Raw genomic sequence first — 72,089 nt, 5'->3', positions numbered from 1 at the left:
TTCTTTGTTCCATAGTAATTCCCACATCCCCTTATTTTCACTACTTATTTTAACTCCTACACAAAAGTTTATTTTTCTAACCCCTACCTTACTATATAAGAATGCTAATCCCTTCCATATGTCACATGATAGGTTGTATAGATAATGTTGCCAATGGTATTTTACTTCATGTAAATAACTGGTGTGGTATTGAGTAATGCATTTGTTTTTTGCTGAGTTATATCTGCAAGACAGTGGTGAGAAGTGGTACATCAACGCTGCCACTACTCACTCCGGCTAGAACACAGAGAAAGGGCAAGACCTTAGGTGACTAAAACCTTCAACCAAAAAATTGACTACAGATGAGCAACTCTCAACATAGAAGCATATGAAATATGACATAGCAAGGGAATATGACATCCCAAAAGTTCAACAATCACACAATGAAGGGTCTGAATGACAGTGAAGGTGATGAAATATCAAATTTTGAGCTCAGAAGAATGATGATAAGAATGATTAATGATATGAAAGAAGACATGGATAAAGTCTTCATTGAAATCAAAGGTAATATAAATAAACACCTAAATAGCTTCAAAGAAAATACAAATAAATAAACTCAAAGAAGATATAAATAAAGAGCTGAATGAACTCAAGGTGGATGGAAATAAACAACTAAATGAAATAAGGAAGACAATGCAAAACATGAAAGAGGAATTCAGTAAAGATATAGAAAGCCCAAAGAAATCAAAGTAAAGCTCTGAAAATTAAAAGCTGTACAAGTCAAGTAAAAAACTAAATTGAAAGCCTGTCTACCAGACTGAATCAAATGGGAGATACAATATCAGTACTTTAAGACAAAGTAGATGTGATATAAAAATCAGATGAAATAAAGGAAAAACAATGAAGAAATACAAATGAAATATGCAAAAAACTCTGTGACCCCATAAAAAGACCAAATCTACAAATCATGGACATTAATACAGGAGAAGATGTGCAAACTAAAGTCATAGGAAACATATTCAACAAAGTAATTTCAGAAAACTTCCCAAATCTTTAGAAAGAGATGCCCACATAGGCCCAGGAGCCCTTGAGGATTCCAAAAAAGACAAGATCAAAATTAATTATAGAGAAGAAGGAAAGAAAATTGACAGCTACAAGGGAGAAGACTCAAGCCACCTATAAAGGAAAACCAAATGGAATAACAGCAGATTTCTCAACTGAACCATAAAAGCAAGGAAGGCATAGAATGATGCATTTCAACCACTGGAAGAATATTACTACCAATCTAGATTACTCTACCCAGCAAAGTTATCATTCATAACTGAAGAAAATAGATATTCAACAAGACATTGTTGATTGACCAGTGGATCATTGAAGAAATGAGAGAGAAACCACAAATTTTCTAGAATCTAATGAAAATGAAAGCACAACCTAACAGAACCCTGGGGATACAGCAAAGACAGGAGTAAGAGGAATGGTTTATAGTTATCAGCATGTACAAAAAAAAAAACAAAAAACAATCCAAGAGGTCTCAAATAAATAGCCTAATAATGCACTTCAGTGTCCCAGAAGAACCAGAACAAACCTAACCCTAAGTTAACAGAGAGAAAAAAATACAAGGGCAGAAATCAGTGAAATTATGATCAAATAAACTATATAAAATTCAATGAAGAGGAATCCAAGATGGAGACCAGAGGGAGGAAGCAGACAGCGTGAGCTACATAAATCAAAAATCTTGCTGAGAGGCTGGAGCCACACTTGGCAGAAAAAAACCACCAAGAAGAAGCAAAACTCTGAAACCCTGAATCCCCAGCCTGTACAAAGCTTCTTCATGCCACATTACACTGAGAAAATAGGAGGGCTCCCACACCACCAGACATTGACTCCAAACCTGCTTGGGAGCTGCAGGCCAACATGTGAGTAAATAAGTGGCACACAGTATTCCCACAACTCCCCCGGGATAAACCAGCCTAGCCCCCTGGAAGACTGACCCACACCCCACAAAAAAAACTGAATAATAAACAAGGAACTGAAATGGACATGCAACAGAGACGGCGGGTTGCTCTGAGCACACTGGAGAAGGGAGGGTGGGGCAAGGACCTGAACTGCCCATGAACTTTCAGTAAACAAAGTCTGCAAAAGTGGATGGCTGACAGTAGGCGGGTGATAAGCCACTGCCTGAAATGAGGCAGATAGTGGCCCACAAGCTCGTCTCCTGACCCAATCACCTGGTGACACTATGACAGAGCTACTGCTTAAATACCAAAACCAAGACTGGATGCTGAAGGAGTAACACCAGAACTACTAAGACTGAAACTCTATTGTTCCTGAACTTGCAAGTTTTTTTCTTTCTCTCTAAGTGTTTGCCTTGTTCACTTTTTGTTAGCTCACATCTCTCCCTGTTGATTTCTTGGATCGTGATTTTTTTCTTTTATTTCTTTTTCTTTTTTCTCTTTCTTTCTTAGTTTCATTAGTTTTACTACTGTAAGTTAGCTAACACTAAATTACATACAGACCAGGGACAGAAACAGCACCAAGTAGAATGATGGGAAGATGAAAAAGGGATGGAAACCATCCTCCCCTCCCCCCCCAAAATAAATTAGTACAGGATTCTGAGGGAAATGAAGAAAACTCATACCCAGTTCCAGACTCCAACAAAACAAAGATAGACTATCTCAAGGAACCCAATGAAGGCCCACAAGAACACCCTGAAATAAGAAACCCTGCAAGAACTCACTGAGAATTTCATGGAAATGTTACTAGACAAGGTCAACCAAAACATACAAGAAGCATTCAAGAAATTACAAGACAACAAAAATAAAGAACATGAGAAGACACAAAAAGAAATAAGTGAACTCATAGGAGACCTAAATAAATACCAAAGTGAAACAGAAAACACCATAAATAGAGAGATAAATGAATTAAAGATGAAAATTGACAATATGAAAGAGGAAGTGACCCATGATATGGAAAACCTCAGAAAAAAGAATGAAACAGAAATACAAAACACAATGGAAGGCCAGTACAACAGACTTGAACAAGCAGAAGACAGAATCTCAGAACTTGAAGATGAAATGGAAATTAAAGGAAAATGAAAACATGACCTACTAGAACCTATGGGACACAGCAAAGGCAGACCTGAGAGGAAAATTTATAACCATGAGTGCATATATTCAAAGGACAGAAAGATCTCAAATCAATGACTTAATGTTCATCTCAAACACCTAGAAAAACAAGAACAAGAAAATCCCAAAACAAGCAGAAGGAAAGAATAATAATAATAAAGGCTGAAATCAATGAAATAGAAACAAAACAACAACAACAACAACAAAACCCATATGAAGAATCAATGAAACAAAAAGTTGGTTCTTTGAAAAAATAAATAAGATTGACAGACTCCTGGCAAACCTGACTGTAAAGAGGAGAGAAAAAACCCACATCAGTAAAATCAGAAATGCAAAAGAGTAGATAACAATAAACAGTATGGATATCCAGGAAATCCTCAGAAACTACTTTCAGAATCTATATTATAATAAATTTGAAAATCTTGAAGACATGGACAGATTTCTAGATACTTATGACCATCCAAAATTGAACCAAGAGGACATTAATCACCTGAATAGATCTATAACACAAAATGAATTTGAATCAGTGATAGAGCCTCCCAAAAAAGAAAAGTCCAGGACCTGATGGATTCTGTGCTAAATTCTACCAGACCTTTAAAGAAGAACTAATACCAACCTTCCTTAAACTGTTTCATGAACTAGAAAGGGAAGGAACACTGCCTAACTCATTTTATGAAGCCAGTATTACACTCATCCCAAAACCAGAAAAAGACACCTTGAAATAGAAGAAATATAAACCAATCTCCTTAATGAACATCAATGCAAAAATCCCCAATAAAATAATGGCAAACTGAATCCAACAATACATCAGAGAGATCATTCACCACAACCAAGTCAGATTCATCCCAGGGTTGCAGGGGTGGTTCAAAATATGCATATCTATAAATGTAATAAAGCACATTAATAGAAGCAAAGACAAAAACCACTTGATCATCTCAATAGATGCAGAAAAGCCTTCAACAAGATTCAACACTACTTCATGATAAAGGCTCTAAGAAAACTAGGCATAGAAGGAAAGTACCTCAACATTGTAAAGGCTATATATGACAAACCTACAGTCAACATCATACTTAATGGAGAAAAACTGAAACCATTTCTCTAAAATCAGGAATGAGACAAGGGTACCCACTATCCCCACTCCTATTCAACATAGTACTGGAATTCCTAGCCAGAGAAATTAGGCAAGAAGAAGGAATGAAAGGAATACAAATAGGTAAAGAAACTGTCAAAATATCCCCATTTGCAGACGACATAGTCCTATACCTTAAAGACCCAAAAATCTCTACCCAAAAACTCCTAGACACCATAAACAGCTATGGCATGGTGACAGTATGCAAAGTCAACTTACAAAAATCATTAGCTTTTTTATATACCAATAACAAACTGCTGCAGTCCAGTTGCAGTGGGGGCTCCAACTCTGGTCTCGAGTGCTTGAGCAGCAAATAATGACATGAACTCAGGGTTGTGCTGGGCAGCAATGGCGTAGTTTATTTTCTGAAGAAAGTATTTAAGCAGTGTAGAAAAGCAGGAAGGAGTACTTGGTAGTCTCCAGGTATTGCTTGACCTCTGTACTGGGATTGGCTTTCACGTTGCTATGGCTATGAGCCCAAGTATGGAACATCATGTTCTTGGGACAAGGTTTTCCCAGTCCCATGCAGACAGAGAAGAGGGGAGTTCAGCAACTATCCTTTTGGACTGTTGCAATCTCTGTTAGGGCTGTTGCACAAAAGCTACAGCAACCTCGCTCCTTTCCAAGAGGGGTCCTGAGGGGTTCCCACATTTTCCCTTTTTTATTTTTTATGAAAAAGGTGTTTAGAAACTTTTCTTTATTGTGGAGGTTAGTTTCTCAAGTGATTAGTCTTTTTAGCCATATAATACTAAGTAGACCCAAAAGCATGAGTCCACCTATGCCTATTAGTCCTTTAAGTCCAAAATTAAGCCCATCACTAGGATTAAGTTTGTCTAGCCAAAGTCTCTTCATGGGTCCCATCAATGGCTGTAACTGGTTTAATGCATCAGAGAGGCAGCCATCTTGGTCACTGTTCATGTTCTGGAAAGACACAAGCATATCCTTGGTCTGTAGTTAGTAAAGGGTCAGGTCCCTACCATGTGTTTGTCTCTAAATTCTTCCAAAGAACACACACAGGTGGGCAGGTGTTCCATACATGGAAGTGCTTTTCCATAGGTGTAATCCCTTGATCATCGAGTGAGAAAACATTTAAAATTAATAAGATGAGATGTGATTGGGTATGGGAAGATTTGGGGGTGAACGCCCCTTTTTTATTTTAAAAAGTTGGTTTTTGATCCTTTGATGTTGTCATTCTACAATGGCTTGGACTTGAGGATTGTAAGGAATTCCACTATTGTGAGTAATGTCCCATAATGTAGAGAATTCTTGAAATTTTTTACTTATACAGGTGGGACCATTGTCTGTCTATGAACTTTGGAATTCCAAAGGTTGCAAAAGCACCAAGCAGGCCACCAAGGGCATGTTTGGTAGTTTCTGCTGTGTGGGCTGAGACAAAAGAGGACACCAGAGTATTTGTCGACTGTCACATGAACATATTTTAAGGTGCCAAACTGGGGAATATGAGTGACATCAGTTTTCCAGATATGGTTTGCTTTAAGACCACAAGGGTTAATGCCAGTATTAGGGCCCAAAGGTAGAAGAGTACTGCAGGTGGGGCAGGCCTTAATAATATGTTTGCATTGATCTTGAGTTAAGTTTGGGAATTTTTTGTGTAACATGTTAGCGTTCTGGTGTAGCAAAGAGTGGCTTTGTAAGGCCTTTTGAAAAATGGAAGAAGGATTTTGTGAGTTCTCAACAGCAGTGAAGGAGATGAGCTGATCTATTGCTTGATTTCCTTTAGCCATAGGGCCAGACATCCCTGTATGTGAATGAATATGAGTAAAAAAATGGAGAAGTACAAGCCTGAATGATCATTTGAGCCTGTGTGAATAACTGAAAAAATGGTAGAATTAGGATCGCCTTTTAGTCTAGCTGTTTTAACAGAGTTAATGGCTTTAACTACATATTGGGAGTTTGAAACTCTATTGACTGGACCAGGGAAAGCTTGCAGGGCTGCAAGAACTACTAAGATTTCAGCATGTTGTGCAGTTGCTCCTGGAGTTGCAATGTTTATTTGTTCTGTACATGTCCCTGAGGGGGAGTAAATGATATAATTGGCTCTCCCTTTACTGGTGCCATCAGTATATACTGTGATTCTATTGGTTAGGGGTTTGGTGGCTGTGATGCAAGGTAGAATCCAGGCCTGAGAAGTTAAAAATTTTATGGAAGGGTCTTTGGGATAGTGATTGTCAAATTGTCCTGAGTAATGACTAATTGCAATTTGCCATAAATAGTTTTGTTGACAAAGATAGTCTATCTGAATATTGGTAAAGGGAGTAACTATGAGTGATGGATCATTGCCAGACAATTGCTTGCGTATTTGCCTTCCCTTTATAATTAGATATATTATCTCTTGTATATAGAGATTAATAGTTCTAGGGGGTGTATTATGGGTGAAAAGCATCTCTATCATTGTATTTGGCCATTGTAAAATAGCCCCTGTTGGAGTTGTCAGAGTACCCAATATGAGTACCTGGAGGGGCTGACTGGGGTCTATCCTATTGATGGAACTATGTTGAAGAGTGGTTTCAACAAGTTGTATAGCCTGTTGTGCTTCTGGAGTTAATTTTCTTAATGAGTTCAATTGTGAGTCTCCTTTTAATGGTTCAAATACAGGTTTTAAAGAGTCCGAGGGAATCTTAAGAAAAGGCTGAATCCAATTAATGTTTCCCAATAGTGTCTGTAATTCATTTAATGTCATAACCTCTTTTATGCCTAATTTTAGTTTAGGAGGTTTAACTATATTATCAATTATAGTGTGTCCCAGATATTTGAATAGTGGACAGAGCTATATTTTGTCAGGAGCTACATTTAAACCTTCCTTGGCTAGGAATCTTTCTAAGTCTCTGAGGGCCTGTTGTAATAGTGTAAATGAGGAATGAGCAATTAAAAGATCATCCATATAATGAAAACATTTAATTTGTGGCCATTTTTTGTAGAAGGGTATAAGAGCGGCATGGACATAGGCCTGACATATGGTGGGACTGTTTTTCATGCCTTGAGGTAATACTTTTCATTGATAATGTTGAGCTGGTTTTTCATTATTAATGGATGGCAATGTAAAGGCAAATTTTTCCTTATCATTGTCATGTAATGGGATAGTAAAAAAGAAATCTTTTAAGTCTATAATTACAATTGTAAATCCTGCAGGAATTGTGGCAGGAGAAGGGAGGCCAGGTTGTAAAGCTCCCATGGTTTGTATAGCTTTATTAATGGCTCAAAGGTCATGTATTAATCTATATTTGCCTTTGGCTTTTTTTTATTATAAAAATAGTACTATTCTATGGACCATTGGGAGGCTCCAGATATCCAGCTTTTATTTGTTGTTGTATGAAAATATGAGCGTGTTGCAATTTTTGTCCCCAAAGTGGCCACTGATCAACCCATATAGGCTCATTGATTAACCATTTAAGGAGTATAACTGTGGGCCAGGACTTCATATCAGTGGCCCCTAGGAGGGGGGTGGTTATAAGAATAACCAAGGCCACAGCAACAAGAGAATGTTGGGAAAGGGCCTTCTCCCAAGGTCTTATGATGGTCTTATCTTGTTGAGCTTGGGAAAGGCCTCTCCCAAGGCCTTGTAACTGTCCTATCTTGTTGATCCTGGGAAAGATCCTCCTCCCAAGGATGAGCTTTGTGTGTGGTAAGAGTCATGTGCAATTGTTGCATTATGTCTCTCCCCCATAAGCACAATTTAGTCATGTAATTAGGAAAGGTTTAAAAATCCCTGAATTGCCTTCTTCATCCTCCCATCGGAGTACCTCAGCACTTACTTTGGCTAATTGTGGTCCCCCTACTCCTTGTATTGTGGTTCCTCTTTTTGTTCCCCAATGTTTAGGCCATAATGATTGAGGGATAACACTCTGATCTGTTCCTGTGTCTAGAAGACCTTGAAAAGCTACTCCCCTAATATAGATAGTAGCAAAGGGCCTTTGATCTAAAATGGGTTGAGTCCAATATATTTGAGGAGAGGTCTTAGATAGTAAAGGCAAAAATATTGCAATCTTGGCATCTTTCTCTAATCCTAACCATTGGTTAGAGCTAGAAACATAGACTATTGTTGGAGACTTGGATTACAACATAGTATAATAAAGATGCACAGTTAGTCCTTGAAGAAGATACTTTTCATTCCCCATGATTGTTCCTGTTAATTTTTTTACAGAATTTTAGAAATGACATGTTACTGGAACTGTATTACCTGGAGAGATGGTTAATGCTTCTAAGACCAGGAGATTAAATCCTGAACTCTGGGAGTTTTCCCACTGGACACAGAAAATTGTTCCTTCTTGGGGTGGGGCTGAAGGTTGCCCCCAGTCCCATTTAAAGGTCTTCCATCAGCATGATATTTGGATTTACAGTCTTTAGCCCAATGATAGCCTTTATAATTGCATTGTGGGCACATTTTAGAAGGTTTTCCTCCCGGTGTGACACACTTTGGGCCTTGGTAACCTTTGCCCTCAGGGAAGTCCCTTTTTCATTGGCCTTTTTGTCCAATCCAAGGCATGTAGTGTGGGAGAGAGTAGGGCTCCCTTTTGTTAGGGCAGCCGCAAGAGCGATGGCCATATAGGTTTGCATGCCAATATCCTGGGTAGCAGAAACCCAAGTAGAAAGGTCTCCATTCTTTACAGGTCTGATAGCTTGTTTGCATTATTTGGTAGCCCCCTCATATGCTATTTGGTGAGCCAAGAACGTTTGTGCATCTGAATGTTGAATTTTGCAGCTGATAACACGTTTTACACAAGCCAAGAATTCAGCCCATTGCTCATTGGCCTTTTGTTTTAGTTGCAAGAAACTTTCAGTTGATTCTCTGACAGAGTCAGCGAGGCTACTCCAAGCTCTTTTGGCACAAAGTCTTACCTGATCAAAATATTGGGACATGCCTTGCATCTGTTGAAGGTCATCAGCAAATAGGCTAACCCCCTGCAGTTGGTCCTCAGTTAAAGGAATCCCTGTATCCCTATTTCTTTGTGCCTGTTCATCACATTCATCATAATATTTTGCTTTCTATATAAGGAAATCACCAGGGCTAAGGCAAGCTCAGGCTAACTGCTTGTAGTACCATTGTGTACAAATATCTGGACTCAGATTTTCCAATAGAGTAAGAGTGTAGGGACAATTAGCTCCATTCTCCCTGATTGAATCTCTAAATCTTCTAAGTAGCTCAAGAGAAATGGATTCATGTCTTCATTGTCCCTGAGGCCCCAGGATGACTGGGAGGGCTAAAGTGTCCTCTAAAGATGAAAGAGCCAAAGGTGGAGGAGAAGGGTCATTATTCCCATCCTCCAATAAGAGTTGCCTAAAAGTTGTTTCTAGGGAAATTTCTTCATTTTCTTCTCTCTGTTTTGTTCTTGTCTTAGATATGGCACCGATCTGAGGATCAACCTGAAATGGGGCCAATGATGGATAAAGCCAGCATAAGGTGGCGCAGAATCCTCCATAGAGGAAAACTGAAAATTTACATGTTTTTGTGGGGAAGGCTTTTCCTCCTCCTTATTGTCCTTCTAATTATCTTTCTTAATGTCTTCCTTATTGCTCTCCAGAAGACTTAATTCATGAGCCTCTTTAGAAGGATCTGCTAGAGGTCCCAAGCAATAATGAATAGAAGACCACATGCCAAAAAAATGAATAGGAATATTTTCCCCTCTTTGGTGAGCTCGTTTTACATTTTCTTCTATCTGCTTTCAGCTATCATGATCCACAGTTCCATGCTCAGGAAACCAAGGATTAAATTGGATAACTGTCTCTATAAAATCCTCAATTTGTCTCTGGATGCAAGGTATGTCCTTACTTTTTAGCAAACAGTGCAGTAGCTGTAAAAAATGCCTACGTTCTGAACTCAGTGAGTTCCCCATTCCGTCCCCCAACTTACAGTTCATGACACCTTGGGTTGGGGCTCCACAGTGACCCTGTCCCTCCTTGAATTATATTGCCAAGATGTTCAGAGTGGATCTGAGTCATGGCACTACTTGCTGCAGTCCAGCTGCAGTGGGGGCTTCAACTCTGGTCTTGGGTGCTAAAGTGGCGAATAATGACATGAACTCAGGGTTATGCTGCGTGCAATCACGTAGTTTATTTTCTGAAGAGAGTATTTAAGCAGTGCAGAAAAGCAGGAAGGAGTACATGGCAGTCCCCAGGTTTCCCTTGAACTCTGTACTGGGATTGGCTGTCACATTGCTATGGCTACAAGCCCAAGTGCGGAACATCATGTTCTCAGGACCAGGTTTTCCTGGTCCCACGCAGAGAGAGGACAGGGGAGTTCAGCAACTATCCTTTTGGACTGTTACAATCTCTCTTAGGACTGTTGCACAAAAGCTAGTGATTCTGCTCCTTTCTAAGAGACTTTGGGGGTCCTGAGGTTTTCCCACAACAAACAAACTGAGAAAGAACATATGGAAACAATTCCATTTACAATAGCCTCAAAAAAATCAAATATCTAGGAATAAACATAACAAAGGTTGTGAATGATATCTAAAAGGAGAACTACAAACCCCTGAAGAAACAGGTCAAGAAAGACTACAGAAAGTGGAGCGATCTCCCATGCTCATGGATTGGTAGAATCAGCATAGTAAAAATGGCTATACTACAGAAAGCAATCTACATGTTTAATGCAATTCCCATCAAAATCCCAATGACATTCATCACAGAGATTGAAAAATCTACCCTAAAATTCATTTAGATACACAAGAGACCGTGAGTAGCTAAAGCAATACTCAGCAAAAAGAGCAATGGTGGAGGTATCACAATACCCAACTTCAAACTATATTACAAAGCCATAGCAATAAAAACATAATGGTACTGGCACAAAAACAGACATGGAGACCAGTGAAACAGAACAGAGGACCTGGATATGAATCCACACAACTATGCCCACCTTATTTTTGACTAAGCACTAAAAATATATGATGGAGAAAAGACAGCCTCTTCAACAAATCTTGTTGGGAAAAGTGGTTATCTGTCTGCAAAAAACCGAAACTATGTTTCAGATCCATGTTTATCACTCTGTACTAGTATCAACTCAAAATGAATCAAGGACCTTAATTTCAGACCCAAAACTCTGATGTTGGTACAGGAAAGAGCAGGAAACACTCTGGAAGTAATAGTTATAGGCAAGGACTTCCTCAATAGAACCCCAGCAGCTCAGCAACTAAGAGAAAGGATGGACAAATGGGACTTCATAAAACTAAAAAGCTTCTGCACAACAAGAGAAATGGTCTCTAAACTGAAGAGAGTGGGAGAAATTCTGTGTTTCTCTAAACACAGAGTGGGAGAAAGTATTTGCCAGCCATACATCAGACAAAGGACTGATAACCAGAATATACTTGGAACTTAAAAAGCTAAACTCTCCCAACATCAATGCACCAATAAAGAAATGGACAACTGAACTAAACAGAAATTTCTTAAAAGAAGAAATTCAAATAGCCAAAAAGTACATGAAAAAATGCTCACCATATCTAGCCATAAAGGAAATGCAAATTAAAACCACACTAAGATTCCACCTCACCTCTGTTAGAATAGCCATCATCAAAAACACAACCAACAACAAGACTTGGTGAGGATGTGGGGAAAAAGGAACCCTTGTACACTGCTGGAGGTAATGCAAGCTAGTACAACCATTGGGAAAAAATTGGAGGCTTCTTAAAAATCTAAACATAGATCTGCCATATGATCCAACAATCCCACTCTTGGGGATATACCCAAGGGAATGCAACACAGGTTACTCCAGAGGCACCCGCACACCCATGTTTATTGCAGCACTATTCACAATAGCCAAGTTATGGAAACAGCCAAGATGCCCCACTGCTGATGAATGGATTAAGAAAATGTGGTATTTATACACAATGGAATTTTACTCAGCATGAAGAAGAATGAAATCTTATCAATCGCAAATAAATGTATGGAACTGGAGAACATCATTCTGAGAGAGATTAGGCAGGCTCAGAAGACCAAAAATCATATGTTCTCCCTCATATGTAGACTTTAGATCTAGGAAAAATACAGCAATGTGGTTGGACGTGGATCACATGATAAGGGAAGAGCATATATGGGAGGTATGGGGATAAGTAGGAAATTCAAAGCATGAAAGTATTTGATGTCCCTACTTCAGAGGAATGAATACAGAAACCTCAAAGCAACAGAGGTCAATATGAGAAAGGGATCAGGAAGTAGTGAAAAGGTCAGTTAGAGATGAATCAACTTAGGATGTAACACATTTGTACATGGAAACAATGCTATAGCTATCCTTATCTCAACTAGCAAAAATGCTTCATCTTTCTTATTATTGCTTATGTCTTGTCTTCAACAAAATTAGAGATAAGGGCAGAACAGGTTCTGCCTGGAAGTGAGGGAGGTTAGGGGATAGGTAGAGGGCAGGTGGTACGTGGGAGAAATGACACAAACATTGTATGCATATATGAACAAATGAATAAAAAGTTAATAATAAAAATATGTCCTTGAGAAGCTACATAAAATAAAATAAAACTCCTCCCTAGAATTTCAAAAAAAAACTCAACTAAGGAAATAAAGATGATTAACCATTAGCCAACTTTACTAGAAGGAGGAGGGAAAAATACAAATTAATAACCTTAGAGATGAAAAAGGGGATATCATAATAAATACCAGTGAGAATTCCAAGATGGCAGCTAGAGGGAGGAAGCAGAAAGCATGCCTCCTATAGTGAAATCTTGGAGAGATGCTGGAGACACACCTTGCAGGCAAACCACTGAGAAGAGGCAAAACTTTGATCCCTCCACACCTCCAGCCGGCGTAGAGAATCTCCACTTCACATTAAACGGAGAAATCAGGAGGGCCCCCAGGCCGCCAGTTGCCTGTGCCCAGATGGCTTGGGAAGATGCGGACACGTTTCGTTCTACTTTATGCGTCCCCTTTGATGAGACAACTGAAGAATAACATCTGAGGCACCATCTCCAGGACTGGAGGCTGAGACGGACACCAAAATTATTAAGACTGAAACTTCATTGCATTTGAACTTGGAGGGTTTTTTTTTATTTTCTATTTTTCATGTTGTTTTATTTTATTTTTATAATATATTTCTTTCATTTCCTTATCTTTTATTTTTATTCTTATCTTTATTCTTTTTTATTTTTTATTTTCAACCTCTGTCTGACTCTCAAATGCCTGTTCAGCTTACTGTCAATTACTGTCAGTTACTTACACTAACGCTCCCTGTTTATACCTTTGAAACTTTTTTATTTGATTCTTTGTTTTGTTTTTTCTAACTTGTCTGTTTGTTTTTCCCTTTTACTTTAACTTCTTTGCTTTCCATCTCCTCTCACCCTTCCATTCTAAATATCACCATTGTTATTATTACAAGCTAGAAAATACTTAATTGCACACAGTACAGGGACAGTAACAAAACCAAGGGCAATGACAGGAAGACAGAAAAAACAGGGAAATCAGTTTCCCCACAGCAAAAAATTAGTACAGGAACCAGAGGGAAATGAAGAAAACAGACACTCAGATACAGACTCCAACAAATGAAGATAAATTTTGCCAAAGAACCCAATGAAGCACACAAGAATAATTTAAAAGAAGATATACTACAGGTACTCAATGAGAATTTTATAGAGATGATACTAGATATGGTCAACCAAAATGTATAGGAGACATTCAAGAAATTCCAAGACAACAAAAATAGAGAATTTGAAAAAGCAAAAGAAGACATGAGAAACCATAGAAGAACTGTATAAACACCAAAGTGAAAAAGAGAACACAATTAACAAACAGATGAATGAACTCAGGACAAAAATAGACAACATTACAGAGGAAACCACCCAGGATATGGAAAACCTCAGAAAAAAGAATACAATTAGGTAAAAAACTGTCAAAATATTCCTATTTGCAGACAACATGATCCTATACCTTAATGACCCAAAAAACTCTACTCAGATGCTTCTGGACATCATCAATAGCTACAGCAAGGTAGCAGGATATAAAATCCACATAGAAAAATCATTAGCATTTCTATACACTAACAATGAGCAAACTGAAAAGGAATGTATGAAAAGAATTCCATTTAAAATAGCCTCAAAAAAAAAATCCAATACCTAGGTGTAAACCTAACAAAAGATGTCAAAGACCTCTACAAGGAAAACTATAAACTTCTGAAGAAAGAGATAGAGGAAGACTATAGAAAGTGGAGAGATCTCCCATGCTCATGGATTGGTAGAATCAACAGAGTAAAAATGTCTATACTCCCAAAAGTAATCTACACGTTTAATGCAATTCCCATCAAAATTCCAATGACATTCATTAAAGACATTGAAAAATCTACTGTTAAATTTATAGGGAAACACAAGAGGCCACGAGTAGCCAAGGCAATACTCAGTCAAAAGAACAATGCTAGAGATATCATGATACCTGATTTCAAACTATATTACAAAGCAATAACAATAAAAACAGCACGGTACTGGCACAAAAACAGGCATGAACCAGTGGAACAAAATAGAGGACCCAGATATGAAGCCACACAACTATAATCAACTTGTCTTTGACAAAGGAGCTAAAAATATACGATGGAGAAATAGCAGCCTCTTCAACAAAAACTGCTGGGAAAACTGGTTAGCAGTCTGCAAAAAACTGAAACTAGATCCATGTATATCACCCTATACCAATATTAACTCAAAATGGATCAAGGATCTCAATATCAGACCACAAACGCTAAAGTTGATACAGGAAAGAGCAGGAAATACTCTAGAGTTAGTAGGTATAGGTAAGAACTTTCTCAACGGAACCCCAGCAGCACAGCAACTAAGAGATAGCATAGATAAATGGGACTTCATAAAACTAAAAAGCTTCTGTTCATCAAAAGAAATGGTCTCTAAATTGAAAAGAACACCCACAGAGTGGGAGGAAATATTTGCCAGCTCCACATCAGACAAAGGACTGATAACCAGAATATATAGGGAACTTAAAATGCTAAATTCTCCCAAAACTTAATGAACCAATAAAGAAATGGGAGGGGGTGGAGTGGGTGGTAAGGGAGGGGGTGGGGGCAGGGGGGAGAAATAAACCAAGTCTTGTATGCACATATGAATAATAAAAGAAAAATGAAAAAAAAAAAAAAAAAAAAAAAGAAATGGGCAAGTGAACTAAACAGAACTTTCTCAAAAGAAGAAATTCAAATGGCCAGAAAACACATGAAAAAATGCTCACCATCTCTAGCAATAAAGGAAATGCAAATTAAAACCACATTAAGATTCCATCTCACCCCTGTTAGAATAGCCATCATTAGCAACACCACCAACAACAGGTGTTGGTGAGGATGCAGGGAAAAAGGAACCCTCTTACACTGCTGGTGGGACTGTAAACTAGTACAACCACTCTGGAAAAAAATTTGGAGGCTACTTAAAAAGCTAAACATTGATCTACCATTTGATCCAGCAATACCACTCTTGGGGATATACCCAAAAGACTGTGACACAGGTTACTCCAGAGGCACCTGCACACCCATGTTTATTGTGGCACTATTCACAATAGCCAAGTTATGGAAATAGCCAAGATGCCCCACCATTGATGAATGGATCAAGAAAATGTGGTATCTATACACAATGGAATTTTATGCAGCCATGAAGAAGAATGAAATGTTATCATTTGCTGGTAAATGGATGCAATTGGAGAACATCATTCTGAGTGAGGTTAGCCTGGCCCAAAAGACCAAAAATCGTATGTTTTCCCTCATATGTGGACATTAGATCAAGGGCAAATACAACAAGGGGATTGGACTTTGAACACATGATAAAAGCAAGAGTACACAAGGGAGGAGTGAGTATAGGTAAGACACCTAAAAAATTTGCTAGCATTTGTTGCCCTCTACACAGAGAACCTAGAGCAGATACCTTAAAAGCAACTGAGGCCAATAGGAAAAGAGGACCAGGAACTAGAGAAAAGGTTAGATCAAAAAGAATTAAGCTAGAAGGTAACACACATGTACAGGAAATCAATGCGAGTCAATGCCCTGTATAGCTATCCTTATCTCAACCAGCAAAAACCCTTGTTCCTTCCTATTATTGCTTATACTCTCTCTTCAACAAGATTAGAGATAAGGGCAAAATAGTTTCTGCCAGGTATTGAGGGGGTGTTGGGGATAGGGAGGGGGCAGAGTGGGTAATAAGGGAGAGGGTGGTGGCAAGGGGGAGAAATGACCCAAGCCTTGAATGCACATATGAATAATAAAACAAAAAAAGTAAAGAATGGTTTACATATATAAAATAAAAACAAAAACAAAAAAAATAAGCAGAAACTAAAACAATATGTGACCACAAAGCTGCAACTACAAAAGTTAAACCCAACATAACCAACAAAAGGGCAGGCAGCACAATAGTACAGGAAAAGAAAAGCAAGATAGTAGAGAGTAACCTAAACTTATGTACACACAACTAAACCTTCAAACAACTAAGACAACTAAATGACAGGAATCACCACATACCTATCAGTACTAACACTTAATGTTAATGGACTTAATTCCCCCATCAATAGGCACCATTTGATGAACTGGATTAAAAAGGAAGACCCAACAATTTGTTGCTTACAGGAGACCCATCTCACTGACAGAAATAAGCATAGGCTTAGGATGAAAGGCTGGAATAAGATTTATCAAGCCAATGGCCCCCAAAAACAGGCAGGAATAGCAATATTTATCTCTGACAAAGTAGACTTCAAACCTACATTGATCAAATGCGATAAAGAAGGACATTCCATACTAATAAAAGGGGAAATAGACCAAATGGAAATAACAATTATCAATGTATATGCACCCAATGTCAATGTACCCAATTTCATCAAACATACCCTGAAGGACCTAAAAGCATGTATTAACTCCAACATAGTGGTCATGGGAGAATTTAACACCCCATTATCATCAGTAGATGATACCAAACAAAAAATCAATAAAGAAATCCAAGATCTAAAATATACAATAGATCAAATGGACCTACTTGATGTCTACAGAACATTTCATCCAACTTCTACACAATATACATCCTTCTCAGCAGCCCATGGAACCTTCTCCAAAATAGATCATATCCTAGGGCACAAAGCAAACCTCAGCAAATATAAGAAAATAGAAATTATACCATGCATTCTATCTGATCATAATGCAACAAAACTAGAACTCAACAACAAAAGTAAACACAAAAAAACATGCAAACAGCTGGAAACTGAATAACTCATTGCTTAATGAACAATGCATCATGGATGAAATAAAAGAAGAAATTAAAAAGTTCCTGGAAGTCAATGAAAATGAAAACACAACCTACCGGAACCTAAGATACACAGCAAAGGCAGTCCTGAGAGGAAAGTTTATGGCCATGAGTGCATACATTAAAGACTAAAAGATCCCAAATCAATGACCTAATGATACATCTCAAACTTCTAGAAAAACAAGAACAATCAAATCCCAAAACAAATAGAAGGAGAGAAATAATAAAAATAAGAGCTGAAATCAACGAAATAGAAACCAAAAAAACCATACAAAGAATTAATGAAACAAAAAGTTGGTTCTTTGAAAAAATAAACAAGATCAATAGACCCCTGGCAAACCTGACTAAAATGAGGAGAGAAAAAACCCAAATTAGTAGAATTAGGAATGCAAAAGAGGAGATAACAACAAACACCATGGAAGTCCAGGAAATCATCAGAGACTACTTTGAGAACCTATATTCAAATAAATTTGAAAATCTAAAAGAAATGGACAGATTTCTAGATATATATGATCATCCAAAACTGAACCAAGAGGAAATTAATCACCTGAATAGACCTATAACACAAAATGAAATTGAAGCAGCAATCAAGAGTCTCCCCAAAAAGAAAAGTCCAGGACCTGATGGATTCTCTGCTGAATTCTATCAGACCTTTAAAGAAGAACTGATACCAACCCACCTTAAACTGTTCCACGAAATAGAAAGGGAAGCAAAACTGCCTAACCCATTTTATGAAGCCAGTATTACACTTATCCCATACCCAGGCAAAGACTCCTCCAAAATGGAGAACTATAGGTCAATCTCCTTAATGAGCATTGATGCAAACATCCTCAATAAAATAATTGCAAACCAAATTAAATAACACATCAAAAAGATCATTCACCATGACCAAGTACTCTTCATCCCAGGAATGCAAGGGTGGTTCAGCATATGAAAATCAATAAACATAATAAACCACATTAACAGAAGCAAAGACAAAAAACCACTTGATCATCTCAATCAATGCAGAAAAAGCCATTGATAAGATCCAACACCATTCCATGATAAAAGCTCTAAGAAAACTAAAAATAGAAGGAAAGTACCTCAACATTATAAAAGCTATATATCACAAACCTACAGCCAGCATTACACTTAATGGTGAAAAACTGAAACCATTCCCTCTAAAATCAGGAACCAGACAAGGATGCCCACTATCTCCACTCCTATTCAACATAGTACTAGAATTCCTAGCCAGAGCAATTAGGCAAGAAGAAGGAATGAAAGGAATACAAATAAGTAAAGAAACTGTCAAATTTCCCTATTTGCAGATGATATCATCCTATACCTTAAAGACCCAAAAAACTCTACTCAGAAGCTTCTGGACATCATCAATAGCTATAGCAAGGTAGCAGGATATATAATGAACATAGAAAAATCATTAGCATTTCTATACACTAACAATGAGCAAAATGAAAAAGAATGTATGAAAACAATTCCATTTACAATAGCCTCAAAAAAATCAAATACCTAGGTGTAAACCTAACAAAAGATGTGAATGACCTCTACAAGGAAAACTATAAACTTCTGAAGAAAGAGATTGAGGAAGACTATAAAAAGTGGAGGTCTCCCATGCTCATGGATTGGTAGAGTCAACATAGTAAAAATGTCGATACTCCCCAAAGTAATCTACATGTTTAATGCAATTCCAATCAAAATTCCAATGACATTCATTAAAGACATTGAAAAATCTACCGCTAAATTTATATGGAAACACAAGAGGCCACGAATAGCCAAGGCAATACTCATCCTCAAAAGAACAATGCTGGAGGTATCACAATACCCAAGTTCAAACTATATTACAAAGCAATAACAATAAAAACAGCATGGTACTGGTACAAAAACAGACATGAAGACCAGTGGGACAGAATAGAGGACCCAGATATGAAGCCACACAACTATAAGCAACTTGTCTTTGACAAAGGTGCTAAAAATATACGATGGAGAAAAAGCAGCCTCTTCAACAAAAACTGCTGGGAAAACTGTTTAGCAGTCTGCAAAAAACTGAAACCAAATCTATGTATATCACCCTATACCAATATTAACTCAAAATGGATCAAGGATCTTAATATCAGACCACAAATTCTAATGTTGGTAGAGGAAAGACTAGGAAATACTCTGGAATTAATAGGTATAGGCAAGAACTTTATCAATGGAACCTCACAAGCACAGCAACTAAGAGATAGCATAGATAAATGGGACTTCACAAAACCTAAAAGCTTCTGCTCAACAAAAGAAATGGTCTCTAAACTGAAGAGACCACCCTCAGAGTGGGAGAAAATATTTGCCAGCTACACATCAGACAAAGGACTGATAACCAGAATATATAGGGAACTTAGAACACTAAATTCTTCCAAAATTATTAAATCAATAAAGAAATGGGCAAGTGAACTAAACAGAACTTTCTCAAAAGAAGAAATTCAAATGGCCAAAAAACACATGAAAAAATGCTCACCATCTCTAGCAATAAAGGAAATGCAAATTAAAACCACATTAAGAATTCCAAGATGGCTGCTAGAGGTAGGAAGCAGAAAGCGACCCTCCTATAGTGAAATCTTGGAGAGACGCTGGAGACACACTTTGCAGGCATAATCACTGAGAAAAGGCATAACTTTGACCCCTCCACATCTGCAGCCGGCACAGAGAATCTCCACTTCACGTTAAACGGAGAACCGAGGAGGGCCCCCAGGGCTGCCAGCGGCCGGCACCCATACGGCGTGGGAAGACGCGGACCAGGTGAGCTTCGCTGTACCACAGTAGCCCCACAGACAAGCCTGGGCCAGAGCAGCATAGCCCCCTGGACAGACTGACCTCCACCCGGGAAAAAAGGAGAAACTGAGTACTAAGCAATAAGAACAGTTAAGACATGCTGGAAAGAGGGTGGGGCGCCCTGAGCGCTGAAGACTGTTGGAAGGGAATCCTTCCCGGGACTGTAAATAAACGAGCCGGGCAGGTGGAGAGGCTCTGGCGGGAGTGGCGCGCGTCCAGCAACCAGGAGCAGGGACGCTTGTGAGAGGAGGGAAGACCCACTTCCCACGTGAACTGTAAATAAACACGCAGGCCTGACAACGCGGGGCAGTGTCACCTTTCCCAGTGCTTGGAAAGGGGAAAGCCTGTAGCAGAGGCTCCCCGCACAAGAGAACTCTGAGCAAACAAAGCCTGAGGGACCAGGTGAGTGCTAGCTCACCCCTGAGATCTGCATAAATAACGCCGCCAGCTACAGGCTGAGAGCAGCAGGCAGGCAAGCCACAGTTGCAGATACCACTCTCAGAACTGCCTCCAGACGCTTTTTTTTCTTTTTCTCCCTACCTTTGATGAGAGAACAACCGAATTACACCTGCAAGCCGAAAAACTTACTGAAACTGTATTGCATTTGAACTGGGGACACTTGGTGGGGCTTTTTTTTTTTTTCTTCTGTGTGTGTGTGAGTGTAGTTTTGTTCTACTTTATGCATCCCCTTTGATGAGACAACTACAGAACAACATCTGAGGCACCAACTCCAGGACTGGAGATTGAGACGGACATCCAAATTATTAAGACTGAAATTGCATTGCATATAAACTTGGAAGTTTTTTGGTTTTTTTTTTTTTTTAAATTTTCTATTTTCCATTTTATTTTAATTCATTTTTATAAATAGATATTACTTTCATATACTTATTTTTTATTTTTTTTATCTTTGACTTTCAATCCTCTCTCTGTCTCTCTATTGTCTGTTCAGCTTACTGTCGATTAGTACACTAACACTCCCTGTTTATACCTTTGAAACTCTCTTGTCTGATACCTTGTTCTGCTTTCTCCCTCTTGTCTGTATATTTGTTTTCCCCTTTTCTTTAACTTCTTGCTTTCCATCTCAGCTCACTCTTCCATTCTCAATATTACCATTGTTATTATTACAAGCTAGAAAATACTTAATTACACACAGTACAGGGACAGTAACAACACCAAGGACAATGACAGGAAGACAGAAAAAACAAGGAAACCAGTTTCCCCACAGCAAAAAATTAGTACAGGAACCAGAGGGGAATGAAGAGAACAGAAACTCAGATCCAGACTCCAACAAAATGAAGATAAACTATGCCAAAGGACCCAATGAAGCCCACAAGAATAATTTAAAAGAAGACATACTACAAGTACTCAATGAGAATTTTATAGAGATGATACTGGATAGGGTCAACCAAAATGTACAGGAGACACTCAAGAAATTCCAAGACAATAAAACTAGAGAATTTGAAAAAGCAAAAGGAGAAATGAAGGAAACCATAGAAGCACTGTATAAACACCAAAGTGAAAGAGAGAACACAATGAATAAATGGATAAATGAACTCAGGACAAAAATAGACAACAATAAAGAAGAAAACAGCCAGGATATGGAAAACCTCAGAAAAAAGAACGAAACAGAACTGCAAAACAAAACGGAAGGCCAATCCAGCAGAATAGAACAAACAGAAGACAGAACCTCAGAACTTGAAGATGAAATGGTAATTAAAGGAAAAACTGAAGAACTATTAATTAAACAACTCAAGACCTGTGAAAAGAAAATGCAAGAACTCACTGACTCCATCAAAAGACCAAACTTGAGAATCATGGGCATCGAAGGAGAAGAGGTGCAAGCGAAGGGAATGCGTAATATAGTCAACAAAATAATAACGGAAAATTTCCCAAATCTAGAGAAAGATATTCCCATACAGATGCAAGAGGCCTCAAGGACACCAAACAGACCAGATCAAAATAGAACTACTCCACGACATATCATCATTAAAACAACAAGTTCAGAAACTAAGGAAAGAATATTGAAGGCTGTAAGAGAGAAAAAACAAGTAACATACAAAGGTAAACCCATCAAAATCACAGCAGACTTCTCAACAGAAACATTAAAAGCAAGAAGAGCGTGGGGGGAGATATTCCGGGCACTGAATGAAAATAACTTCAACCCCAGGATACTCTACCCAGCAAAGCTATCATTCAAAATAGATGGAGCAATAAAAGTCTTCCATGATAAGCAGAAACTAAAACAATATGTGACCACAAAGCCACCACTACAAAAGATTCTGCAAGGGAAAAGAAATTGGGATATATAAGAATAAAATTATGTCATTTGCAGGAGCATGGATGGAAGTGGTGATCATTTTAAGCAAGGAAATTCTATATGTAAGTTTCTTTCAAAAGGAGAGTCTATATCTAAAAATAACAAAAAAGGAGATAAATGTAAAAAGGGGACTTTGGGATGTATGTGTAGGAAAACCAGTCAGAGAAGTGAGAGAGCAAACAAAGTTAATGGGATGAATATGATGAAAGCACAATGCATAAATGTGTAAGAATATTATCATGAAGCCCATCATTTTGTCAAATATAAATAGCAGGAAGTTCAGAAAAAAGAGACTTTGGTTACACATGTAACCTCCAGTTTTTAATTTTTTATTTTTTTAGATTTTGAGACTTATGCATTTAATTATAGTAAATGTTCTTTTTTTAGTGTTTTTATTTTATTTTATTTATTTTTTTAAATTGTTTTATTATTCATATGTGCATACAAGGTTTGGGTCATTTCTCCCCCCTGCCCCCACCCCCTCCCTTACCACCCACTTCGCCCCCTCCCTTCCCCCCACCCCCCTCAATACCCAGCAGAAACTATTTTGCCCTTACCTCTAATTTTGTTGAAGAGAGAGTATAGGCAATAATGGGAAGGAACAAGTGTTCCTGGTAGCCTTCAGTTTAATCTATTATGGGTTCTGAATCACTTTCTCACCAGCGTGAACTGAGAATATAAAAAGTTTTGTGAACTCCCAAGTTCCTAATGGCTTCCTTGATAACCAAGGGAGTCAAAGAAAATGAAGCAATTATATCCTGTCTCTAATTTGTAAATGCGGCATAGCAAGACCCCTAGGGTCTGATTCATGCCTTGTGAAGTCAGAGCTCACCTCAAAGTCTCAGGAGCTGTGAGCAAATGTTTATCTTATATCTTCTTTTGCTCTGAACAAATAAGTCTTCTGCCTGTTACCGTAGAACTTTGTATCCCTTAGAGATTCCATGAGTTTTCACCTTATTCTATGCCTTCTAAACAGAAATGGAAGAATCTCCCTATGCCAGGTAGCTGAAGGTACCTGTGCTCATTATCTAAGAAGCCATGTCAGAGCAGGTGTAGAATTTACATTCAGTAGTATGACTGCATGTGTTTGTACATGCATGTGTGTGTCCACTATGTGCAACTTATCCCTACAGTCTACTGTTTTTCACACCACAGGATGACAGACAGATCTATGTACAGTAATTTACTGTGAATTGAGTATCTGAATTTTGAAGAATAATTTATCTCAAACTGATTCTGTAATTTAGGAGAAGATAGAGGAAAGCATAGTTCCTTTTCCTTATCTCTAACCCCATTTCATCTTGTTAGATTTCTTCCAATTTTATACAAATCTCTGAAATTTCCTTCATTTCTGCTGGAGAGCCCAGATGTAAATGGAGACAATTTTTCATCTAAACTGCTGCAAAACCTCCTGATCACATTCTCCTGACATTCTTATCTTGCTACAAACTTATATTTACCCATTAAAAAACAAGATATTTAAAACTTTCAGACAATTATCTACTTAAACTTTTCTTGAACATACTATTGCTCTAAGAATAGAATTGAAAGTTTTCATTATAGCAGAAAAGGCTGTATATACTCTGGATCCTCAATAATTCTACAGCTCCATAGTTCTCCTTACTGACTGCGGTATTGAATTTTCTCTGTTCCTCCAAACATTTAACTATAAGTTCTCATTTTTATAATTTTCTTATGATGGGCTCGTATATTCATAGGTCTTTTCACAGAAATGTAAGAATGTCTTCCTTAACACCTACCCTCCTATAATGTGCCTATCAAAATTATGAATATACACTCACTCTCAATCCATGTCTAGAACTTATTACACACACATACACAGAAGAACAATAATGTGAATGATGATATTTATTGTAATATTATTGGAAATAGAAAAATATTAAAAAGAGCTAAATTCCCAAAAGATAGCTAATAGCGTTTTCATTATATTAAACTGATTGTTTACTGACATGGTAATGAATAACATAAAAGAATGTATAACTCATCAGGTAACATCACATTAGCAGAATGCTTAACCTAGTTTGCTGAAGAATGTAGGGATTTTAAAGAAAATTTCAATCAGCTAAGCAAATAGATACAGTAATATAAAAGTCAGCTGAACAACCCCAAAAGGGTGATAAGTCAAAACTTGATACACCTCCGAGCAGTTCTCAAAGACCATCATGTTCAAATTAAATGAGTTTTTATATGGAATATGGATTTATTTGTTAGTCAACAGATCAAAATGTTCTCTGTCTTTTTTTGTAATTGTCCACATGGATAGCTCTCATATCAATTCACCCAATGGAAAAAGAGAGGAATGATAGTATTGGGAACTTTTTTTAAATTTGAAAATAGGATGAGAAAAATATCAGTTAAGAATCACTGGATTAAAATCTAAATTAGAAAAATTGGAAAAGTATATGTTTTTATTTGATTATGTCAGAAAGACACAAAGAATGTCATTGGTAGATCCAGGATGTGACTAGAAAAGCCAATTATTTACTGATGTCTTAAAGACCTGAAAAGCATGATTCAATTTGAGCTGAAGGAACACACAAGAAACAAACTTGAAAGAATCTTAGTGTGGTTTTAATTTGCATTTCCTTTATTGCTAGAGATGGTGAGCATTTTTTCATGTGTTTTCTGGCCATTTGAATTTCTTCTTTTGAGAAAGTTCTGTTTAGTTCACATGCCCATTTCTTTATTGGTTCATTAGTTTTGGGAGAATTTAGTTTTTTAAGTTCCCTGTATATTCTGGTTATCAGTCCTTTGTCTGATGTATAATTGGCAAATATTTTCTCCCACTCTGTGGGTGTTCTCTTCAGTTTAGAGACCATTTCTTTTGATGAACAGAAGCTTTTTAGTTTTATGAGGTCCCATTTATCTATGCTATCTCTTAGTTGCTGTGCTGCTGGGGTTTCATTGAGAAAGTTTTTACCTATACCTACTAACTCCAGAGTATTTCCTACTCTTTCTTGTATCAACTTAAGAGTTTGGGGTCTGATATTAAGATCCTTGATCCATTTTGAGTTAATCTTGGTATAGGGTGATATACATGGATCTAGTTTCAGTTTTTTGCAGACTGCTAACCAGTTTTCCCAGCAGTTTTTGTTGAAGAGGCTGCTATTTCTCCATCGTATATTTTTAGCTCCTTTGTCAAAGATAAGTTGCTCATAGTTGTGTGGCTTCATATCTGGATCCTCTATTCTGTTCCACTGGTCTTCATGTCTGTTTTTGTGCTTGAAAGAGGTACAGACTTTAAAAATCCATGTTCCATGAAAATTCCTTTAGAAAGTGTGATGAAACACTAAAAATATTTAGTGGGAAATATGTTTTTAATGGAAGAACTGATGGATATATTTAAGGTGAGTGATGTGATATTTTATGCTATTAATAGATATTGATACCTATGAGGCCCTTGCCTGATGCTGCCACTGTCTCTATATCCTGATATCTTAGAGATTATCTTAGAGATCCAAAAAAATCCACTGAACTCACTCAATTCTGATGCATATCTGGAAATAAAACATCAGTCAAAATGTGTTTGAGAGGCTTGGAGAGATTGAGACAATAATAAATCACTAGAGATCAAGTGCTAGTTTTTGCTGTTAACTGGATATTGACCTGGCTTTCAAACATAATTCCTTGTCTCAGATTTCCATCATGGATTCCTGAACTCCCCAACTCTGATTCAGGTCTTAGCTAATGGTTGTTATGATGATACAAGATTTCTCAAAATATATTGAGTTGGTTTTTAGGTTGACATTAGTGTTCTCACTAGTTTGGCATAAACCAATTCATTTGAGATATTTAGGATAAAATGTACTTACTAGTTCAAAAATGAACTTTTATTATGTGGTAGTCATACCACTTATTTTTCTCATGTTCTTTTTTTTTTATCTCCAGCAATAGAGAAGAAAAGGAGCATGAGGAAAGATAATCAGAGTATTGTGTCTGAATTCATCCTCCTGGAGCTCCCCATCCGACCAGAGGAGGAAGGCATGCTCTATGCCCTGTTCCTGGCCATGTACCTGACCACCGTGCTGGGGAACCTGCTCATTATCCTGCTCATCAGGCTGGACTCTCACCTCCACACCCCCATGTACTTCTTCCTCAGCCACCTGGCCTTCACTGACATCTCTTTCTCATCAGTCACAGCTCCAAAAATACTGATGAATATGCTGACACAGAGTCAATCCATCTCATATGCTGGGTGCATTTCCCAGGTGTTCTTTTTCTTGTTTTTTGCAGATCTGGACAGCTTTCTTCTCACTTCAATGGCATATGACAGATATGTGGCCATCTGCCACCCACTGCACTATACAACCATCATGAGTCACAGCATATGTTTCCTGCTAGTAATTGGATCCTGGGTCTTATCCTTTGTTGGCGCTCTTGTGCACACCCTCTTCCTAGCCCGTCTCCCTTTCTTTAGAGACAATACTGTCCATCACTTCTTTTGTGACCTCTCTGCCTTAATTAAGCTGTCTAGCTCAGACACCTCTGTCAATGAACTGGTTATCCTCATTGTAGGTTCTCTAGTCATTACCCTGCCATTCATATGCATTCTGATCTCGCCACATTGGGACCACCATCCTGAAAACTCCCTCCATCAAAGGAATCTGCAAAGCCCTGTCCACATGTGGTTCTCACCTCTTTGTGGTTTCTTTGTACTATGGAGCGATTATTGGGCTATACTTTGTCCCTTCATCTAATAACACTAATGATAAGGATGTCATTGTGGCTGTGTTGTACACTCTGGTCACACCCATGCTGAATCCCTTTATCTACAGTCTGAGGAATCGGGATATAAAAGGAGCGCTGAGAAATATACTCAGAAGGGGAAATTTTTCAGTTTAGTTGGCATTGAATTCCCTATTAATTGAATACGAGAACTTCTGAATCCCTTCCAAGCATCTTTTCCTCTGTAAAGTGCTCCTTTTTTAGTGACTCTTGGTGCAACACTGTTTTTTTTTCAGCTGTGTATCAACTTGCATGTCATTTTTATCTCTTTGTTTTCCTATTGATCCTGAGAGCCTTGTAAAAAAGTTTTTACATAATATCTGTATATTTTCATTTTCACATAGAATCCTTTGACACAAATTATTAAACTTTTATGTAGTCACAGATTTTAGACTTTCATAAGTTTGTAGCCTTTTGTAAGGAAGTTGTTTTCCTTTCTCAAATTAACAAAAATGTTTCTATTGCTAGGTTCATGATGTTATTCTTTCATGTAATTTTGCAGTACAGTTAGATTTTATTTTTGACTAACATTAATTAGAAATGTGATTATGGTTTTCTTTTTAATTTTTTTCAATTATTACTTTTATTTTTAATTGATATATGAAAATGGTACATATTTACTGGATGCCTGCTCCTATATAGTGAAGACATGTATACAATATATAATGTTCAAATCAATGGTGGAAGGAGTGAATTCAAGTATGATATATTTTATATATTGTAAGGACCTTTGTAACTGCGTACCCCAACCCAGTGCAATAAAAAAATGGAAAGTATATCTAGTCTCTCAAACATTTTTTACTTTTTTATGATAAAAACATTCAATTTTTTGTTTTATAATTTTTAAATATATAGTATTTTATCATTGCCTGAAATTACCATATTGTGTAATAGAACATCAGAAGTTTTTTCTCTTATTTAACTGTAACTTGCCCATAAAGTAGTCTTGTCACATACCCTCCTCCCATGATCCCCATATTTTTGTAATTTCTTATCCATTTTTCATTTTTAAAGTTGTGCTAGTGTGTGGTAGTAAGTAGGCATACAACTTTTGCCTCCAAGTGACTAGGCCTGTTCCCAAATTTGAATGAGATGATTTTCTGTGAAAGACAAGGACAGTGGCAGTGATAGAACAGATAATGATGTGATGAACACAAACTGCAAGTTATAAATGTGAGAGCAGGGTTTCCAAAGGCATCCCAGGCACTGCTTTGATTATGGGCCATCAGTCCCATAATCAAAGGGATAAAGGGATTCAGCCTGTCTAGGTTTGGGCTGAAGAATGGCAGGTAGGTTGTCAAGATGTCTTGGCAAACTGATTTCATTCAAGCAGGGGTTCCATGTAGTTTAATCCTTCTGCTATTATCTTAAAATGAAAAAGGTACTTTTATCACAATATATAAATGTAGTTTCCTCTTTCCATTTAAATAGTAAAGTTTTACTTTCAATAATTGAGAAACTATTTTGCTTAAGGAAAAGATACTTAACTTCATTGCTATAAGCTGATTACCAAAATGGGTGTATATTTTATTAAAGCTATTAACTCATACGAATTATACAAATTAATTGGTTTTGCTATAATATTTTCATGCATGTACATACCATGTTTTGATCATATCACCCTCCCTACTTCTTCTTCCTCTCCTGTTTTCTCACTTCTTTGGTCCCCTTCCCTAATATTCTGTCTTTTGTTTTTGGGACATTAATTTTTCATTTCTATATATGAGACAAAACGTGTAATATTATCCTTTTTTGTCTGGTTTACTTTGTTTAACACGATAGTCTCTAATTCTACCAATTCACCTGCAGATGACATGATTTCACTCTTCTTTTTGACTGAATAATACTGTTATGTATCTATACAATATTTGCTTTATCCACTCTGGTTGATGAGATCCAAGACTGATTCCACATCCTAGCTATTATGGATTGTGCTGAAATCAACACAGACATGTTTAAGAGGTATCTCTTTTGTGTACTGACTCAATTTTCCTTCTGGTATATACCTATGAGTAGTATATATAACTAGATTATATCAAATCTATTTTTAAAAGTGAAACCTCCATACTATTTCCACAGTGACTCTATGACTTTACATCCCCACCAACAGTATAAGGGTTTCTTTTTCACCATGTCCTCCCCAGAAATTTTTTGTTGATAATTAAGTCATTCTTACTGGGGTGTGATAGAATCTCAATGTAGTCTAGAATTGCATTTCCTTCATGGCTAAAGATATTTTTTCATATACATAGAGACAGCCAATTTGCACTTCTTCTTGTAAGAAATATCTGTTAAGATCACCTGTCCAATTATTGATCAGATTAATTGTTCTTTTGTTAACTTTTTGGAGTTCTTTATATATTCTGGATATTAGTTCTACAGAGGATGAATAGGTGGCAAAGATTTTTATCCCATTCTGTAGGAATCTTCAGTCTGTTCATAATATCCTTTGCTACAATGAAGCTTTTTAATTTGAGACATCTCGCTTATTAATTCTTCTTACTTTTTCTTGAACTTTTGGAATTCTACTCAGAAAATCATTTTGCTAGTACCTTGAAATATTCCTCTTAGGCTTTCCTGTAGTAGTTTTAGTGTTTCAGTTCTCACATTGAGGTTTTCAATTGATTTTTGTATGAGGTGAGAAATAGGGATCTAGTTTCATTTTCTACATATGAATATATGCTTTTCCCAAGCACCATTTGTTGAAGAGTCTGTCTTTTCTCCAACCTATGCTTTTGGCATTCTTTTTGAGAATCAGATGGCAGCAGATTTGTGGGTTAAGTGCTGGGCTTCCAGTTTGGGGGTTAATCATGTTCTTTTCTTGTACTTTTTTGTGTTGCTCTCTAGGCAACTAGGATGAGTGGTTTGTGACAAGAGCCAGCTGGAATACCTCTCAGCTGCCCTACTTGCCAGTGCAAGGTAGTACAGAACATAAAGCTCTGCCAGCAAACATTTATTCTGGAGATATTTTCTCTGCATATCCCCAGTACTGGACTGATGCCATGCATTGCAGTACAGCTGGGTCCCTGGAGCCTTTTTTGCATCCCACTCAGAGGTTGGGGCCCTCAAACCTCCTTACTGGGGGAAGCAATCGCAATTCCCATGAAATCCACTATCCATGCTTCTGGATGACTTAGCTCCTATAAGAAACTAAACATGCTTACTTGAAGCTCTCAAAGCTGGCTTGCCAAACTGTCAGTCTTACATGGGAAATTAGTTCCAATTCCTTTTACGTCACAGACTGGTTTCCCACTGCCTAAAGTTTTCAGAAGGCTTGTTTCAGTTGCACTCCCCCAGGGCCAAACTGGGTCATAAGGTACATACCCACTGAGAAAGTGTAATAAAGCTTCTTGCAGAGAAGAAAATGCAGAAGCCTCTGACTCCCAAAGAAGTATATTCAGACATGACTTTCTCAAGATGACTCCCTGTTAAAACACCATGTCACTGTGAAGTACAGAGAACTTTCTCCATCACCTGTGTATGTGAGATCACAGATCCAGTGTCTGTTCAGACTACCCTTCTTCATTGTACTGACTTCTGTGCTAGTTGTGTTTAGTGGGTCTCTGCTATTTCTCCTTTCTTTCTGCCACATTGTTGCATCATGGGCCTTGGGGCTCTGTCTCACACTCTGTTCCACTATTCAAAGACTCTGGGATCCTCCAAGTCTCTGTCTGTCCACTACTGACATTTCTCACCATCGCTCAACTCTGAATATCTGTCTTTTGATTCTAACTCATGGAGGAGTGAGTGAGTACTGGACCTCACCTGCCTTCTTCTGTAACAGCTATCTTTATACTAATTTTCCACTTAGTTCTAGCAGGAAATTCAAATTAAAAATATTTAGTAACTATCCCTGTATCAATATTTATTTGAAATGATATTCATACTACTGTATATGTGAGTTCAAATCCTGAGTCTTATAAACCACCTGAGTATTTTTCAGATCTGAGCTTTATTTTCCTCATTTAACTGGAAATTTTGCCTTAATCTTTATAAAAATACTGAAATAATATACAAGAAAGTTACATGCATAAAATGTAGGGTTTAAATATATGTGGTATACATAATCTACTAAGTATGTATATACATGTGTATGTGTTCATATACATGTAACATATGATCACATTATAAATAAAACATTAAATACTAATTTAACAAACATATAAAATTAACAATATTGTTGAAACTCATTTGATACCTCCTTAATCATATCATCTTTCTCTTCATCTACCCAGTATCTTGACTATTTCCAAAATTGCCTTACTCTGTGTCAAAGTTTAATACTTTTGTACTGATCCTTCAAATTTGACTGCTCTAGAACTGCAATTGTATGAAATAAGATATTTATTCTGCTACATTTTGTTTTATTGTTCACTATTATCTTTGTGAAATTCATCTCTGTATTTAATATTGTACTAGGAGACTAAAACACACTTATCTCTTCTATTTCTGATTTTGTTTTCAGTGTTTACTATTATGAATAATGATACTATGAATGTATCATTGCTGGAATTTAAAGCATGTGTGTATCCAAGAAACCAGTCTGAAAAGCTACATGTGATGTAACTTCAACTCTATGATATCCTAAAAAATGTATTACTGCAAAGGCAAAAAGTGTAGGGATACCAAAGGCTTAGTGTGGGGAAAAGGGAGGGATGAAAATAGGCAGAACAAGGTGATTTTTAGGACATAAAATTATCTTGTGTGATAATGTTTGTAACAGTTAATACATGTCACCCAAGGAAAGAAAAACAAAAAAATCACAACATAACCACACAAAAATAAACCCTAATGTAAACTAAGGACTTTATTTAATAGAAATGTTTCAATATTAGTTCAATTATAACAAATACACTCAACCAAAACTCATTTTTTCTGTAAACCTGAAGCTGTTTTATAAATAATCCTTCCAGTTTTAAAAGGTTATAATGTAATACTTCTCTCTCCAGAGTATGAGTTATTATTACTTTATTTCTTTAATAATACTTTTTATTGACAGAATTTTAAATGTTTTGCCCATATAAAATGTTTAAATGTTTTGCAAGTTTAGTGGATGGCAAATTATATCTTATTTTGCTTTTCTCTTGTATTTCTCTGATCATTTGTGGAGTAAAGCATATTAGCCTATGTTTACTGGCTATTTGTTGCAGGGATGGCTTGCTGTCCACTCAAATTTCCTGATATGTGAAGTTGCTACTGAGAGGGAGCTGCAATATTTTCTACTAATATAGCTGTATCTAAGTGACATGACATTCCCAGTGGAAGAGAGTTTGTGTTATTTCCTGGCCAGTATTTTAAAAAGCATTTGGATATTCTCCTCCATTGGTTGGAAGCACATTACCTGCTGCTTTCAGAAACAATTAAGGCTGTTTTCTGAATTGTCACATGGTGAGTAGTGATCTGCCCAATAGGAGACCCACATTTGATCATTAAGAAAACACTTTTGCTATAGAAATTCTTTTATGTGAAGTGATAAGACAAGATGGCAGCTGAGTGACATCCTTCAGCTTCTGTACCTATAGATACACATTACTGCACAGCTATTCTCACACCAAACTTCCCCTAGAAGATGTAATGAAGTCAGAGTTGATGGCAGAGTAGATTTGATTGCACCAACATCTCACAAGCATACCAGCAGGCACTGGACGGCATGGAACCATAGACACTGCAGGCACAGATGGAGCATGGAGTCTGAATGCAGTCTGGAAGGAGCTTGGCTAAGGAAGCCATGGTAACTGAGACTCAGTTCAGTTTTACAAGTTCTGCCATGGGGAACATGGAACCTATGGGACTACACCAACCATATAACAGAAACATCTGTGAGACAAAATATAGAGTCCTGGTAGCCAACAAGGTCCTGTCACTAGACACAGCAGCATTGGTCCTAAACTGTGTGACCATGTAGAGGGTCCGGGTCAGCACATCTAGAGCATGTACAGTAGCCTCTGATCAGGGAACTGATCTGTGCATGTAAATCTTTGCTTTGTTTCTGTGTTTTCTTTTGGGGGGTTAAATAGAACAAAGCTTCATTTATTATTTCTTCTGTGTAAGAATTCTGATGAAAAAATTTTAAATTGAAGACATATTTTAATCTCTGAAGTTCACATCCATTGTAAAATGTAGGAACACTGGATTTTTGCCATTATAGTACAAAACCTTTTCTTTTAAGTTTGTAAACCTTACAAACTTTTTTCTTTTTCTCCTTTTATTTTATAGTTTTTATGTTTTATTTCTTTCAGTTATTACATTTCTATAATTCATCTATGATATGATATATAATTGCTGTGCAGTGTTCTTCATAAAAAATGACAACTAATTTTTTTAACTTTTTCTCACATTTCTGCTGTTATTGATAGTGTTGCTATGAACCTTCTCATTTGTATCTCCAGTTGTACATATACAAGATGTCTTTGCAGTGTTAATCTGATGTTGGAAGTATGGCCCAGAACAATGCTCATTTGTACCTAGAAATCGTAATTGTTTCTTCACTAAAAGTATAACACTTGGAGTTAGTACACTATTTTCAAAAAGAGCATCCTTAAGCACAATTTTGCCAAAATTTTGATATGGTATAGAAATGAATCTTAGTGAGACTTTAATTTGTCTATCCTTGGTTATTACTGATGTACAATCTTTGTGTGGTTATTACACCATTTGAAGTTCTACTTTCTAACATTCTTATTAATATCATTTGCTTGTTTTTCTACTTTGTTGTGTCTAGATATGCGAGTATATTTTATTAAACAATAAGTTATTACAGGGAAAATATTTTGAGCAAGACTCAGAAACGTGTGAGAAACTTGGCATGGATGAGGATAAACATAAAAGTCTTCTAGGAAATGGTATCTGGAACCTGGGAAAGTAATAATGACAGTTTTTAAATCCAAAGGGCAAATTTTTCTCATGCGCTTAATCAAAGTTATGTACAGTATGTTTGCAAACATACAATAAAGTTATGTACTTTATTTTTATTTTCTTTTAAAAAGAAAAGTTTGAAACCCACGAAACCCAGGAACCATTCCTGAAGTCTAAATATCTTACAAGATTCCTTCACTGAGACAGCAGTTCCCAGTAAAGATAACATTTAACATAAACAGAACGACATTTATAAATATTCACAAATCTTCATTTTGAATAATGAATGTATGATATTCATTTTTTATCAGGCATTGAATAAATGGAACTGGGAATGAATGGAATGGAGTTTGGACCAATGCTGTAAGCAGTAGAATGGAAAGCATATAGTGAATTTTTAGAGTAAATTTTGCATCAAGCAAATGAAAATTCAATAGATTTGGGGCAAAAAACAGATTTATTCCATTCCCCATGGGCCAATGGCAATGATAAAATGTAAGTCCCCTCACAATTTTGGTCAGAAACTGAAAGTACTAGAGTGTTTCTGGTTTTCTTTAAGTGGCATGGATTTCAGAAACAACAGATTTTGGTTATCACAATCAACAAAAGCTTGGTTCATCGTGAACTTTGAGTCACAATTTCCCATTATAAACCAGGAAAGTAAAAAGCTTTGTGAATCACCAAGTTCCTAATAACTGCCTTGTGGTTATTATTATTCCTCTGAGGGTAAACTCTCTTGTGCCTTCCTCACTATCCACAAGAAAACCAATGGCAATGATGTAATCACATCTGGTTTGTCTTTAATTTGTATCTGGGTACAGAGATTGCCCCTGGGTTCTCTATATGATTTGTACAATTACAACTTGCACTGGTTTCTCAGGAGCTGTAAATAAATATGTATCCATATGTTAATATTGCTGGACTCTAAACTGGTAACTATTCTGTCACAGTGGAACTATGAGCCTTTAAGAGGTTTGTGTGTTTCACTGCATTTCATACCTTCTAGAGAGAAAAGGAAGAACCTTTCCATGCCTCATAGTTGATGGTAACTGTGCTAGTAATCTAAGGTGTCATACCAAGGCAGGAGTACAATTTATATTTAGTAGTATGATTGTATGCCTTTGGGTGTGTGCTTATATGAGTGTCCAATGTTTGCCTCTTATCACTAGATCCTACTTCTCTTCACCAATAGCATGAGAGACAACTCCATTTAGAATAATTTGTCTCAAATATCCATCAAAATTTTGAGAGGATAAGATGGCAATAAAGCTCCTTCTAGATCTTACTGATTCTGTATCTAATAGAAAGGGGAGAGGCATACTTCCTTTTGCTTATCTTTAGTCCCCATTAGTCTTGCTGGATTTTCTTCCAAATTTTACACCAAATCTGTATAAATTTATGTATCTCTACTGCAACAATCCAGTTGGAAACAGGTCTTATTTTACACCTAAATTACTATAATAACTTCCATTCAAATTCTTGCTGATAACAACATGGCTGAATTTTGAAACGTTTTCCAAATAAAGAAGTCAGACACAAAGGGCCACATATTATATGATTCCACTTGTGTTAAATACCCAGAATGGCAAATCCATGGATACAGAAAGTGGATTAGTGGTTTCCAGGGGCTGGAAGGAAGGAGAAATGAAGAGTGACTGCCTAATGGGTCTGGGGTTTCTTTTTAGGATGATAAAAATGTTCTGAAATTAGATAATGGTGATGGTTTCACAACTTTCTGAATATACTAAAAGTCACTGAAATGTGCACTTTTAAAGGGTAAATTTTATGATATGTGAATTATATCTCAATAAAAAATTTTAAGTCAAAAAAAATTCCTGCTGATAATCATCTTTCTCTAATTTAATCACTACAAAGTAGATAGGAAGCTCTTTTTTAAAAAAATTCAGTCACTTCTTTACTTATATCTAAATATTTTCCAGAGTATACTATTGCTCTGAGTGTCAAATGAAACTTTATCTTACAGCAGAAAATATCTTAAATACACAGACACCTCAATAATTCCCTAATCTATCTTTCCCAGACTGACCATGGACTTGAATTTTCTCTGCCCCTTTACTGCTCTAATTCATGTCCTCTCAAAACTTTTTAGCTAGAGTGCCCAGTTTTATAATCTTCATGTGACAGGTTCTTATGTTAAGGATTGCTCTTAATAACACATAAGAAATAATAGGCTTTCTCAACACATTGGCCTCTTGTAATTGGGCAATACGTAAAAATCATGAATATAGATGAATATAAATTATATTTAATCCCATTTCTAAAATTCTATTCTACACACATATACATATACATGTCAGTGTGCAAAGTACGTATGAACCATGTTCACATGTTTCATAGTGGCCTGGGGGAGGTTAAACCTTGCCAAGACAGCATTAAAAGTTATCTGCTGGTTTTTCTATTAATTTTTTATTGAATTAGCCTGGCACCCTTTTTCTCTAATCTCACATTTCCATCAGGGACCATTGGAATCCTGAAGATTGAACCTGGTCTGAGCATTCTGATGTTTCGTGGTTTCTCCAAAATATGGTGAGTTGATTCCTAGGTGGTTAAATAGCATCATTTGTCCAGAGCATCACTAGCCCATTGGTGTGGCCAAAGTCTGAGATATTCTTGTTAAAAATGTGCATACTGAGTGGTTTGAGCCCATGCCAGTTATTTTTTCATTTTTTAAAAGAGAGAGAGAAGTAGAAGACCACAGGGAGGGATAATCAGAATAATATGTCTGAATTAATCCTCCTAAACTCTGATTCAGATCTTCTCTTATGGTCATTGTGATGTTACCAGACTTCTCAAAAAATGCTGAGTTAAATTATATAATGAATGTCCACCAATTTGAAAAAAATGATCAAGCTATTCAGGTAAAAATGCATATTTTGATTAGTTCAAAAATATGCTTTTATTATGTAGTAGTCACATTGACTTATCTTTCTTTCATATCCAGTTTTTTCCTGTCCAGCAAAGAGATCTAGAAAAGCATGAAGAGAGATAATCAGAGCAGTGTGTCTGAATTCATCCTCCTGGGGCTCCCCATCCAGCCAGAGGAGCAAGGCATGCTCTATGCCCTGTTCCTGGCCATGTACCTGACCATCGTGCTGGGGAACCTACTCATTATCCTGGTCATCAGGCTGGACTCTCACCTCCACACCCCCATGTACTTCTTCCTCAGCCACTTGGCTTTCACTGACATCTCTTTCTCATCAGTCACAGCTCCAAAGATGCTGATGAATATGCTGACACAGAGTCAATCCATCTCCTATTCTGGGTGTGTTTCCCAGGTATATTTTTTCTTATTGTTTGGGTGTATTGACAACTTCCTTCTTACCTCAATGGCATATGACAGATATGTGGCTATCTGTCATCCCTTGCACTACACTACTATCATGAGTCAGAGCCTATGTTTCCTGCTAGTAATTGGGTCCTGGGTCTTTTCCTCTGCTAATTCCCTAGTGCACACTGTCCTCCTAACCCGTCTTTCTTTCTTTAGAGACAACACTCTGCCCCACTTCTTCTGTGACCTCTCTGCCTTGCTTAAGTTGTCTGGTTCTGACACCACTATTAATGAATTGGTTATCCTCACTTTAGCTGTAGCAGTGATCACTGTGCCATTCATATGCATTCTTGTCTCATATGGCCACATTGGGGCCACCATCCTGAAAACTCCTTCCATCAAAGGACTCTGCAAAGCCCTTTCTACATGTAGCTCTCACCTATCCGTGGTTTCTTTGTACTATGGAGCAATTATTGGGCTGTACTTTATCCCCTCATCCAATAACACTAATGACAAGGATGTCACTGTGGCTGTGTTGTACACTCTGGTCACACCCATGCTGAATCCCTTTATCTACAGCCTGAGGAACCAGGATATGAAAGGAGCTCTGGAATATATCCTAAGAAGAACCTTTTCAATGTGATGGACATTGTCTTACCTATTGACTGGACATGAGAACTTCTCAATCCTGCATATGAATCTTTACCTCTAAATTCTTGTTCCTTGGCAAATCATCGGATGACCGTCTCTTCTCAGCCTGCATTTTACCTCAGGGGTAGTTTTTGTTTCTCTTTAATTGTCTTGTCAAACTTAAGAGTCTTGGAAAATATTTCTTCTTAATGTATATATAAGTCTACATTCACTAGTTTACTTTTCAAATGGTATTCTTGTCTTGAAAACTTAAAAAAATTTATTGTCCTAGATTTTAGTCTTCTTTATTGGGTACTTTTCAGTTATTCCAAAACTTTTTCCCCTTTTCTTAAGGTAACAAAAATATTTCTTCTAGCAAGTTCACCATATTTTATGCTCAATTTTATAAATACACTTAGAATTTATTTTTGTGAATAAATTTAATAAGAAACAGTTTCATTTGTAAATTTTAAAAAATTTAAACATTTTATCATTAATAATATAAGGGGTTTCATTGTGAAAATTTCATAGGTGTGAAAATAGGTGAAATTTTCATAGGTGTACTTTGAAAAGTGAACTTTCACCCCTCCATTATATTCCCTTAGCCCTCCTTATTTCTCCCTTTTCAGTGTTTGGTGTGTTTCCTTATGCTATCCTCACACAAATTCATGTACATTTACACACATATACATTGGATCTCTTCACCTCCCAGCATCATCTCTTATTGCCTTCTTGTTTTCACTGCTTCTAGCCCTGATCATTCCCCCTTTTACATTCATGTCCCATTTTCACTATTATTGTTACCAATTTAAACCTAGATTCCACATATGAGTGAAAAGATTAAATGTTTGGCTTCTCAAGTTTGATTTATTTTGCTTATCATGATGATCTCCATCCATTTTCCTGATGACATAATTTCATTCTTCTTTATGGCTGAACAATACCGCATTGTTTGTATATGTACCACATTTTCCTCCATTGTGCAATGGATGGCGCATTGGGCTATCCACATTTTCTTTGTCCACTGAACAGTTTTTAAGTTATTTTTATTTTAAATTGATCTGTACAAATCATAAATATTTTCAGGCTGCAAAATTATATATATATATATATATATATATATATATAGTGCAATGTGCAAGTGGAGGTAAGTACATTTATCTCTTCAAATATTTGTCATTTTTGAGACAATGTCTTACTATTTAGCCCAGGATAAGTCCATCTTTTATCTCACTTTGTAACTCAGACTGCTGTAAAACTCACAATCTTCCTACTTCACCTTCCCGAGTTCTTGGATGAAAGATGTGCCACCATGCCTATCTATTTATCATTTCTTTATGGTAACACATAAAAATCCTTTTCCTGGATTTAAAAAATATGCAGTACATTATTTTTGACCATCATCACCCTACTGTGCAATAGAGGATCAGAACTTATTTCCCTCAAGAAACTTACAACCAATTGACCACTTTCTATCTCCCCTTTCCCTGAACTCTACTCAGTTGTTTGTAACTTCCTATTCCATGTACAATATTTTAGGTATTTTAATGGGAGATGATAGCTAGGCACATGACTTTTCTTTCTCAAAGACACTCAGCTTGGTCACAAATTAGAATGATCTAACTTTCTGTGAAAGGACAGGACAATGGTCCAAATAGAATGGGTACAGGTCAAAAATGTGAACAGAAACTCGTTTGGAACCCTCTAGGTTGTAGAAAGGTCAAAATGATGTAAAGCAGAGCAGTAGAGAAGTTTTCAAAAGTCCTTCAGAATGGTGCTGTGATTGTGGATGATCAGTCTATACTGAAAAGAATGTTCAGCCTCTCAGTGTCTTGGCTAAAGAATGGCTGGCAGGATGTCAGGATGTGTAGACAATCTGAACTGAGATAAATCATGAATTTAGCATATTGAACCAAACATTTATTTTTAAATGAAAAAGTACTTCTGTGCCTAGCTACATAAATGTAGTATCCTGTGTTTCCTTGGCAAAGGTTTATTGTTACCTCTACTCAAAGCAAAGGTATGTATCTTCTTTGCTGTAAGCTCATTACTGTGACAGATATTTCTATATTTAATATTCCATTCAACTATCACTTGGTTAAAAAAATGAAATTCAAATTTAAGAGTGGAGTAATAACTAGGCTTATGATTTAAGCTACAAAAGTTTAGAAAATGGAATTCAAATTACTTGTGTGTATGAATTAAAATTCAAAATCTATAAAAAACTTGAGTAGTTTTTAAACCTGAGCAATATTTTTATCCATTTTAAGGAAAATTTTACTTTAATCTTCAGAAAAATGCTGAAATAGCATGCAAACATAGTAACATACACACAATTTAAAAATATGTGCATATATAATATATTGTGTATATATTTGTGCACATCTTCTTGTATATGTGACATACAATCACAGTTTAAATGATAATATTAAAATAAACTCTCACTTAACTATCTCTAGGTTTTAATGATGAAAATTAACCACACTGTTGAAGCTCCTCAGTTCCTTCTCAATTATAATTTCTTTAGAGTGTATCAAGTATCTTGACTATTTTCTTTTGTGTAGTGTACTCTTCTACTTATTTTAACAGTTTTATTATATTTTAATTAGCATACATTAATAATAAGAGGGGGTATCATTGTGGTAATACTATACACATACAGTGTTATAATGTAGTGTACTTTGAACAAGTTTACCCCCTCCATTATATCCGCATTCCACCCCCTCCAATCTTTTTCAAGCACCATTTGATGGGTTTCATTATGCTGTCTTGTGTGTGTGTGTGTGTGTGTGTGTGTGTAGCATACTTCAGTCATCTTCACTCCTTACAATAGCCCCATATTTTTCATGAGAATTTTAACATTTCTGTAGTGATTCATTCTTCAATTTGCCTGCTCCAGAAGTACATATAAAAGAAATGAGACTATATTTATTCTAGTACATTTTTTGCCTATTATCCTTGTGAAATTCATCTCTATGTTTTCATATTTTACTGTGAGAAGCATACACACTTCATTCTAATTTTTATTTCAGCACTTTCCTACTATAAAAAACAGTGCTCCAAACATTCTTAAGTATGCATCCAGTATGAATGTGCAAGAGATTCTATAAATTGTATATCCAGAGAATCACAAGATTGTATGGAATATGTATATTCAATTTAGGTACCAAAGCTAAACTCTCCTCTGAAATAGTCAAACTGTAGGGGTCTGACTATGTACTATACAACCCAATTATGTGACATCCTAGAATATGTAAAACCACAGAGACAATAAAATGATCAGTTATTGCTAAGGGTTTGGTGTAGGGAAATTGGATGAATGAATAAGTGGAGCAATGGGGATTTTTAGGGCAGAGAAATTATTGTGTATGATGCTGCAACAATGTACACATATACCTATGTATTTCTTAAAGCCAAGGAAAAAACAGAAAACAAGAATCCACAATTGCACAATACAAAAACGAATCCTAATGTAAACTATGGACTTTGTTTGATAGTGATGTATTAATATTGGTTCAATTATAATAAATCCACTATACCATGTTCAGGAATGGGGAAAGGTACTATAGGGACAATTTTTACTCAAATTTCCTATCATCCTTGAAAAGAGAATTGTGTTATTTTCTGCTAAGGATTTTGAAGAGGCATGTGAATCTGTTCCTTTATTATGTGGTAACAGAACACCTACTGTTCTCAGAATTAATCAAGCCATGTTCCTGAATTGCTGCAGAATTAAAAGCCATCTACCCACTAGGAGAGCCACACTGAACAATTAGAACAACCATCATTCCCATTATTACTACAGAATTCCTTTATGTGGGATGTAGTATCATGTTTTTCCCCACTTTTCTGTTTAGTGGTATGTGTTTTATTTATTACAGTGTAGACACTCTTCGTGCAATTTAGAGATTAAGCCTTTGTCCTCTGTAAATGTCACAAGTGTCCTAATTTTATTGTAATGAGGTATTAATGTATCAATTTTGTTGGTGTTCTTGATTTTAATGTCTCTCTTTGAGGAAATCACCTTGAATGATCAACATTCTTTTTTCAAGACAGTAAGAAAGAGATGTGGTATTAAGAAACATAGGGAAAAAGTTCAAGGTTCTAAGTATTACATGGAATTGAATGTTATGAGGTTTGAGATTATATAAACTGAGACTATGTTTAAAAAAACAAAGTAGCCTAAGCAACTGTTATCATAACCCACATATCAGAGGTGTTACCTGTAGTAAAGTTAGTGGGGAACTATTCATGTATTTCTCAGCTCTAAGACCTCTAAAATTAATGATTTTCAGGTCAATTAAGAGCAACAAGGGGGGAGAAATGACCCAATCCTTGTATGCACATATAAATAATAAAAGAAAAAAAAAGAGAAGCAAAGCAAGAGGGCATATTTAGGCTTTCTCTGTCATTGTTTGCCATCAGTGTAGCCATCTCCAATGCCACTAGTGTTATCTTGGGACTCCTAGTCTACAAACATTCTGGCCTATGGCCTAATATGGTGTTTTATGATAAAACTTATAAGAGCATGTTCTTAACAGAAAAAAGAAACATGTAGTTTTACTTTCATTTCTTATTGGGGGAGCATTTCACATTTGCATAAACAGTGGGAATATCCCTATGGATTCCCCTGTAGCATGATATGACATTAATACTACTTCAACACACATATGCACACTAACCTTTTGACCAAGAATTTGTAAGTCACTGTCCAAAGCCAAGGGGAAGTTTGTGATTTTGAAAAATAGAATCAATTGAGTTAGTACAATGCAGCTCATGCACCTGAGCTGGTCAATAATGTTTGAGAAAAGATGAGCTAGAATATAAGATCTCAACAGTGTGCACTTTGATCACAATTCACAAGACCCAGTTATTATCCCACTTTGTCACTTGCATACCCTTGCTGTATTTAATGCTAGCATTGCCTAATAAATCATATACTTTGCACTGTGATTTAAAAAAATATTTCCAGATTAAAAATAAAGAACTCTCTTGTCCTATGTACCTAATGATATTATGCCATATTTTTGTACAAAATTTTAACATTTTGCCCCGGGGTCTTGAAAGTTGTTTTAAATATATGGAGTTGATTATTTTTAATGTACTGTGAGGTAAATATCCATTTTAACACTTTCTCATATAATTATTGATGTACATAAAATTAATGTTTATGATTCATTCTTTCTCTACTTCTCTGTAATGCCAATTATATTATATCTGAAGTTTGGATATATATAAGAATTACTTATATAGTTATCACATGCATGTGATCCATATGCCATACTTCTGTTTCTAATACACATCATTACCCAATTCACCTTATTTTTTTTAATGTATCAGTATGCCACAATTTTTTATTCATTTCTTGAATTTGATGTTCACAGTTTTTCATTATTTAAAATAACGTTCCTATAAACTTTTGGGTTGGTTTAGCCTGATTCTTTTTTAAAATTTTCTTTGTTCATTTATTCACATGTGCATACATTGTTAAGGCTATTTCTCCCCCTACCCTCTACCCTCTACCCTCTCCCTCTCCCCAACACCCTCCTTGCTTCCAGGCAAAATCTGTTCTGCCCTTTTCTCCAATTTTTTTGAAGAGAAGACATAAGCAATAATAATAAAGACATAGTGTTTTTGCTAGTTGACATGAGGCTAGCTATACAGAGGGATTCTTAACATTGCTTCCATGCACAAATGTGTTACAACCCAAGTTGAATCATCTCTACCTGTCCTTTTCACTAGTTCCTGATCCCCTTCCCATACTGACCTCTGTCGTTTTAAGATTTCTGTATAGGGTTCTCTGCAGTGGGGACCTCTGACACTTTCATGTTTTGGATTTCCTACCTATCCCCATTCCTCCTGTATGTGCTCTCCCCTTAGCGTGTGACCCAAGTCCAACAACATTGCTGTATTTGCCCTAGATCTGAAGTCTGCATATGAGACAGAACATATGATTTTTGGTCTTCTGAGTCTGGCTAACCTTGCTGACAATGATGTTCTCCAGTTCCATCCATTTACTTGAAAATGATAAGATTTCATTCTTCTTCATGGATGAGTAAAATTCCATTGTGTACAAGTACCACATTTTCTTAATCCATTCGTCTGTATTTCCAGACAAATCTTGGAAATAGCCAAGATGCTGTTTCCATAACTTGGCTATTGTGAATAGCGCTGCAGTAAACATGGGTGTGCAGGTGCCTATGGAGTAACCTGTGTCGAATTCCTTTGGGTATATCCCCAGGAGTGGTATTCCTGGACCATATGGCAGATCTGTGTTTAGATTTTTAAGAAGCCTCTGTATTGTTTTCCAGAGTGGTTGCACTAGTTTGCATTCCCACCATCAGTGTACAAGGGTTATTTTTTCCCAACATCTGCTCCAACTCCTGTTTTTGGAGGTGTTCTTGATGTCTATTCTGACAGAGGTGAGGTGGAATCTTAGTGTGGTTTTGATTTGCATTTCCCTTATGGCTAGAGATGGCGAGCATTTTTTCATGTGCTTTTTGGCCATTTGAATTTCTTCTTTTGAGAAAGTTCTGTTTAATTCATTTGCCCATTTCTTTATTGGGTCATTGATTTTGGGAGAGTTTAGTTTTTAAAGTTCTTTGTATATTCTAGTTATCAGTCCCTTGTCTGATGTATATGATGAAAATATGTGGCAAATATTTTCTCCCACTCTGTGGGTGGTCTCTTCAGTTTAGAGACCATTTCTTTTGTTGTGCAGAAGCTTTTTAATTTTATGTAGTCCCATTTGTCCATTCTTTCTCTTAGTTACTGAGCTGCTGGGGTTTTATTGAGGAAGTCCTTGCCTATAACTATTGCTTCCAGAATATTCCCTGCTATTTCCTGCACTAACTTCAGAGTTTTGGGTCTGATATTAAGTCCTTGATCCATTTTGAGTTGATCCTTGGATAGAGTGATAAACATGGATCTAGTTTCAGTTTTTTGCAGATGAAAAACCATTTTTCCCAGAAACATTTGTTGAAGAGGCTGTCATATCTCCCTTATATATTTTTGGTGACTTAGTCAAAAATAAGGTGGGCATAGCTTTGTGGATTCATATCCAGGTCCTCTGTTCTGTTCCACTGGTCTTCATGTCTGTTTTTGTGCCAGTACCATGCTGTTTTAATTGCTATTGCTTTGTAATATAGTTTGAAGTCAGGTATTGTGATACATCCAGCATTGCTCTTTTTGCTGAGTATTGCCTTGGCTATTCGCAATCTCTTGTGTTTCTAAATGAACTTTAGGGTAGATTTTTCAATCTCTTTGATGAATGTCATTGGGATTTTGGTGGGAACTGCATTAAACATGTAGATTGCACCTGGTAGTATAGACATTTTTACTATGTTGATTCTACCAATCCATGAGCATGGGAGATTTTCTACCTTCTGTAGTCTTCCTCAATCTCTTTCTTCAGGGGTTTGTAGTTCTCCTTGTATAGGTCATTCACAGCCTTTGTTAAGTTTACTCCTAGGTATTTGACTTTTTTGAGGCTATTATAAATGGAATTGTTTCCATATATTCTTTCTCAGTTTGTTTGTTATTGGTGTACAGAAAGCTAATGATTTTTGTGTCCTGCTACCTTACTGTAACTGTTTTTGGTATCTAGGAGTTTTGGGGTAGAGTTTTTTGGGTCTTAAAGATATAGGATAATGTCATCTGCAAATAGGGATATTTTGACAGTTTCTTTACCTATTTGTATTCCTTTTATTTCTTCTTCTTGCCTAATTGCTCTGGCTAAGAATTCCAGTACTATGTTGAATAGAAGTAGGAATAGTGGGAATCCTTGTCTCATTCCTGATGTTAGGGGAAATGGTTTCAGTTTGTTGCTATTAATTATGATATTGGCTACAAATTTCTCATATATAGTATGTACAATGTTGAGGTACTTTCCTTTTATTCCTAGTTTTCTTAGAGCTTTTATCATGAAGTGATATTGAATCTTGTCAAAGGCTTTTTCTGCATCTATTGAGATGACCAAGTGGTTTTTTTCTTTGCTTCTCTTAATGTGCTGTATTACATTTATAGATTTGCATATGTTGAGCCACCCCTGCATCCCTAGGATGAAGCCGAATTGGTCATGGTAATTGATCTTCTGATGTGTTGTTGGATTCAGTTTGCCATTATTTTATTGAGGATTTTTGCATCGATGTTCATTCAGGCGATTGACCTATAGTTCTCCTGCTTGGAGGTGTCTGTCTGGTTTTGGGATGAGTGTAACACTAGCTTCATAAGATGAGTTAGGCAGTTTTCCTTCCCTTTCTATTTCATGGAACAATTTAAGGAGAGTTGATATTAGTTCTTCTTTATAGGTCTGATAGAATTCAGCAGAGACTCCATCAGGTCCTGGACTTTTCTTTTTTGGGAGACTCTTTATTGCTGCTTCAATTTCATTTTGTGTTATAGGTCTAGTCAGGTGATTAATATAGTCTTGGTTCAATTTTGGATGGACATAAGTATCTAGAAATCTGTCCATTTCTTCATGATTTTCAAATTTATTAGAATATAGTTTCTCAAAGTAGTCTCTGATGATTTCTTGGATTTTCATGGTGTTTTTTGTTATCTCCCCTTTTGCATTTCTGATTTTACGGATTAGGATTTTTTTCTCTCCTCATTTTTGTCAGGTTTGCCAGGGTTCTGTCAATCTTATTTATTTTTTCAAAAAACTCACATTTGTTTCATTGATTCTTTTTATTTTTTTGTTTGTTTCTATTTCATTGATTTCAGCCCTAATTTTTATTATTTCTCTCTTTCTGCTTGTTTTGGGATTTGCTTGTTTTTGTTTTTCTAGGGTTTCATATGTAGTATTAGGTCACTTATTTGATCTTTCTGTCCTTTTAATATATGCAGTCTTGGCTGTAAACTTTCCTCTTAGGACTGCCTTTACTGTGTCTTATATGTTCTGATAGGTCGCGTTTTCATTTTCATTAATGTCCAGGAACAGGAAGCTTTTAATTTTTTCTTTTGTTTCATCAATGACCCATTGATCATTGAACAATGTGTTTTTCAGCTTCCAATTGTTTGCATGTTTTTTACCGTTGTTTTTATTGTTGAGTTCTAGTTTTAATGCATTGCGATCAGCTAGAAAGCATGGGATTATTTCTATTTTCTTATAGTTGCTGAGGCTTGTTTTGTGCCCTAAGATATGATCAATTATAGAGAAAGTTCCATGGGCTGCTGAAGAATTTATATTGTACAAAAGTTGGATAAAATATTCTGTAGACACCAGCTAGGTCTATTTGATCTATGGTGTGATTTAGTTCTAGAATTTCTTTATAATTTTTAGTTTGGATAACCTATCTATTGGTGATAGGGGGGGTATTAAAGTCTCCCACTACCACTCCACTGGAGTCTATATATGCTTTTAGGTCCTTCAGAGTATGTTTGATGAAATTGGGTGCATTGATGTTGGGTGTATATAGGTTGATAATTGTTATTTCCTTTTTGTGTTTTTCTCCTTTTATTAATATCGAGTGTCCTTTATCTCATTTGATCAATATATTTTTGAAGTCTTCTTTTTCCAAGATAAGAATTGCTATTCCTGCCTGTTTTGGGGGACCATTGGCTTTGTAGATCTTCTTTCAGCCTTTTACCCTCAGCCAGTGCTTGTTCTGTCAATGATTGGGTCTCCTGTAAACAACAGATTGTTGGATCTTCCTTTTTAATCCAGTTTGCCAAATGGTGTCTTTTGATGGGGCAGTTAAGTCCATTAACATTCAGTTTTAGTATTGTTAGGTATGTGTTGATTCTTGTCATTTAGTTGTCTTTGTTGTTTAAGTGTTTGATTGGTGCAGCTGAATCAATGTTACTGTCTACTTTCTAGTCTTTTCTTCTCCTGTGGTTTGTTACTCCCTTTCCTTTCATGGTTTTGTATGCTTTCATTTTTTGTGTGCAGAATTCGTTGAAGAATCTTTTGTAGTGGTGACTTGGTGGTTATATATTGTTTTAGTTTCTGCTTATCATGGAAGACTTTTATTGCTCCATCTATTTTGAATGATAGTTTTGTTGGGTTCAGTATCCTAGGGTTGAAGTTATTTTCATTCAGTGCCTGGAATACCTCACTCCAGGCTTTTCTTGCTTGGTTTCCATTGAGAAATCTGCTGTGATTTGATGGGTTTACCTTTGTATGTTATTTTGTTCATCTCTCTTAGAGCATTCAATATTCTTTCTCTATTCTCTGTCCTTGTTGTTTTAATGATAATATGTTGTGGGGTAGTTCCATTTTGGTCAAGTCTGTTTGGTGTCCTGGAGGCTTCCTGTACCTGAATGGGCATAGTTTTCTCTACATTTGGGAAGTCTTCTGTTATTATTTTGTTGACTATATTACAAATTCCTTTTGCTTGCACCTCTTCTCCTTCTACAATGTCCATGTTTCTCAGTTTTGGTCTTCTGATGGTCAGTGAGTTCTTGCATATTCCTTTCACAGGTTTTGAGTTGTTTGACTAATAGTTCTTAAGTTTTTCTTTTAATTTCCATTTCATCTTCAAGTTCTGAGATTCTGTCTTCTGCTTGTTCTAGTCTTTTGGAATGGCCTTCCATTCTGTTTGTATTTCTGTTTCATTCTTTTTTCAGAGGTTTTCCATATCATGGGTCACTTCCTCTTTAATATTGTCAATTTTCATCCTTAATTCATTAATCTCTCTATGGTGTTCTCTGTTTCATTTCAGTGTTTATTTAGGGCTCTTATGAGGTCATTTATTTGTTTTTGTGTTTTCTCACATTCTTTATTTTTATTGCCTTGGAATTTCTTGAGTGCCTCTTGTATGTTTTGGTTGACTTTGTCTAATAACATCTCCATGAACATTCTTAGTGGTTACTTGCAGGATTTCATTTTTCATGGTGTTCTTGTGGGCTTTGTTGGGTTCCTTGGCATAGATTATCTTTGTTTTGTTGGAGTCTGGAACTGGGTATCTGTTTCTTCATTTCCATCTGAACCCTGTATTAATTCATTTTGGTGGGGGAGAATGGTTTCCATCCCTTTTTCATCTTCCCATTGCTCCACTTGGTGCTGTTTCTGTCCCTGATCCATGTGTAATTTAGTATTAGCTAACTTACAATAGTAAAACTAACAAAACAAAGAAATCAAGAGAAAAAAAAAAGAAAACTAAAGAAATCGACAGGGAGAGGTGGTGGACAAACAACAGGGAACTAAACAAACAAACACATAAAAAATTCCTGGTTTAGGAACAATAGAATTTCAGTCTTCGTAATTCTGGTGTTACTCCTTCAGCATCCAGCCCTGCCATTAGTATTTAAGTAGAAGCTCTGTCTTAGTCTCACCAGGTGGTTGGGGAGACTCACCAGTTTTTTTTCCCATCTTTCCATGGCACCTGCTTAGTCAACTCCTTCCTCAGTGATTTGTGGCTTGTCCTCAGGTACAGAGATCAGCTCTGTGGTTCACCAGCCATCCAGCTTTGGAGTTGGGTTTTCACTGTGCTGGCTTATTGGGGCCTTGTTTCTTTGCTGTGCCCCCTTTCTCCGGGGCAAGGTCAGAGATCTGTCAGCTGGCTCCCTGCTGTCAGCGTGTTTTGTTGGTTTGCTGATTTTCAATTTTGCAATGTCATTTGACTTTGATGTTGCTCACTGGCTCAGGAGAAGAGCTTTGTGGACCACTATATGCCCTATTTCAGGCAGTGGCTTATCATCCACCCACTGTCAGCCCATCTGCCTTTCAGCCTTTGTTTACTGAAAGTTCACACAGAGATCAGCTCCTAGCCTCTCCCCCCTCCTCTGGTGCACTTAGAGCACCCTACCCCTCTGCTGCATGTTCCTTTTCAGTTCCTTGTTTATTATTCAAATTTTTTTGCAGGGTGGGGGCCAGTCTGTCCAGGGGGCTATTCTGGTTTATCCCAGCAGTGGCTATGGGAATACCATGTGCTACTTCTTTGCTTACCTGTTGGTCTGCTGGATGTCTCCCAAGTAGGTTTGGAGCTGGCATCTGACAGCACAGGACCCCTCCTCTTTTATCAGTGTAACATGACTGGAGAAGCTTTGTAGGGCTGGGGGTTCAGGGTGTCTAATCCTTGATTCCTCTTGGTGCTTTTTTTCTGCCAAGTGTGACTCCTGCATCTCTGCAAGGTTTTTGATTCACAGAGCTCATGCTGTCTGCCTCTGCACCCTAGTCACCCTCTTGGATCCCACCAATTTACTTTAAAACTATGGGTTTATAATGACAGTTAAGTATAACTAAACAGTATCCTGTGACTAATCAATTTCACCCATGGGCAGAAAAGCATCAAAGTAATGCCTTGTGCTTTCAAAAATGTCAGATATAAAAGTGTTCCCTAAAGCTTTAGTATAGATAAATATAATTCCTTAAATATCTACCCATACAAATATTTTCAATAAATAATAATCTTTTTATCAAGTCAAAGTTTGGTTTGTTCAAACTTTTTTTTATTTTACAGGAACATTTCTTAGTGTATATAATACAATTTTATTATTTAGAAGACTTGTTCTTTTTTATGAAGACAAGTATATACAGCTTTATTGTTAGCTATGTTTTAAATTTTCAAGAACACAACAAAGCTAGAATTTATAAAATGTGAAAAATTAACATACCTTTACTCACAAAATAATAATTTATACTTTAAAATGCATCCTTACTAAATGCAGACTCTAGGACTGTGTCATAAGAATTATCTCATGATTTCTAATCTTGACATTTATCATTATTCAAGAAGGCATGTGCAAAGACAACACTGGGCAGCAAAGGACTGACAGAAGGAGAGGTAAAAATGTTATCATGGAGATTTAGAGAAAGTCCTGGAACAGTCAGGCAGATAACAAAGACATCACAGCTGGTGTCTGCAGAATCTAGACCAGTTGTAGGTTGGAGTGGTCTGGGAAGAAAGAATAATCTAGATTATTTTTTAAAAGGTAATGTAAATAAAGGGTCCTGGAGATGGTTAGGGAAAACTTTACAGAAACTTGTAAGATGGTTTTAAAGGAAAGTCATTTGTGTTTGGAAGGTTAGGTTGTATAGCCATTGCTCAGAACAGTCAACTATGGGGAAGTGTCAGCAAGAGATGATTGAGAAGGCTCCAGAGGGGACAGTTGGGCCAGATTAAAAGAAGATTTCACAAGCTAGTGCTTAACCAAGGAAGTGTGGTCTTACATAATTTAAAAGACTTATTCTGTAGAGAGGAAAAGTTGAAACAATCTGTGTCCTTCATCTGGAGAATGGTAACTACATTGTAACCTGTTCATAACATAGAAAAAAAATTAACTACTGATATATACAACAACATAGAATAATTGCTTTCATATTCTTTTAAAAATTTTGTACAGGGGGGATACATTGTGATATTTACACATATTTACATACCTGCTTACAATGTATCTTGGTTAGATTTAACCCCTCCATGGTTCTCCCTTTTCCCTCCTCCTCCCTTCTTAGAACACTTTCAACAGGTTTCATTCTTCTGTTTTCATATATGAATACAAAATACATCCACCATATTCACCCTTATTCCACATTTCCTTGTGCACTCCCACCTCTCTCTGGTATTCACCTCTGGAGAAGACATATTTTTACCTACTGTCCATTTTTAAGTATATATTGACAGTTCAAGGAGGGTTCACCTTGGTACTTCAGGCCTGTATATATCATGCTCTAATAAAATTAATCCCTCTATTACTTACTCATTCTCTATCATCATGCTCCCCCAATATTCAACAGCTTACAGTATAATACATTATATTATATTCATATATAGATGAATATTTTCCATTCTTTCTTTACCTCTCCCACCTCCTATAGTCCTCTCAAACAGACTCACTAATACAATTTTGTTCTCTCTCATACTTCATGTATATATTATATATGTATGTCTACATATGATCATATGTGTATCTATATATACACATTTAACTTATAGGTCTAGCTTCCATATATGAGGGAAGACATGTGACTCTGACTTTTTGAACCTCACTTAATTTGCTTAACATGAAGTTCTCCAGCTTTTATATTCTTGCGTGAAAACCATAATAGCAGAAAATTTATACACAGAATGGTTCTAGTAGATGAAGTTGAGAAGTATGCAAAACTAATCAGTGATGACAAAGATAAAAAAACCAACTAGAGTTGGTAGGGTACTGATTGTGATAGGAAGAAGAGAGCTTTTTGCGGTGCTGGAAATTTTCTGTATATTGACCTGAGTGATTATTTCATCAGTGTATGAAGAAATATAAATGATGGGTTGAATGTGGTGGTTCATATCTAGCTACTTGGGAGTCAGAGATCTGAAGATTGCAGTTTGAGTCCAATCTGAAGTTTGAAGTTGTTGAGACCTACCCCCCCAATCTCAACCAAGAAGCTACTTGTGTGCATGCCTGTCATCCCAGCTACATAGGAATAGGAAGATGGTGGCCCAGGCTTACCCAAAAATGCAAAACCCTATTTGAAAAATAACTAAAGCAAAAATGGCTGGAGGTGAGGCTCAAGGGGCAGAGCACTGCCTAGCAAGTGTAAGGCCCTGAGTTTAAGCCCCAGTAGCATCATAAAAGAAAAAGAAATACAAAAGGTAGACATTTTAAGATTTCTGTGCTAAAATTAGAAGTCATTCATCAATAAAATGTTAAGTAAATATGAAATCAAACATAAACCTCTACATAATACATTTCCCCCAAAGAAATCATGATACAAATTAGAACCTGTTTTGATAATAAAAATACTATAAAAACATAGATTTTTTTCCCTCTCACATATTAGACATATTTGGCTGGCCTGATAATTAAGCTGATATAAAACAGATTAAGCTATACTATAGACCAAATGTACATAGCAGACATCTATACAACATTTCATCTAACAGCATCAGAATACACATTTCTCATGGGCACATGGAATATTCTTCAGGTAAGACCTTAGTACACAAAACTAGTCTCAAGAAGCTTTTTAAAAATTGAGATCAGTAGATATCTGTTAAGCCCATTTGCTCTATGGTGCAATTTAATTCTGAACTTTGTTGACTTTTTGGTACAGAAAATCTATCTATTGATCAGAGTGAGGTATTGGACTTACCTGATATTATTGTTCTGAGACTATATGTCCTTTTGTAGACAGTTATGTTTTATGAAATTGGGTGCACCAGCATTCTGTTCATGTATATTTGCAACCATATCTTTTTGATAACTGTTCATTTCATTCCTTTTGATTAATTTTGGCTTGAAGTTGACCTTGTCAGATATGACTACAGGAACTCTTGTTTTATTTTGGATTTCAATTGCTTGTAAGAACATCTTCCATTCTTTCACTTTCAGAATGTGTGTATTGTTGATAGGGAAGTGAGTTTCTTTGTAAGCAGCAAACAATTAGATCTTGTTTTCTATTCAATTCAATCACTTGGTGCCTGTTAATTGGAGTTAAGACCATTTATATTTACTGTATACTAACTTTTCCTTTCTTCAGCTTAGAGGCGTGCTGGTTTCCTGAGTTAACAATGTTTGATTCTTTCCTACTTCTTATTTGTTTCTCTATTCTCCTAATGAGATTTTTTTTCTTGGACTCGTGTTTGTGTATATTTTTCTTCATTTTCTGTATGTTGTATTCCTTTAATTATATTTAGCAATGCTGGCTTAATTTATGCTTAACATGGAAGGGTTCTATTTCTTTTTGATTAAGGCATAAATCTGGTGACATAGTAGTGTTGGTTGGCAGATATTGGTTTGTTTGTTGCAAGGCTTGAATACATCAGACCTTGCTTTTCTGGTCTTTAGTGTTTCTGCTGAGAGATCTGCTGTTATTTTGGTAGATTGGCTTTTGTATATGACTTTGAGATTCTTTCCTGCAACTAAGTATTCTTTCCTTGTTTTGTACTCTTGATAATACCACTATAATATGATATAGAGAGGCTCTTTTCTGCTAATATCTATTTGTATTCTAAGTTCTTCATATTTTGGGATATCCAATTCTTTCCATAGATTTGGGGATTTTTCTGTTAAAGTTTCATTAAATAAGTATTCTATGCTTTTAGTCTGTATAATTGTTCCCTCATCTACATCACTTCATCTCTACATCACTGAGATCTGCCTCTGTCCAGAAGCAGACAACGAACACTTCTATAAGAGACTCCACCTAGTAGTTTAGTATCACTATACAGGAACATTCATCAGAATAGCAGGAGATTCAACAGCAGAAACTTCAAAAGCAAGGAGGACATGGAAAGACAACTCAACAGACATCTACAATATATTCCACTGAATGGCTGCAGAATGTACACTCTTTTTAAATTTTTTCATTTTTATTAGCATATATTCATTGTACGGGGGGGAATTTATTGTGACAATTCTGAATATTCTTACACTGTACATTGGTTAGGTCACCCATTTTATCTCCCCCTTCTCTGTCCCACCTAAAGCAATTACAAAAGGTTTCATCATTCTATTTCCTTTATGTGTATGAAGTCCATCAACTCTATTGCTTCATCTCCTTCATTAACATCCCTTCCCACAAGTACCCCTCCCTACCACACACACATTGTACTGTTTGACAGAATTTTCTTTCATTATTAATTCTGATGTCAATGTTCAAAGGGGTTTCTCAATGTATAACAGCTGTGAATATACTTTATTTTGGTCAGTTCAACCTCCTCTGTTACTCTCCGTTCCCCCTTCCTTCTCACCCCCATTATTTGGCAGCTTTCATTACATATTGTTACGTTCTCTTTCTGCTCATATGTGAAGAATTTCAGTACTGCTTGACCATTACTCTCTTTTCCTTTCCCTCCTCCCCTGTGTTCCATAGTATATTTCCATTTTTGCCAACACATTCCCACATGTGTGTGTGATAATGTTTGCTTGTATATACATTTATCTTTTGGATATATCTTCTGCATATGAGAGAAAACACAGGACTTTTGTCTTTCTGAACCTGGCTTACATTACTTAACATGATATACTCCAATTCTACCCATTTACCTACAAACCACATAGTTTCATTAATTTTTATGGCTGAATAAAACTCCATTGTACCACAGTCAGAATGCACATTCTTCTCAGCAGCTCATAGGAATTTCTTCAAAATGGATCACATTTTAGGACACAAACCAAATCTTAATAACTACAAAAAAAAGAAACAATTTCCTGTATTTTATCAGAGCACAGTGGAATAAAAATAGAAATTAATACAAGGGAAACTACAGAAAATATTCAAACACACGAACACTAAAAATTCAGTTTTGAGTGACCAGTGGGTTATCAAAGAAATGAGGAGGAAACCAAAATTTCCAAGATTTCAATAAAAATGAAAGCAAAACTTACTAGAACCTTTGGGATATACCAAAGGCAGTGCTAACAGAAAAGTTAATAGGTAAGGGTTCCTATATTAAAAAAGGAGAAGACTCTCAAAGAAACAACCTAGTGATACAATACAATGTTTTAGAAAAACAAGAACAGGACAAACTCAAAAGCAGTAGAAGGAGAGAAATAATAAAGATCAGAGCAGAAACTCATGAAATAGATACTAAAGGAATAATACAAAGAACCAATGAAACAAAAATTGGTGCTTACTTTGGAAAAAATTTGGGTGCTTCTTAAAAATCTAAACATAGATCTGTCAAATGATCCAGGAATCCCACTCCTGGGGATATACTCAAAGGAATGCAACACAGGTATTCCAGAGGCACCTGCACACCCATGTTTATTGCAGTACTATTCACTATAGCTAAGTTATGGAAACAGTCAAGATGCCCTACTGCTGATGAATGGATTAAGAAAATGTGGTATTTATACACATGGAATTTACTCAATCATGGAGAATGAAATCTTATCATTTGCAAGTAAATAGATGGAACTGGAGAACATCATTCTCAGCGAAGTTAGCCAGGCTCAGAAGACCAAAATTAATATGTTCTCCCTCAAATGCAGACTTTAGATCTAGGGCAAATACAGCAATGTGGTTGGATTTGGGTCACATGCTAAGGGGAGAGCACACACAGGAGGGATGAGGATAGGTAAGAAACACAAAACATGATAGTATGATATCCCCACTGCAGAGGAACTAATACAGAAACCTTAAAGCAACGGAGGTCAATATGAGAAGGGGATAAGGAACTAGTGACAAGGTCAGTTAGAGATGAATCAACTTGGGATGTAACACATTTATACATGGAAGCAATGCTAGGAGTCTCTCTGTATAGCTATCCTTATCTCAACTAGCAAAAACACTTTGCCTTTCTTATTATTGCTTATACTTTCTCTCCAACAAAATTAAAGATAAGGGCAGAACAGATTCTGCCTGGAAGTGAGGGGGAAGAGGAACAGGGTGGGGGGTAGGAGGGACAAATGGCCCAAACAATGTATGCACATATGAATAAACGAATTTAAAAAGTTGGTGTTTTAAAAGGATAGACAAGATTGACAATTGTGCACCAAACTAGCCAAAGAAAGAAGGAAAAAACCCAAATTAAAATTAGAGATGAAAAAGAGACATCATCATAAATAGAAATCAAATTTAGAGGATCATTTGGGAATATTTTTGAAAACTTATATTCTAATAAACTGGAAATTTAGAAGACATGGATAAATTCCTAGGTGTATGTGACTTACCAAAAGAGAACCAAAAGGATATAAATCACCCAAATTGATCTATAACAAACAATTAATTTGAAATAGTAATAATGAGTCTCCAAGCAAAGAAAAACCCAGGAAAGGATGGATTCACTGCTAAACGGATTCTACAACCTCTAAAGGAAAATTAATACCAATGTTCCTCAATTTATTCCATAAAATTCAAAGAAAACTGATGCTACTAAATTCATTCTATGAAGCCAGTATTATTGTGATACCAAAACCTGATATGTATAGGACAAAAAGAAACCCATAGACCAATTTGGTGAACAGTCACAAAAATTCTCAACAAATACATGAAAACCAAATTTAACAACACATAAAATAAGCATAGGCTTAGGATGAAAAGCTGGAAGAAGATTTACCAAGCCAATGGCCCCTAAAAACAGGCAGGAGTAGCAATACTTAACTCTGACAAAGTAGACTTCAAACCTATGTTGATCAAACGAGATAAAGAAGGACATTCCATACTAATAAAAGGGGAAATAGACCAAAAGGAAATAATAATCATCAATCTGTATGCACCCAATGTCAACGCACCCAATTTCATCAAACATACCCTGAAAGACCTAAAAGCATATATAAACGCCAACACAGTGGTTGTGGGAGACTTTAACACTCCATTATCATCAATAGATAGGTCATCCAAACAAAAACTCAATAAAGAAATCCAAGATCTAAAATATGCAATAGATCAAGTGGACCTAGTAGATGTCTACAGAACATTTCATCCAACCTCTACACAATATACATTCTTCTCAGCAGCCCATGGAACCTTCTCCAAAATAGATCATATTCTAGGGCACAAAGCAAGCCTCAGCAAATATAAGAAAATAGAAATAATACTATGCATACTATCTGACCACAATGCAGTAAAAGTAGAACTCAACAACAAAAGTAAAGACAAAAAACATGCAAACAGCTGGAAACTAAATAACTCATTACTTAATGAAGAATGGATCATCGATGCAATAAAAGAGGAAATTAAAAAGTTCCTAGAAGTCAATGAAAATGAAAACACAACCTACCGGAACCTATGGGACACAGCTAAGGCAGTCTTGAGAGGAAAGTTTATAGCCATGAGTGCATATATTAAAAAGATTGAAAGATCCCAAATCAATGACCTAATGATACATCTCAAACTCCTAGAAAAACAAGAACAAGCAAATCCCAAAACAAATAGAAGGAGAGAAATAATAAAAATAAGAGCTGAAATCAACGAAATAGAAACCAAAAAAACCATACAAAGAATTAATGAAACAAAAAGTTGGTTCTTTGAAAAAATAAACAAGATCGATAGACCCCTGGCAAACCTGACTAAAATGAGGAGAGAAAAAACCCAAATTAGTAGAATTAGGAATGCAAAAGGGGAGATAACAACAAACACCATGGAAGTCCAGGAAATCATCAGAGACTACTTTGAGAACCTATATTCAAATAAATTTGAAAATCTAAAAGAAATGGACAGATTTCTAGATACATATGATCATCCAAAACTGAACCAAGAGGAAATTAATCACCTGAATAGACCTAAAACACAAAATGAAATTGAAGCAGCAATCAAGAGTCTCCCCAAAAAGAAAAGTCCAGGACCTGATGGATTCTCTGCTGAATTCTATCAGACCTTTAAAGAAGAACTGATACCAACCCTCCTTAAACTGTTCCATGAAATAGAAAGGGAAGGAAAACTGCCAAACACATTTTATGAAGCCAGTATTACACTTATCCCCAAACCAGGCAAAGATACCTCCAAAAAGGAGAACTATAGGCCAATCTCCTTAATGAACATTGATGCAAAAATCCTCAACAAAATAATGGCAAATCGAATTCAGCAACACATCAAAAAGATTATTCACCACGACCAGGTAGGCTTCATCCCAGGGATGCAGGGGTGGTTCAACATACGAAAATCAATAAACGTAATAAACCACATTAGCAGAAGCAAAGACAAAAACCACTTGATCATCTCAATAGATGCAGAAAAAGCCTTTGATAAGATCCAACATCATTTCATGATAAAAGCTCTAAGAAAACTAGGAATAGAAGGAAAGTTCCTCAACATTATAAAAGCTATATATGACAAACCTACAGCCAGCATTATACTTAACGGAGAAAAATTAAAACCATTCCCTCTAAAATCAGGAACCAGACAAGGATGCCCACTATCTCCACTCCTATTCAACATAGTACTGGAATTCCTAGCCAGAGCAATTAGGCAAGAAGAAGGAATAAAAGGAATACAAATAGGTAAAGAAACTGTCAAAATATCCCTATTTGCAGATGACATGATCCTATACCTTAAAGACCCAAAAAACTCTACTCAGAAGCTTCTAGACATCATCAATAGCTATAGCAAGGTAGCAGGATATAAAATCAACATAGAAAAATCATTAGCATTTCTATACACTAACAATGAGCAAACGGAAAAAGAATGTATGAAAACAATTCCATTTACAATAGCCTCAAACAAAATCAAATACCTAGGTGTAAACCTAACAAAAGATGTGAAAGACCTCTACAAGGAAAACTATACACTTCTGAAGAAAGAGATTGAGGAAGACTATAGAAAGTGGAGAGATCTCCCATGCTCATGGATTGGTAGAATCAACAGAGTAAAAATGTCGATACTCCCCAAAGTAATCTACATGTTTAATGCAATTCCCATCAAAATTCCAATGACATTCATTAAAGAGATTGAAAAATCTACTGTGAAATTTATATGGAAACACAAGAGGCCACGAATAGCCAAGGCAATACTCAGTCAAAAGAACAATGCAGGAGGTATCACAATACCTGACTTCAAACTATATTACAAAGCAATAACAATAAAAACAGCATGGTACTGGCACAAAAACAGACATGAAGACCAGTGGAACAGAATAGAGGATCCAGATATGAAGCCACACAACTATGAGCAACTTATCTTTGACAAAGGAGCTAAAAATATACGATGGAGAAATAGCAGCCTCTTCAACAAAAACTGCTGGGAAAACTGGTTAGCAGTCTGCAAAAAACTGAAACTAGATCCATGTATATCACCCTATACCAAGATTAACTCAAGATGGATCAAGGATCTTAATATCAGACCCCAAACTCTTAAGTTGATACAAGAAAGAGTAGGAAATACTCTGGAGTTAGTAGGTATAGGTAAGAACTTTCTCAATGAAACCCCAGCAGCACAGCAACTAAGAGATAGCATAGATAAATGGGACCTCATAAAACTAAAAAGCTTCTGTTCATCAAAAGAAATGGTCTCTAAACTGAAGAGAACACCCACAGAGTGGGAGAAAATATTTGCCAATTATACATCAGACAAAGGACTGATAACCAGAATATACAGGGAACTTAAAAAACTAAATTCTCCCAAAACTAATGAACCAATAAAGAAATGGGCACGTGAACTAAACAGAACTTTCTCAAAAGAAGAAATTCAGATGGCCAGAAAACACATGAAAATATGCTCACCATCTCTAGCAATAAAGGAAATGCAAATTAAAACCACACTAAGATTCCACCTCACCCCTGTTAGAATAGCCATCATCAGCAACACCACCAACAACAGGTGTTGGCGAGGATGCGGGGAAAAAGGAACCCTCTTATACTGTTGGTGGGAATGTAGACTAGTACAACCACTCTGGAAAAAAATTTGGAGGCTACTTAAAAAGCTGGACATCGATCTACCATTTGATCCAGCAATACCACTCTTGGGGATATACCCAAAAGACTGTTACTCCAGAGGCACCTGCACATCCATGTTTATTGCGGCACTATTCACAATAGCCAAGTTATGGAAACAGCCAAGATGCCCCAGCACTGACGAATGGATTAAGAAAATGTGGTATCTATACACAATGGAATTTTATGCAGCCATGAAGAAGAACGAAATGTTATCATTCGCTGGTAAATGGATGGAATTGGAGAACATCATTCTGAGTGAGGTTAGCCTGGCCCAAAAGACCAAAAATCGTATGTTCTCCCTCATATGTGGACATTAGATCAAGGGCAAACACAACAAGGGGATTGGACTATGAGCACATGATAAAAGCGAGAGCACACAAGGGAGGGGTGAGGATAGGTAAGACACTTAAAAAACTAGCTAGCATTTGTTGCCCTTAATGCAGAGAAACTAAAGCAGATACCTTAAAGCAACTGAGGCCAATAGGAAAAGGGGACCAGGAACTAGAGAAAAGGTTAGATCAAAAAGAATTAACCTAGAAGGTAACACCCACGCACAGGAAATCAATGTGAGTCAATGCCCTGTATAGCTATCCTTATCTCAACCAGCAAAAGCCCTTGTTCCTTCCTATTATTGCTTATACTCTCTCTACAACAAAATTAGAGATAAGGGCAAAATAGTTTCTGCTGGGTATTGAGGGGGTGGGGGGGAGAGGGAGGGGGCTGGAGTGGGTGGTAAGGGAGGGGGTGGGGGCAGGGGGGAGAAATGAACCAAGCTTTGTATGCACATATGAATAATGAAAGAAAAAAAAAAAAGAAATATCATACGCCATGATCAAGTTGGTTTCATTCCTGGGATATAAAAGATGCTTCAACATACACAAATCAATAATGTAAAATGTCACATAAATATAACAGAGGTCAAAAATCATATGATCCTTTTGATAGATGCAGAAAAAGCATTTGACAAAATATACCACTCCTTCATGATAAAAGTCATGAATCAATTAGGAATAGAAGAAAAATACTTCAACATAATAAAAGCTATAACAAACATCATACTAAATGGGGAAAAACAAAGTATTTCCTCTTAGTCTAGAACAGGACAAGGATGTATATTGTCTTCATTCTTATTCAATATAGTGCTTGAATTTCTAACCAGAGTAATAAGGCAAAAGAAAGAAAAAGGGGATATAAATAGGAAAGAAAGAAGTCTTTGCAGACGATATGACCCTATTAAAGATCCCAAAAATTCTATCAAAAAAACTTCATAGGTCTGATAAACACTTTTAGCAAAATAGTAGGGTACAATGTCAACATTTAAAAAATCAGTAGCTTTTTTCCATATTAGTAATGAATATGCTGTGAAAAATATCAGGAAATAATCCCATTCACAATGTCTTCAAAAATTAAATACCTAGGATAAACATAATGAAGAAGGTGAATGTCTTCTATAATGAAAACAACAAAACTTTGAAGAGACTGAAGACACTCGAAGACTGAGTGACCATCCTTGTACATGGATCCACAGAATTAACACTATGAAAATCACTATACTACCAAAATCAATCTAAATATTCAGTGCAATTTCAATAAAAATGTCAATGCAAATATCACAGAAATAGAAAAATCAAGCCTAAAATTCACATGGAGACATAAAAGACCCAAAACAGCCAATTGAATCCTGAGCAAAAGTAGAAATTCTGGAGATGTCACAATACTCCAGATACTTCAAATTATATTACAGAGCAATAGTAACAAACACAGCATGGTACTGACCCACAAGCAGACACATAAGAACAAATAATCCAATTAATAAATGATCAACTGAGTCAAACAAACAGTTCTCAAAAGAAGAAGAACCAATGGCAAATAAATATATGAAGAAATGTTCAACCTTCTTAACTACTAAGGAAATGCAAATCTAAACAATATTGAGATTCCATCTCACCCCAATCAGAATGACAATATTCAAGAAAACAACAGGAAGGTAGAGATCAGGAGGACTATAGTTTGAAGGCCAGCCTGGGCAAAATGTTTGTGAGATGCCATCAACATGAAAATGCTGGGCATGGAAGTGCATGATCATCATCCCAAATTAATTAGTAGAATCACAATCCAGGTAAGCCTGGGCAAAAAAATCCCAAGCTGCTACATGAAAAGTAGCTAAAGCAAAAAAAAAGCTGGGGGCACCGTTTAAGTGGTAGAGATCCAAAAGACAAAAGACCCTGAGTTCAAGCTTCAGAACCCCCCCACCAAACAAAAGCAAAACATAAAAAAAAGCACATGCTGGCAATGATGTAGGGAAAACAAAACCCTTACACACGTTTTGTGGGAATGTAAATTAGTCCAGAGACTATGAAAATCAGTATCAAGTTTCCTCAAAAACACTAAAAATATACTTCATTTTGATCGTTCTATACCACCGAGGGCATAAAGCTGCAGAAATGTAAGTGAGCATACAACAAATTACTACACACCCAGGTTTATAGTAGCACTAGTCATAAATGGCTAATCTATGGAATCAGCCTAGGTGCCCATCGACCAAAGAATAAAGAAAACATCGTGTATATATGCACATATGTATTCAGGCATAAAGAAGAATGAAATTATGTCATTGTCAGGAAGTAAGCCATGCTGTCTTTTTCTCTCTCTCTCACAAGGGCTTTCCAGGTCAAAAAAAAATTTTTAATGACCCAAGTGTAAAGCAGCGAGTATTTGGGGGTGAGAACCAGGGAAAAGTGTGAAAAGAGAAGGTGAAGGAGGGTGAACATAATTGGTGTACTTTACATTCATGTATAAGAAGCAGAATAACAAAATCCATTACAAATTATACGAAAAAGGAAAGAGGAGATAAAAAAGAGAAACAGAAAAGGTGAAATTGATCAAACCACCTTAGAGGCATATAGGGAAATATCACAATAAGACCCCTTTTTATGATTAATATAAGCTAAAAAATATAAAGTAAAAACAATACTAAAGTATGATTTTAACAAGCTTTTTAGAAGGAAATGAAAAATGTTTAAAATATGACAAAGAATTGGGACAGCTTATTTCTGGATGCTCCAATATTACCATCTGCTGGAGGGGAGCTAGTAAGTCATTTCTGGAATCTATTTTAGTTCCTACTGCTCAGATAGGTGCTTTATTGGACTGAGCTGAGGGTGGACCCAGTGTCAGTTGTCCACATCATGGTTGCATTCACTCAAGAAGTTTCCCTTCTTTACCTAATTGCAGCCACTGCTAGACCCAACAAACGTTGTGGCCTGTGGGCAATACAGGTTCCTACTTTCCCCAGAGGCCCTCAGTCTGTGAACCTAAAAGCAGCAAATGTCCGAGCCTAGCAGTATCTCCCAACCAAGTAGGAGAGTGGGGGGAAACTAACAGTGCATTGAGATGTGCACTGGAGGGCAAGAACTGCCAGAAAATGGATCAAGATACCATCATTATGATTTCATTTAACATTAATTAGTTCATTTGTGAACTTATCTCCAAATTCAGTCACACTGAGTTAGGCTTAAATATGTAATTTTATTATGTCTTCATATTTGAGGATATGTTACCATTTTTAAAAAAGCTACTATAGGGGAAAGATTTGGATAGGACTCAAAAAGACTGGAGAAAGGTGATGTGAAAGGGAATGAAGCTGAAGGTCTTCCAGGAGTTGGTATTAAGTACTGAGGGAAGTAGTTCTGTCATTTGTTAACTCAAAGAGAGCCTTTTGCTCATAGTGTTTAATCAATGGGGAAATCATGCAGTCATCAACCATTTTTACGTCCATGAACATAGGAAAAGAGAGGGTTGACAATGATGTTTCTATGATTTAAAAAGTGCATTTTATCACCCTAGACTTCCAGAAGAACAGGAAGACCAATTGTGGCATTATCATCAAGGGTACAGGTGATCATTCTGTTCTCCATTCCAAAACTCTAAATAGCTTCTGGATTTCTTCACTGAAAGTAAGAAAATGGTAGCATATATGAGTTTATTTTTACCATAAAAAAAACCAATCACCAAAATTTATATTTATACATTTTCTACTTGAGTAATGAGCACAAGGTATTCATTTTCTACCAGGCATTGAAGAAATAGAGCTGGAGACATATTGGAAGATGTGGGACCAGTTTTTAAAGAGTTTGAGTGAAAGCACACATTGAAGGGTATATTATAACATTGTGAGAGACTCCTATCGATGGAATGACAAACCCATTGCTTCCCAGCAAAAGACTGACATTTATAGGCACTATATTCCAAACCCCATGGTCAAATGGTGATAATGAGATTTAAGTTTGGTCAAAGAATGAAGGAATCAAGAGTATTTCTGATGTTTCTTGAAATAGCAGGAGTTTCAGAAACAAGAAGCTTTGATTAAAACACTCAGTCTCCAGCTTGGTTTATTATGAAGTCCAAGTCACATTTCTCTAGTGTAAACTAAAAAGGCAAGACATTTGTAAACTACCAAGTTCTTAACGGCTGCCTTGTGATTGTTATTGTTATTTCTACAAGGTGAACTTTCTTATGACTGCTTCCCTAAGTAGTTCTTCCCCCAAGGGAGGCAAAGGCAATGAAGCAATTATATCCTGTTTTCCCTAATTCAGGGCTGTGTGGGGGTATTTTGCCCCCTGGGGCCTCTTCATGGTTTGTAAAATTAGAACTCACACCAATTTCTCAGGATTTGTGGCCATAACTGTATCAGTATATGTATCATCTTTGGTTGTGAACTGATAACTCTTCTGCTTGTCTCCTTACAATATGGAGCTCTTAAGAAGCTCCACCCATTTAACTGCATTCCATGACTTCTAGAGATAAGTAGAAAAATTTCCCCATGCCTTGTACCTGAAGTTATCTGTGCTCTTCAACTAAGAGACCAGGTAAGACCAGGTGTACATCATGGTACCATTCAGTAGTATGGTATCTATATGTTTTGTGTGTGCTTATGTGTGTATCCAGTGTGTTACTTATCCTTAGATTCTATCCCCCTTGCATTACAATGGACAAACTCTGTGTAATTTGTCTTGAATTGGTTATCCAATTTTGACATGATAGGGCAAAACCAAATCTCCTTGTAGAAGAATTTATCTCAAAATGTTTTAATACCTACTTTTTGAAAACCGAATAGGAAATATATCTTTCAGCGCTTATCTTTACTCCCCTCACTCAGTCTTGTTGGGTTTTCTTCTGAATTTATCCCAAAAATCAGATTCTTACTGACACCCTTATTTTGACATAATGTTATCTGTATGACAGTAGACAGTAACATATTTAAATTTCAGCCACTTTTTTCTTTATCTTTTTCTTATGTATTCTATTGCTTTGATAATAGAACTGAAACTTTCAATTTTGGTAGAAAAGGTCTAACATAATTTGAGCCCTCAATAATTGTCCAACACTAACATAGAAGAATGATGGAAGACTGAAAATCTTCCCCAGACTGACAATATTCTTAATTTTTTTGTTCTGTTCTACAAATGTCCTAGTCCTCTCTTCTCCACATGCTTATGTTTTTCATAATAAACATAAACCCATCATTATGCTTTTCATATGAGAGGCTTGTATATTCAGGGCTCCTTTTAAAGATCACATAGATATTTAGTCTTGCTCATCACCTTAGCCTCTGTAATTCAATGATTTATTGAAAACATGAATATACATTCCCTCCAATTCTATTTCTGGAACTCATCTTACAATTTGTATGTGAAAAATGACATCTAAAGAAAATGTTTATATTATTGAATAAAGAAAATAGAAAAAATGTAAGTGTCCAAAGATAACTAATTGAATTTTTCGTTATGATAACCTGATTATTAACAAAATAATGAGTAATTTAGCTGAATATATAATTCATCTCAGATAACAACATTACATTAAAACAATGTACTGAGCTGAAGCATGTAGAAATTTTAAAAGTAATTTCATTCAGGATGGGAGTAAACTTCAGTCAACTCCCAAAATGAGTGATCAATCCTAACTTGAGACACCACCCTAGCTCTTCAAGACAATGGTATTCAGATTGGATGCATCTTTGCATAGTTTATTGGTTCTGTTTTTAGTAAACAGATCATCCTGTCTTCTTTAGCTATCAATTTGATATTGTTCACATGAATATATCTAAGAGCAGCTGATCCACCAGAGAAAAAGAGGAATTATAGTATTCAGAAATACTAGAAATACGACTGGGAAGATTGCTATAAACGATCACTGGCATAAAAGCTAAGTTAGGAACCATAAAAAAAGGAAAAGTTTCCTTTGATTATGTCAGATAGACACAAAGACCTTCTTTGGCAGATCCGGGATTTGACTAGAAAAGTCAAATATTGCCTGGCAGTCTAAGGACTTGGAAAAGGATGATATGGTTTGAGTTGAGGGAATACACAATAAAATAATTTGAAAAAGAAATAAACATTTAATTTACATTATATAAAAGGATGGTAGAAGACTGAAAATGTGGGGTTGAAATGCATTTTATTCAAAGAAGAACTAATAAATACATTCCAAATGATGTCACTAGATATTTTACATTGTTGGACTAGAATCATGGCCTTAATCCCCTTGATTGACCTGCTACCTATGCTATTTCCAGCAAGTCTCCATATATTAATATCTTGGAGCTTTAAAGCAGCCCATTGGGTAATCTCATCTTGATCAAACTGCAGGAAATAAAGAATTAGAAAAAGTGTGTTTCAGAGGCATGGGCAAGGTTAAGGGAAGCAACAAATGATAAAAGATCTATTATGTTCAATTAACTTGTTACTCACCTGACCTTGAACCTAAGTACTTAATCTCAGATTTCCACATAGATCCTCAGATATGATCCTGGTATGAACTGATAGGTTTCTACAAAGAATGTTGAGTTGACTAGGAAGTGGAAAAATGATGTGCTTTGGTCAGACTATTAGTGCCAAAACTTTGAGATAATTCAAGTAAAATGTACTTATTGACTAGTTTATAAAATCATTTTTATTACATGAAATAGCAATGACTTGTATGTCTTCACACTTTTATTCCTTTTATATCTGAAGCAAAAGAGAAGAAGAGGAGTATGAAGAGAGGTAATCAGAGCAGTGTGTCTGAATTCATCCTCCTGGGGCTCCCCATCCTGCCAGAGGAGCAAGGCATGTTCTATGCCCTGTTCCTGACCATGTACCTGACCACCGTGCTGGGGAACCTGCTCATTATCCTGTTTATCAGGCTGGACTCTCACCTCCACACCCCCATGTACTTCTTCCTCAGCCACTTGGCCTTCACTGACATCTCTTTCTCATCAGTCACAGCTCCAAAGATGCTCATGAATATGCTGACACACAGTAAATCCATCTCATATGCTGGGTGCATTTCCCAGGTGTACTTTTTTTTACTATTTGGGGATCTTGACAGTTTCCTTCTTACCTCAATGGTATATGACAGATATGTGGCCATCTGTCATCCATTGCACTATCCCAGAATCATGACTCAGAGTTTATGTTTACTGTTACTTATTATGTCCTGGGTCTTATCCTGTGCCAGTGCCCTTGTGCACACCCTCCTCCTAGCCCATCTTTCTTTCTATGGAGACAACACTCTACCTCACTTCTTCTGTGATCTCTCTGCTTTACTTAAGTTGTCCAGTTCAGACACTACAATGAATGATCTGGTTATCCTCACTGTAGGAGTAGTAGTCATCACTGTACCATTCATATGCATTCTGGTCTCTTACAGCCACATTGGGGCCACCATCTTAAGAACTCCTTCCATCAAGGGAATCTGCAAAGCCCTGTCCACATGTGGCTCTCATCTCTCTGTGGTTGCTCTGTACTATGGAGCAATTATTGGGCTATACTTTATCCCTTCATCCAATAACATTAATGACAAGGATGTCATTGTGTCTGTGCTGTACACACTGGTCACACCCATGCTGAATCCCTTTATCTACAGTCTGAGGAACCAGGATATGAAAGGAGCACTGGGTAACATCCTCAGTAGAGGGTCTTTTTCAAGATGATGGACACTGACTTTCCTATTAACTTGACATGAGAATTTCTCAATACCACCCATGCATCCTTTCCTTTGTGAATTACTGTTTTTAGGGAATTTTAATGTAACACTTTTTTCTCAGCACTCATTTCCCTCAGATGGAGTTTTCCCACTGTTCAGTTGTAATATTGTTTTTTATAGTCTTGTGGAAGGTTTCTGCAAGCACCTGAACATTTTTCCTTTTCACATAGTATTCTTGCCCTACAAACATTTTACATTTTATGTGGTTCCTGATTTTAGTCTTTTTGTGGGGGGGGAGTGTGATAATCACCTCTTATAGCAAAGGTTTTTTTCCCAAGGTAACAAAAATACTACATTTGCTGTTTTCATTATTTTTATTTTCGAATTTAATTTAATTTACTTGAAATTTATTTGTGTGAGTAATCGCTAATAGAATTTAGTTTTCCAGGCTGAGCATAGTGATTCACACCTATAATCCCAGTTATATGGGAGGCAGAGATGGGAAGATCATATTTTGAGACCAGCCAGGGAAAAGTTAGATGGACCCTATCTGAAAAAAACAGATTGGGTGTGTTGCTCCACATCTGTAATCCCAACTTCATGGAAGACAGAAGCAGGAGGATCACACCCTAAGGCTATCCCTGGGTACAAAGTATGAGACCCTATCTGAAAAATAAACAAAAGCAAAAAGAAAAAGAAAGACTGGAAGCATGGCTCTAATGGTAAAGACCTTACCAAGGAAGACCCTGAGTTAAAACCTCAGTACATTAAGCCCCTGGTATCTCTAGGTATATGGTTTCAAGGTGGCAGCCACTGAGGAAAAGCCATGAGTGCTCAAGATACACAGAGTTCGGTACTGTGCTGTAGGTGATTCATTCATTCTCCTATAACACCACCTAACTTCTGATAAAGACATGCCACTTTTCAGCAAATCTGAATTTTTCACTTTATCACTTCAATTAAACACATTAACTTTTTACCTTGCTTTTGGGTACCATTTGCTTTTGAGGAGGTTTATTTTAGGGGCAAGAAAAATTAAGAGCAGGAAAACAGTAGATCATACAATGGTTTAAACACCACTGATGATATTATAGGACAAACTGAGAGCTTCTTTTCAGCAACTGAGCTACATTGTGCAGATGCAGGAACTTAAAATATTTGATTTTGCACTGTCTTTTGAATTTTTGATATATTATTTTTGACAGAGTAATAAATCTGTGAATGAGGCTGACTTATTGCATTACTGATAATAATTTTAAAAGAAACATAATTTTACTCTTCTTTGTAATTCCTTTATTGTTTATTAATTTTTTTTTGCTTCTTTAATTGACACATAAAACCATATTCACTTAAAGATTATCATGTGATGTTTCCATATGTGGATTGTGTATAATATTCAGATCAGGAAAACTGCATCTATCTTCTCTAACATGTACCACTTCCTTGTGGTGAAAACACTCAATACCCTTTCTTTGATCATTGTTAAATACATAGTACGTTAACATTCTCTATGGTCACCCTATGCAATAGAAAACCAGAACTAATTCCTCTTACACAACTGTAACTAGTAACCATGGACCAGCTTTTCCCCATTCCTTTCCCTCTGTTTTCTCCATATGTTTGTAATTTTTATCCATTATCAAATTGTTTATTTTGTTGGAATCATGGTAAGTAGGCAGAGAACTTTATCCTCAAAATGAGTGAGCCTGAGCACAAATTGAAATTAGGTGGCTTTCTGTAACAAGCCAGGACAAGTCCAGACAACATGGGGTACAAGTACAAAGTGTGAAGAGAAATTAATTGGAGCTCCAACTACATTTTATTATGAAATGAAAAAGGTATTTCTGTGACCTACTACATAAATGCAGTTTCCTCTTTGCAAAAGAAATAGTAAAATTTTGTTTTAGTCCTTGGGAAACTGCTTCTGCTCAAGAGAAAGGTACTTCCTTGCTACAAACTGTTTGCTGTGACACACATTTCCATATCAAGTATTTCATTTAGTTCTTATACGTCATTTAATGTAGGAGTTTAAATTTTAAAAAGATTTAGGGGTTTTTCCAAGATGGCAACTAGAGGGAGAAGCAATAGCGTGTGTTCCTTAAAGTAAAAATTTTCCTGAGATGCTGGAGACACACCGGACAGGAAAAACCACCAAGAAGAGGCAAAACTTCGACCTCTGCACCCCAAGCCCACACATAGCTCCCCCACGTCATGGAATATGGAGAAACCAGGAGGGCTCCCATGCCACCAGGTACTGGCTCCTAACCTGCTTGACAGACCCACAGGTGAGCAATAAGTGGCATGCAGTTCTCCCACAGCCACCCCTGAGAAAAATCAGCATATCCTGCTGGACAGACTGACCCCCACCCAGCAAAAAAAACTAATAATAAACAAGCAACTGAAAAAAAGGACACATAACAAAGAGGGCAGGGCACCCTGAGTTCCAGAGTAAGGGGGAGGGGCACTTCCCCATGTGAACTCTAAATAAACAAGCCTGAAGAAGAAGGCAGGGGTGAAGTCCCCCACAGAGAGCTTGGAGAGGGGAAAGCTTCCAACAGCGGCTGAGGAGCAGCATGCTTCACCAGAGAGAGGGGGAGGAGCACTTCCCCACGTGAACTATAAATAAACAAGCCAGCCAGAGAAGGAGGGTGTAGCACCACCCCCCAGCGTGCTTGGAGAGGGTAGGCTTCCAACAGTGACTGACATAAGGCACACACCACCAGAGAGTAGGGGAGGGCAGTCCCCACATCAACTGTAAATAAACAAGGACTGCAATTGCAGCAGGCTGGTAGGGCTGTACACTGGAGAAAAGAAAAGGGGCAGGTGTCCAGAAGAACTGTAAATAAAGCCAGCTGGACTAGGTGAGTGTGATAACTCATCCCTGAGAACTGTAATAAATGAAGCCCGCAGCAGCAGCAGGCTGACAGTAGGTACCAGGTGAGCTGCCCCCCTCAAACAGAGCAGATAAAGGTTCACCAAGCTGTCTCCAGATCCAATAACCTGGTGAGATAACCACAGAGCTACCAGTTAAATAACAACACCAAGACTGGATGCTGAAGGAACAACACTACAACTACTAAGATGGAAATGGCATGGTTTCTGGACCTGCAACTTTTATTCTTTTATAGTTTTAGATACATTTTCTATTTTTTTCCTTATATGTGACAACGACAGAACTACTATTCAAACACCAACTGGATGCTGAAGATGTAACACCAGAAATAGAAATATTAAGGTTGAAACTCTATTGCATTTGAACCTGGGGTTTTTTTTTTCCTCTTTCTCTGTCTCTCTAATGCCTGTTTAGCTCACTGCAGATTAGTACACTATCTCTCCCTGTTTATTTCTTTGGCTTTGTATCTTTTGTTCCTTCTCCTTTCTTTTTTCCTTACCTTTGTTTTCTTTCTCCTCCTACCCTTTCACTCATTTTTACTATTACTAGCTAGACAATACTAAACTGCACACAGTACAAGGACAGTAACAGCAGCAAATGAAATGATGGGAAGGCAGAAAAAAGATGGAAACCATTTTTCCCCCAATAATAAATTAGTACAGGAACCAGAGGGAAATGAAAAAAACAAAAGCCCAGATCTAGACTCCAATAAAACAAAGATAAACTATGACAAAGAACCCACAAGAACACTCTGAAAGAAGAAATCCTGCAAGTAATCAACAAGAACTTTATAGAGATGATACTGGATATGATCAACCAAAATGTACAGGAGACACTCAAGAAATACCAAGACAACAAAAATAGAGAATTTGAAAAAGCACAAGAACAAAT

The 72,089-nt window shown here is 36.6% G+C and overlaps 2 protein-coding genes and 1 pseudogene across 2 annotated transcripts; all 3 read left to right on the top strand.

The window, feature by feature from the left end:
* Nucleotides 1-26,501: 26,501 nt before the first annotated feature.
* Nucleotides 26,502-27,435, top strand: LOC109675203 (olfactory receptor 1J21-like; annotated as a pseudogene).
* Nucleotides 27,436-37,169: 9,734 nt separating this feature from the next.
* On the top strand, nucleotides 37,170-38,105 carry LOC109675204 (olfactory receptor 1J21). Its single transcript, XM_020151974.2, has one exon. The coding sequence runs from the start codon at nucleotides 37,170-37,172 to the stop codon at nucleotides 38,103-38,105; it is 936 nt and encodes a 311-aa protein (XP_020007563.1).
* Nucleotides 38,106-67,373: 29,268 nt separating this feature from the next.
* On the top strand, nucleotides 67,374-68,312 carry LOC109675206 (olfactory receptor 1J21-like). The gene has a single exon (XM_020151977.2). It carries the CDS (start codon nucleotides 67,374-67,376, stop codon nucleotides 68,310-68,312), a length of 939 nt encoding a protein of 312 aa, XP_020007566.2.
* Nucleotides 68,313-72,089: the final 3,777 nt, after the last annotated feature.

This window comes from Castor canadensis, chromosome 13, assembly GCF_047511655.1.
Source record: "Castor canadensis chromosome 13, mCasCan1.hap1v2, whole genome shotgun sequence".
NCBI classification, from domain to species: Eukaryota; Metazoa; Chordata; class Mammalia; order Rodentia; family Castoridae; genus Castor; species Castor canadensis.
This window is presented reverse-complemented; position numbering and strand designations above follow the sequence as displayed.

Coding starts and splice junctions, on each gene's coding strand:
- LOC109675204 (XM_020151974.2), top strand. CDS start 37,170: ATGAAGAGAGATAATCAGAGCAGTGTGTCTGAATTCATCCTCCTGGGG.
- LOC109675206 (XM_020151977.2), top strand. CDS start 67,374: ATGAAGAGAGGTAATCAGAGCAGTGTGTCTGAATTCATCCTCCTGGGG.